The sequence below is a fragment of the Protomyctophum bolini genome (genome assembly GCF_963924005.1).
Source record: "Protomyctophum bolini genome assembly, chromosome: 16".
NCBI classification, from domain to species: domain Eukaryota; kingdom Metazoa; phylum Chordata; class Actinopteri; order Myctophiformes; family Myctophidae; genus Protomyctophum; species Protomyctophum bolini.
Window position 1 is genome coordinate 16719351 of NC_137877.1, and position 72089 is coordinate 16791439.

Genomic DNA, 72089 nt, shown 5'->3' on the forward strand with positions numbered 1-72089 from the left:
CAGTGTGGTTTGGTAGGAGAAAGAGCACGGATAAACGGCCATGTGCTCGTGTACCCCCTGTCTATTAGGGTAGAAGGATAAGCGGTTTAGGATGTAATATGTCTGCGTTTACCCCACAGCTGAAGCGGAGCGCCTCCACGCGGAGGAGGAGAGGAGGAGAGAGGAGGAGGAGGCAATGCTGCAGCAGATGGGGGAGCAGGAGAGGGAGGAGTTCGTACTCAGACGGCAGGAGCAGCAGGAGGAGAGCAGGAGGAGAGATGAGGACATGAGGCTGAGGGAGGAGGAGGCCAAACTGTGGGCTCTGCAGGAGGCAGCGCTGCAAGCACAACGCTTTGCTAGGTGTGTGTGTGTGTGTGTGCGTGCACATGCAAATGTGCGCGTGCACATGCATGTGTGCACATGCATGTGTGTGCGTGCACATGCATGTGTGTGCGTGCACAACATGTATGTGTGTACTGTGCACATGAAAAAGAATGAATGTGTGTGTGTGTGTGTGTGTGTGTGTGTGTGTGTGTGTGTTGTGTGTGTCTTTTAATTGTGTAATAGTAGGTGTTTGTCCAGAGCATTAGTTTAATGGTTTTTGGAATTAAAAGTGCTGTTGTCGGACCTTTCACATCTGATGTAAGTGCATGTAATCTCCTCTCTGCTGGTGGACATTTCACAGTAAAGGCAGTACAGCTACACATGCTCCAAATGAATCCATTCACCCAGTGAACTCACTCACCCACCTAAAGTTCCTTACACAACTTTTTTGGCTGAACTACTCATTTAAGTGTCAACGGTGTTATGTCTCTCTCCTGCAGACAGAGAGCGCTGTTGGAGCAGCAGTTGTGCTTCAGACGTAGTGTGCTGGTGGAGGCAGAGGGACTGGACACAACGCAGGACATCTCCAGACCCTGGATCTACTCCTACTATGCACTGTTACAGCTGCTAGGAATGACCCCTGACCTTGACCCCTGACCCCATGGACCATGTACTGTTACAGCGCAGCGTGGTGAAATCAGCCCTCAGCTGCTTCTGACATGCATACTATAGAGGGTATGTGTGTGACATCATCATAATACCCGGAAGTTATGCGGGAACGCCTACTGAGTGGCAAAACACTCTTTTCTGGCCTTGATAGCCCATACGTCCAAACAGAAAAGTCCTATCTGCTTGCATTAAATTACGTTAAACAACATTAAACTCACTTTGCCACTCAATTTGCCATTCACTTTATGCTTGTGCATACCCTCTCTAGTAGCCTGGGCAGCATTCTGACAGAAGTCTGACGTCAATATCGGTAGAGGGCGCTACGTCCACAGGTTCATGTACTTTTTATTTGCATTATAATCCCCATAGGGGATTTTAGATCGCCTCATATAAGAACTGTGTTTGAAAAATAAACGTATCATTTAGGCCGTTTCACACTTTCACTCATATGGATATGAAAAATAGACTCGGATAGCATTTTACACAGACTTATAGCATGTTACGTAGACAGCACTAGAATTGCATTTTATGTAGTCATAGCACTTATAGTATAGTTTCATGATAACTACTTTTATGTATGTAACTGCCTTTCTGACAGAATTTACATCTGATTAATGCATTTATGATAGAAATACAGAACTGATAAATGTATTTCTGAACCCTAACACTAACCCTAACCTCACAAACCCTCTCACTAAACCTAATCTCACAAACCCTAACCCGACTGTGTTGTGGTCTAAAACGTTGCTTTACTTAGACCAGGGGTGCCCAAACAGTGGGTCGGGACCAGTGTTGGGCAAGTTACTATTAAAAAGTAACTAGTTACTTGTTACTTTACTCTATGAAAAAGTATAATAAAACTAAAAAATTAACGTTTTTGTGTTGAGAAAAGACAAGTCCTTTATCATTGTAGCAGTGCAGTTGAGACGAAGAACCATCTACGTCCATACTAATTCCATAATGTATGAATTATGGATATGGGTTCAGAACAGGTAGGTCTTTTCGGAAGGGGTCAGAATAAATTATGGACTTATTCGTCTCAACTGCTCTCTGTGGAACAATACAAGAGATATAGTTTACATTTGATGTGTGTGTGTGTGTGTGTGTGTTGTGTGTGTGTTCCATACTAGAGTACTTACACTGTATAAATTGGCTATTGATCCCCATTAAATTGGCACTTGGCACATTTTCCTAGCCTGGCTTGGCCAGCCTCATAGCAGGGATTCACTGAAGATTCTTCCCCGCATAAGATTCTGTCCTCATATGCGGGGAGGAAACATCAGTGAACCCTCGCTATGAGTCTGGCCGGGCCAGGCTAACATTTTCCTACCTTGTACTGTGTGGTGTGGGGTTTATAGCCTAGTTAATCTATAACCTATTTCACCTACAAAAATACAATACAAATATATGCTAATATTTATTCTGTGTATGTCATCTTCTATCAATCTATTTAATTTGAACTTAGAAATATTGTCTAAATCATAAGAGATTTTAACCTGAAATGTTGACATTTTAACTAACTCTACTAGATGGACTTCCATAGGTTTCCCTAGAAATTCTGTTCAATAAACAGTCGACCGTCTCAAATGCGTGCTTTGTGCTTGACAAAGTACAATGTGAATGCAAAAATGCAACGACAAAGTACAATGTGAATGCAAAAATGCAACAATGTTGCAACTTCACCCTCGAGTCTACCAAACTACCCATGTACATCTGCCCAGAATCTCTGCCATGTTGTGCGGGTGCAACCAAATCAGTACCAAGTAACCGGGTGAAACACATGTAACGCCATATTTTTAAGTGGTGCAACCACTTCATTAAGGAGCTTTGTGTGTCTGTGGGTGGCTGGCTGGGTCTGTCCGAGCACGAAAATAGCATTTGTCACTGTTGCGCAGCCTAACACACACACACGCACACACATTAACTGTATATATTCCGGGTGTGACAGTACAGTACAGTACAGTACAGTAGAGGGACCCCCCCACGGTAACTGTCATTTCTCAACTGTTTCGGACGCGGCCCGGCCCCCTGGGCACGTTCCTGAGGGTCTGGATGTTCCGGGGACCCCCACACGGTAACTCAGTCACTTCTCAACTGTTTCGGATGCGGGGCGGCTCGCCAGAACCGGGCCGGCACCCTGGGTGCGTTCCTGTGGGTCTGGAAGTTTCATGGACCACCGGGGATGCCCACACGGAGTTGCACCACTTACTTCACACGGGTGTGATTTTCTTATTGCAAAACCAACATGTTAATTGGGTTGTTACTCAAAAATAGTATTCTGATTACATAATGGCATTACTTGTAATACGTTACTCCCCAACACTGATCACAAGATCAGACATGTATTATGGCCCTAAAGCAGTGATACTCAACCTCAGGCCCGCGGGCCACATCAGGCCCGCGGGACCATTATGACTGGCCCACCAATGAAAATCTAAAAAAAAGAAGAAAAAAAAATCTGCCCATATATACATATACTGTGTATCCCTATTCCCTGACATAATTTTATAGCTAAACGGACAGAATTCTATTTTATTTGAATGATGAAACCCAGCTGCCATTAATAGTTGGAAATGGAAATGGTAAATTGCGGAAATTGCGGAAATGGTGGAAATTGTAATTGCGGAAATGGAAATTGCGGAAATGGTAATTGCGGAAATTGCGGAAATGGTGGAAATCGAAATTGCGGAAATGGAAATTGAGGAAATTGTGGAAATGGAAATTGCGGAAATTGCGGAAATGGAAATTGCGGAAATTGTGGAAACGGTAATTGCGGAAATTGCTCTTCAGTTATAGCTATCTATTTTCAGGTAGATTGTTTTATTTTACTCAGTCAGCCATATCACTACTCATTTTTTTCATGAAAAAGGTCATAGCTGGGTAATCTATTTTCAGGCAAATTGTGTTTATTGTATTTTATTTTACTCAGCCATAACAATTTATTTTCTGTTAACCAACTTGCTGGCTGGCAGGCAGGCAGACAGCTACTCATAGACAGGCAGACAGACAGACAGCTACTCATGGAGAATTGGACAGGCAGGCAGTCAGACAGCTACTCATAGACAGGCAGACAGACAGCTACTCATGGAGAATTGGACAGGCAGGCAGACAGCTACTCATGGACAATTGGACAGGCAGGCAGGAAGGCAGACAGCTACTCATAGACAGACAGACAGCTACTCATGGACAATTGGACAGGCAGGAAGGCAGACAGCTACTCATAGACAGACAGACAGCTACTCATAGACAATTGGGCAGGCAGGCAGACAGCTACTCATAGACAGACAGACAGCTACTCATGGACAATTGGACAGGCAGGAAGGCAGACAGCTACTCATAGACAGGCAGACAGACAGCTACTCATGGACAATTAGGCAGGCAGGCAGACAGCTACTCATAGACAGGCAGACACAGCTACTCATGGACAATTAGGCAGGCAGGCAGACAGCTACTCAGACAGGCAGACAGACAGCTACTCATGGACAATTGGACAGGCAGGCAGGCAGACAGACAGCTACTCATAGACAGGCAGGCAGACAGCTACTCATAGACAGGCAGACAGTAAGACAGCTACTCATTGACAGACAGACAAATAACTACTCATGGACAGACAGACAGACAGACAGACAGACAGACAGACAGGCAGGCAGGCAGGCAAAGAGCTACTCATGTTATGTTATTATGTTATTATAACAGCTACTCATGTTATGTGCAATAATTTGTGCAGTTATGGAAACAGCTCTTTGTGTTTATGCAAGATTTTCTTGCATAAACACAAAGAGCTGTTTCCATAACTGCACAAATAACACATTTATTTATTTACATATTGTGTGCATGCACATTGTACTTTGATACATTTTGCGAAAATAAAGCAATTGAAAGAGAGAAGTTATCAAGTATCATTAATGTCGTAATTTTATCTACTGGCCCCTGGCCCCTTGCCATTTTTGTAATGTGGCCCACAGGTAAATCTATTTGAGTATCCCTGCCCTAAAGCATTCCATGTTTCATGGTGAGCAGGGACTATGCATGGAGAAGTGACAATAGCGTATGATTCAGTACTCAAATTATTTATTTGGTAATGTTTACATTAGTAGATTCTTCTGCAGATCATAATGTATTACAGTGAATGATAATACATTTGTTTGGTATGAGATAACATGTTACTTGACTTTAATGCTTTGAAAATGTAAACTTTCTGAACACTCCTTTGTTCTGACAAAAAAAACACCACAATAATCCACTCTGAATTACTTACTTCCTCATGCTTAGTTTCAGAATACCCTTCTGACCAAAGACTTTGCCATATTCTATACAAGTAAATGGTATTTTACCTTGACCATGAGTCCTCATGTGTCTTTTCAGATACCCTTCGGTAGTAAAGCCTTTGCCACACTCCGCACAACTAAAGGTTTTTTTACCTGCGTGTATCCTCATGTGTTGAATTAGATTATGCATGTGACCAAAGACTTTAATACAATATGTACACGTAAAGGGTTTTTCACCTGTATGATTCCTCATGTGACGTTTCAGAACCCACATGTGACCAAAGACTTTCCCACACTCTGTACAGCTAAAGGGTTTTTCACCAGTATGAGTCATGTGTTTTTTCAGATTACTCTTCAGACCAAATACTTTCCCACATTCTGTACAATTAAAGGGCTTTTCACCTGTATGAATACTCATGTGTTCTTTCAGACTCCACCTGTGACCAAAGACTCTCTCACATTCTGTACAGCTAAAGGGTTTTTCACCTGTATGAATCCTCATGTGTTGTTTCAGAATATCCTTCAGACCAAAGACTTTGCCACACTCTGTACAAGTAAAGGGTTTTTCACCTGTATGAATCCTCATGTGTTGTTTCAGACTAACTACCCTTCTGACCAAAGACTTTGCCACACTCTGTACAAGTAAATGGTTTTTCACCGGTATGAGTCATCATGTGCATTTTCAGTTTACTCTTCAGACCAAAGACTTTTCCACATTCTGTACAAGTAAAGGGTTTTTCACCAGTATGAGTCATCATGTGCATTTTCAGATTACTCTTCAGACCAAAGACTTTCCCACATTCTGTACAATTAAAGGGCTTTTCACCTGTATGAATACTCATGTGTTGTTTCAGAATACCCTTCAGACCAAAGACTTTGCCACACTCTGTACAAGTAAAGGGTTTTTCACCTGTATGAATCCTCATGTGTTGTTTCAGACTACCCTTCTGACCAAAGACTTTGCCACACTCTGTACAAGTAAATGGTTTTTCACCGGTATGAGTCATCATGTGCATTTTCAGTTTACTCTTCAGACCAAAGACTTTCCCACATTCTGTACAAGTAAAGGGTTTTTCACCAGTATGAGTCATCATGTGTATCTTCAGATGACCATATGTATTGAACTTGCTTTCACAAACCTTACAAGTGAAGGATTTACGTATAAATGTCCTCATGGATGGACAGGGTTCCTCTCCTGTTGTTCAGTGTAAACCTCTTTACACACAGCTGGCTGTGGGAAATCCGGTTTTGATGTTCCGTAGTCAGCTTGTGCTCTAATGTATATAGTTGAGGTGGTGGCTAGGGGCTCTGTCTCTATATTTTCATCGTCATCTTTCACAACTAGTAATGTCAACATTGACCCAACCTCCTCTGGTCTTTCAAGTAGCTTCTCCTTCTGTTCCTCTTTAATCTGTGGAGGCTCTGCTTCCACCTGGATCAAAATAGTGTTCCATTCCTCTTGTTGTTGTTTAATCTGTGAAGACTCTGGTTCCTCCTGGACCAGATTGAAGCTGGACACCCCTTCCTTACACACAGTAGGCTGCACAGAATCTAGAAAAAGGAGAGCGAAGGCAACATGAGCAGAAAGCAACACAATCTGTTTAGGGATTGGATAAGATTGATTCTCCTTATCCTACTTAAAGGTAATGCAAGTGATATTTTTGTTAAAAGGTTAAATCACCATATTCTGATAGTAATCAGTAATCATTGATATAGAGTGTGTGTTCAGTAACATATGTCTCTCCAGCTCTTTAACAAACAAACATTTTCAGGTGGGTGACAACATTTCAGCCAATCAGGAGAGAGTAGCTATTTACGAGCTTAATTTTTATAGTGTTCCAGTTCAAAATTTGTCTGCTCATTTATTTGTGTCATCACTTAGAATTCCTCTTGTTTAATCTGTATCCTGACTGCGTTCTCTATCCTGATTGGATAAAAGTGCTATTCCAGTTTCAGTGTCTGAAAATGCATTTTCAGATTTTTACGTTTGATTAGGTGTTCCATCATGCTCGTTTAAGCATGGCTAGATGGCTACTTCAACCAATCAGAATCGTATTGTCTGTATCAGCCTGTAACACGCGGGAGTATGTCCATGTAACAATGCACTAGACCCCTGGGAGATGGATGCTGAGGTGGAGCGCCACACCTACCATCAGCTCCCAGTACTTACCGCATGACTTGCCACACCCCAGCCGTGCAACTCATACGCTGAGTTGGTGGTGCCTGGGATTCAACCCATGAACTTGTGGTCCAAAGGCGAGAGCTCTACTGACTGAGTACCCGGATACATGCCACTTTATGATACCATAGAGAGAGTGAGTGAGTGAGTGAGTGAGTGAGTGAGTGAGTGAGTGTGTGTGTGTGTGTGTGTGTGTGTGTGTGTGTGTTACTCACAGTAGCATGTCCTCCATGGTGAATATGGTAGGCATGCATGCAGTAGTCCTTCAGAGGGCAGCAGAGAGTCTGGGCTGCTGAGCACTAGGAATGCATGTGGTCCTGACTGGATAAATGCACACACACCCCAACATTTTAACTCTTGTAGATGTATTTATCGATTCTGACATTTTCAATCTACGAGTTCAGATTGAAAATTATTTTGCATTTTTACATGTTCAGTGTTACTTTGAGGCAGGTGGTTTTGCTCGGCGCAACCAAGGCTATAAATCTTTGAACTCTTGTAGATTGAAAATGTCAGAATCAAATACATCTACGAGAGTTCAAATTTCGGGCTCGTGCACACACACACACACACACACACACACACACACACACACACACACACACACACACACACACACACACACACACACACACACACACACACACACACACACACACACCTTCATTGTTCTACATTTCGCATGTAACCCTGAGACTGAATAGAATACAAATTCAACCACAAGATTGATTTGCCTTGCCGTGCATTTGTCTTTAGAATTCGGTATAAGTGATCTGAGCTAATCGTTTCTAATGTGACAGAGGGGAGAAAAGTTAAGTTGTATTCACAGGCTGATGGGAATATCTCAGTATTATTAAATCAACATGAATTATCTGAACCTGCCACCGCCTCCACAGCCTGTTTTGCCTCTGCAATAGTAGTAGGCTACACCGCTACAGCATCCAGACCAGCTGACATTCTCCATAATAAACATAACATACTGTACTCTACTACCCCCATATCAGTTATAGCCTATATTATGCTGTGTTCATTCTGAATCATGATAAAATGCAATAATGATTCAGAATTAATGCTTTGTTCAATTACAAAAATGTCCAAAGCACTGAGAAGTCTTAATCTATTCTACTTACTACTGCACCCAATAATTGTAAAAAATGTTACTTGACAATTAATTATCGTCACAAATAACTGCAATTAATTGTGTGTTATGGCATTGAACATCAGAACATATAAATTAAATACAAATTTCTGTTTGGCTTTTAGGCTTTGTAAACAAAAATGGTACAAGATAGCAATATGACAAATAAGGGGTGTAGGCATAGGCAATATACAATAGTAGGCTACAGCTCTTGTGGATTTTGGACAGATATCATGTTGTGTAGTCTCGGAGACCACTACACAGGCATTTTCTAAAGATTGTTCACAAGTTGTGTTGAATACAAATGGCAAACAAAAGGTTGGAGTCTCTAAATACACCAACAATATTTAGCAACAAAAAATGTAAAAAAGGCAAAGCCCCAATGTGTCTATTATTATTATTATTATTATTATTATCCTTGAGCAATAACCATTATCATAGCTAAAAAGTTAGCTTACCTTTAGATGAAGTTCAGGCTGACACAATGGCTTCGCCTTTGTTTGACATTACCCGTAGTCCCGTACCGTTGCTGTATCCTGTATGCATTCAAAACATAACTCTGCACTGCAGACTCACTGTTTTTGCTTGAACAAGATAACCATTTATTATTCCAACGGTGATTATGATTCCACTGAAAAACCAAAACATGTGAAAAGTATTTTTACCCTTCCGGGTCAAACGCTACAGAGCCATATAAAGGCTCTGGCCAACACAAGCCATTTACGGTGCATTACCGCCACCAACTGGACTGTGTAGAGGAGATTGTTCAGCAAACCAATACAATAAAACTCCTAGATAGTAGATATGCTCTGCAGTGCACGATCATGCCCTGTGTGAGCATGCCATGAGAAACTCCATGCAAGTGGATGGGAGGAGAAATCCGGTAACGTCTCTATTATCTCTACTCTATGGACGCCACTCTCCTAGTCTACAGTCACCGCTCTGCTGAGAGAGAGAAGTCAGTGGTGACAGTCAGAGGGAGGGTGACAGCCATGCAGGCAGGAAGCACAGCAATAAAGAGTTGAATATGGCGTTGGATAGCTAGGCTACCATCCGCACACGCACAGTTACTTCTGGTGTACTGCAGACTGCCGCAGACCTATAAACCTATCTGAAGTCATGCGACGACAAGTAATATTCTTCCTATCTGTGTTGGTTTCCTTCGAGGCTGTAACGGCGAGCGAGTACTCATACCTCACTGGACGCACGCTGCGTCCTAATGATGATGGGAACTTCTCTGAACAACATCAGCACCAGGACTTTGAACAACGCGTTGATTCATCCGCAGGTTTGTAGCTTAATTAGCCTACGTGGTTTTACAGAATACATTATGTCTTTTGACACCTATGATCGACAGTCTAATGCCCTGCTGCCGTTGAGGCATTAGAGCTATGGAGTCTTGGACCTATAGCCATGGTTCATGACTCTCGTATAGTCATGTTTCAGGGCTACTATGAGCTACGATCGAGGCTACCTATAACAGCTCCCTATAGCGTCGTTTTGGAATTTAGAGGCAATTTGTAATCGGTAATTAGTTAAAAATGTATTTCATATACATATTGATACGTTTTCTGCATTTCATCTGGCTCCTTTTGTTTTGCATCAGAACAACTTTGCGAAAAACCCTGGCTGTAGCATGGTGGCGATTCACCATATTGTTGTTTTCCAGCCGACTGAAATAAATAGGCTATAGGGGGGGGGGGGAATGACAGTTAAAAGAAGTGGGACACACAATAGTGTAGAATAGATATGTGTTTATTGTAATATCTGCGCATGTCATTTGAACAGAGACATCTATACATTAGAGTGAGTGAGTCATATGACACACACACACACACACACACACACACACACACACACACACACACACACACACACACACATACATTGCTTGTTGTTTACAGCAGGCTAGGAGAGGAGCTGAATGGAGGGATTTGTGACTTCCTCTTTAAACAGTTCATGGCTAATTCATGATGCGTGGGAGACGAGTAGGCATACATTCCCATTCTTCACCCCCATGATGATGATGATGATGATGATACAGCAGACAGTGATTTCTCAAACTGATTTCTCAAGGGCCCCGAGTTTGGTATTAATTTAGGGCCTTGGACCCCAATAAGCAATAACTCTCAGTGATACAGAGCTGTTAGGGTAAACAATCAATCATATAGATGGCGACCCCTCAAGGACCCCTGGGGGTCAAATAGCATAAAAAATAAAAATATTTCATGAATTAAAAACATATTCAGTGATTTCTTTTTCAGTAATTTCATGAAGAAATAAAAGGAAAATCAAAGACATTTCATGAATTAGAAAACTAGTAGTAGCGGTGCAAAGCGTATAGATCTGCTATTTTCACTTGGGTCCCAGGGGGAGACATACAATTTCTCTTTTGGGTCACAGGCTAAAAAGTTTGGGAACCTCTGGTCAATTAAGGCATGGACAAATCGGTCATATCATTATTTACTTTTATAGGCTACTAAATGTATTTCTGAGACCCATTTACTCGAGTTTCATCTATTCGGTTTCTCATTCTGTAAGTCCATCTCTTTAACCTCTTCAACTGTTGTCTTTACGGCGGTTTTACGTCCAAACGTTTCCATGTAATTTGTTTAAAAAAAGCTATAAGTAATTAAGGCTTGTCCTGTTGTCCAGGACAAGTAATACATCTTTCTGGAAAAGTGTATTAAAATGTACTTGTCACAAATGAAACCAAGTGACTCTTGGTTTCATTTCACTTTTTCTGTGATGCTCTTATAGCAGCCAAGAAAATAATATTGTCTGCCTTTGCTAATAATCACTTGTTGTCCGCCATTCAGTTTCAGGATAAACAAACCTCATGTTATTGGCTAATTTCTTTACTTTCAAAGGCAACAAAGTCTTATGCACACCTATATGCTCTGAAACTGGTGCATAGGCAGGGCTCAACGTAATCAGAAAAATGCACACAAAGTGCACAAAGACCCGCACACCGTCTGCACTTGCAACACAAACTTGTGCACTTTGTGTGCATTTTTCTGTTTACTTTCAAAGGGAAACACTACCCTATATCACTTATTTGGCCATCATCAAGACTTTATTTGTGCTAAACGAGATCAATCTTATGGCTTGATGAATGACATGAAAATAACATGAAACATGTTCAATATTCTATTCAGCATGGCTCTATTGAGAAAGTATGCATGTCGATCGAATTGCACTTGTTAGCCCTAGAATGTCTGTGATCTTACACACTGTACATTTCATGTAATCCAAATGCAGAGCATAGATCGGTCCCATACGCGTGGTTAGCAGATTAACATGCATGGCATAAATCTGCTCTGCACTGTGTGTTTACTCACCTAATAATACATTTCTAAGACTTGGATTCAAATATTGTCCTCATTCAAACTCCTGGAGAAAACGTGTGTTTTATAATATCTCCACTTTTCCACGAGCTGCACACGGACGACATTCTTTCCGACGAGGGGTCCAGAATAAGTGCAGGACTGAACATAGCAAAACTTCCTTTGAGAAGCACAAATGTATGGGGCACACGGTGTGATTAAATTACCCCACACCAATCGCAACGCACCTGCCAATTGTGTGCCCCATACGTTTGCGCTTCCCAAACATCGACTGTTCTCAAAGGCGAGTTTTCATATATACTCCGCTCAGTCCAGCAGTCATTTCAGGTTCGGCCTCATCGCTAACAGAGAATGTTGTCTGTGTGAATCTCATGGAAAAGTGGTGATATTTTAATAAACACACATTTTCTGCCATAACTTTCAGATGGATATGAAACTAGAGGACAATATCTGGTCTATTAACTTGTAAACAGAATATTCAAACATATGTACGGTATTCACCAAAACCAACTTAGAGTTAGTTGATTTAAAATGTATTTGTGTGCTTGTGCTCTGGACAAGTGACTTTTGTGCCCGGACAAGTGAATGGGATATTTACTCAAATGACTCAAATGTCATATTTATCTCCCTCCATTATAGATTATGTTTTAGCCACATTGTACCCCTCTGCGGCCATGAGTGATTCAAGTCCCAGCACGGCCAGCTCACCTTTCTTCTCCCATAGGGTCGGAGTTATGTCGTCACCGAAAATAGCAGGTCTAAGCTCACAATGCGCCTCAATGTGACATGTTGTGAGCTTGTATATCTGTTATTGTCTCACACTGTCATCTTTCACTGTCAGGGAGGTTCACTACCCACTGACTCTGAACAAAAGCCACCTTTCTTGTACCAGATGGTCAGTTCTTGCATGCTGAGATTAACAACCTCCATTTGTTTTCCACACATAATTGAAACTATGAGAGAAACATCATGGAGTATAGTGAATTCTTTGAAAACAGGGCTGAAAACAGGGCTGTTCATATAGTCAACATGCCCCCCCCAACTCCTCTCCAATTACCAGGCCCAGACCTGTAAGAATCCTTTGTCTCAAATCTCTGCTGGAATTGTTATTTGCTGACCTGTGCAAGAGATGCTTAGGCCGATTTGGTCGACATGCCAAGGGGTGTGACGCATTTTTGTCAGAATGCATGGCTTAATTCCAACACACACACACACACACACACACACACACACACACACACACAGAGAGAGAGAGAGAGGCTGGTGGCTATCAGAGATAAGTCCCTGTGGGACCATCTGTTTGTCCTGACTGTGAGTCTCTGAGAGTTGACCACTCAACACGATTCTGTTCCTTCTTGCCTGGCAAATCAACAGTGTTATTCTCCAAAGTAAGCCGTCCTATAATATTTTTTGGTACACTGCCTTTAAATAGAAAGTTACCTTGCAAGAATTGATAACTTCAAGCATCTTTGAGCCAAGTGATTATCGATGGAACATGGAAGTAATCTGTTAGGTATAGAGGATGTTTTGCCACTTAAGCCTGATGTATGTTCTGTTCTATTCAGTTCAGTTCAATTATTGACAATTGTTGAATAATGCCTATATATTAATGACATAACTAGGGATTCTAGGTTGAAACTTGAAAGTAAGCCTGCCTGCCTTTCCTAGCCATGTGGTCATGCAAGGTACCAACCTGCACATCAGGAGCAATTATCAGAGTCTTGCTCAAGGACACTTCAACACTAAGTCTGGGGAGCCCGGGATCGTACTGGAAACCTCACAGTTGAGGTCATGTACAGTATATAAAGGCATTAAGCAGATCATTATGCATTATTTATTGTATGTTTAAGTAAGTAACACATTTAGGTATGTTTGTAATGCATTACATACATGGGCTTAATTGAACGTGCTACCCATTTTTACAAGGCTTTTATAGTCAGTCCTCAGAATTATGTCTCCGTGGCCTAAAACAACACATTTTTATTTTCCCTATTCCATAATACTCTTTGTGATGGGGCTCATTCGGCCAATGGGCAGATTACACTAATCTGCCGATTTATCAACCCCCTTCTGTCATGTTTGGCCAATAATGCCCATTGTACATAGCCTTGCGTAGGCAGACTCTGCAATCTGCAATGTAAATTGCCCAGTGATATTGTCTAGCTACGCAAACAATACATGTCATGTATAGTCCATAGTTAGTTAGTTGCTGTGAGAGTGAGGTGTAGCCAACACCAACTCGGGATTCCTGGATCGCTGTCCTCCACAATTTCCTAACCAACATCAGGTTCTTGAGCTCTTCAGTGTTGTCAGCCAAGCTGTCGCTCTGTATAGTATAGTATAGTGAAGTCTGTAGTATGACTGACAATACCATACCACTTGCCGATAGTAATTAATTTATGAGCTAACAACTTTGTGCTGGTGGAAAACAGAACTAAAAGAAGAAAAATACTTTAGGAAATTGGAGATTAGAAGCCATACTAACTGTAGTTCCATGTTCAGTTGGTAAAATATTCTACTAAAGCCTGATTTTTGTCATACAAAGGTGTATACATTAAACACTTTCATGTCATTATCTTTTTTTTTTGGATTGATCGAATACTTTAATAACAGTTTAAAAAAGTACAGAGTAGAGTAGTAGTAGACTGTAGAATAGAGGCAATGCACGTGACATCATCGTACCCAGAAGTAATGCGGGAACGCCTACTGAGTGGAAAAAACACCAATCTTTCCTAAATACAATCCCACTAGAACAAACAAAAAACTATACCTACTGTACCTTGACCTAAACATCAGCAGCACAGGGAACTACAACCAAGCTGTAAAGGACCTGAGAGACAAGGCAAGAAGGGCATTCTATGCCATCAAAAGAAACATCAAAATAGACATCCCAATTAAAACCTGGCTTAAAATACTGGACTCTGTGATAGAACCAATTTCTCTCTATGGTTGCGAGATCTGGGGACCATTAGCAAACCATGACCTTGAAAAATGGGATAAACACCAAACCGAGACCCTACACACAGAATTCTGCAAATCCATTCTCCGTACCCAGCGAAAAACACCAAATAATCCATGCAGGGCAGAATTAGAACGATACCCACTCATAATCAAAATAAAAAAGAGAGCACTTAAATTTTACAACCACCTAAAAGAAAGTGACCTAGATGCACTCCATAACAAGGCACTCACACACAGTGAAACTCTAGAGAGATGCCCACTCAACCAGCTGGCCCTGGAACTCGGGCACAAACACAAACAGAGCCACGAGATAGAAAACCCATTGGACTAAACCAAATTATAAAACAGCAAAAGGAAAACTATCTGACACATTGGAAAGAAGCAACACAAAAGCAGAGTAAACTAGAATGCTATCTGGCCCTAAACAGAGAATACACAGTGGCAGAATACCTGAGCACCGTGACCAACCCAAAACAAAGAAAAATCTTAACTAGGTACAGTACAGAGTAGACTCAGTGAGCACAGTCTCGCGATCGAGAAAGGCCGTCATAGGCAGACCTGTATCCCGAGAGAAGACAGACTATGCACCCACTGCACACAAAATGAAGTGGAAACCGAGCTACACTTCCTAACCATCTGTCCATTGTACCAAGACATCAGAGACACATACTTCCCACAGATTACAACCACACACAGAGCTTTTGAAAACATGACCAATGACAAAAAACTCCCATATCTGCTGGGCGAAGTACAACAATGTGCAAACACAGCAGCAAGATTAGTGAATTGCTGTGATAGGAGAAGGATATCAAATGGAACACAACCACCCTAAAGACTAATCATTGTGTATATTCCTGCACTATACCTGCATCGAGTGATCTTGGTACATAGAATTTGATCTATTGAAGATCCTGAAATGTACATAATTTTTGTTTTGATTGTATTGCTGTATTGTTGTATTGTTCTTTCTGCTTTGGCAATGTAAACGTATGTTTTCTCATGCAGCCCTTTGAATTGAAATTGAATTGAGTGGCAAAAAACTACTTTCTGGTCTTGACAGCCCATACATCCAAGCAGAAACTGATCTGATTGCATTAAACAACGTGAGGATGAACTGTCACAGGAGCTCAGCTGGAGAGTAGTCAATGCATGCATGACTTCAGTGCTCTGCCTGAACTGGCACGATGCTTCATTTAACACATCAAGCTGACCGAGCGAGGGTAATGGCCGTTAGGAAGAGAGATAGGCAGGCTATACTCACGTGTGCCAGTATAACACACACTGTGTGAAGTCCCACCACAATGTTGTACTGATGATTGCTGAGCAGCACGTGGACCCTCTCCCCTTCCACCGTGTCCGATTGCTTTGTTTTTTTTCCTCACACAGAGATTTGCTTCTCTGTGTCATCCATGTTTCAAGGCCTTTTATTATTCACTAACTACATTTAATATTTCATATGCAGCGCTATACCTCATACCACAGAAGAGGTCAACGGATAGACCATCTGAGAATTTGTCCTATTTGTGTAATTGGTGGTTTGGTTGGTAGGCCACCTGAACACCTGTATTTGAATGATCATGTCATTCAAATAACAATTACATTATTGGAAAGCAATGTTTAGAAGCCAGCATGCTGGCAACAGTTACTGTTTTTGAAATGTGCACTGAATTGCACTGATGATCCAAATCAAGCATGGGGTATTCCAGACCAAATCGTTAATAGTTAATCGGAACACAGTAATTCAGTTTTTGATCAGTGCCATTAATAAGTCCTTGGATCTGATAACTGGACTCACTTAGGTTAGCTAAAATTAGATCCATAGTTGTTTCGTCCCTTGTCTAAATTGTGGTAAAATCTGTGGCCCTAAATTGTGGTAAAATATATAGCCCTATACTGGAAAGAACAGAATTTGTGAATTTGTGATCTACAAGCTCATAGCGCAGCACCGAGTGCCAAGCTACAAGCTTGTGTATCTGCTATTCTTTTTTTTTTTATATATCTTGAAAATGTGGCGCAAATCTTTGAAATATATTCTTTCATAATTCATTCATTTCATTCATGCACCCCATTGCACCGTGAACATTTGTAACTCAAATATTTGCTTCTGCGGGGACCCTGGAACAATGTATTTTCAGATGGGGGGTCCGCGGCCAAATTCACATAATTCCGTGGGTCCTTGACATGAAAAAGTGTGAGCAACACTGACATAGAAACATAGGTTTTTCAGAAAGCTGTTTTAGCTGATTTAGAAGCTTTTTTTAATTAAAAAATCGACCTAAGTTCTAAACGGGTTAACATCCTCATCCTCCTTTCAGGTTCTACTTTTACGCTGAAGGTCCAGGTGAGTGACGCGTTGGACGGCCACGCCCTGGACCAAGCCGTGGTGGAGGTGTTTGTCGACTACACCAAGACTAACGTGGCAGTCGCCAGGGAGGACGGCGTTGTGTTGCTTCACGTGCCCTACCGAGCTGGCCTGCCCGTTGCCATAGTAGCCAGCAGGGACCGATACATCCCTACGATGCTGCCTTGGAAGACCAGCAGAGTGCCAAGTGAGCCCACTTTACAATTTAGGCATTTTGCAGATGCTCTTAATCGAGAGTGACTTACAGTGAGCAAGAATAACACGAGGTAATACATCAAATGCATAGAAAATAGTCATCAAGGATCATAAGTAAATTAAGAACCTAACATCCGTTTAACAGCAGAATATCTGTACAATGAAACTATAAGTATACACTATAGAATGCTATGTCTACATAATATACAATCTAAATGATATGTTTCAGCCTTTACATGAGCCTGCAAGTTAAGGTTGTCGAGTGCACCACCCATTTGTGTGCTGCGTGTGTGGGAGGTAGAGTAGAGTGTGTGTATATACTGTATGTGATGCTAGAGCATGCTAATATATTATGGTTTCTAAAGAACGGTTCCCCCTATCAGCTATCATGCTGTTGTAATTGTACTGTGTGTGTGTGTGTGTGTGTGTGTGTGTGTGTGTGTGTGTGTGTGTGTGTGTGTGTGTGTGTGTGTATGAGATATTCTCTTCAGTTCTTTCTCTGAACCTTTTTGGGGTTTTTAGTTTACCTTTCAAGACGGGAACCCATTTTTGGGTTGCGTTGCAATGCACAGTATATAGCAACATAATTATTATTACGTTTTTCAGAAATTTATTTTTTAGAAGCCGTTAGAAGCCGTTTTTAGAATCAGCCTCATGCCCAAATGGGTTAAATATACTGATAAGACATAATAGCCATGGCAATGGTTGTGAATAGAGACCCTTGTCTCTGTAGGCAATCCTTTTTTACCAAGGAAATATCATGCCACACTGCTATGTAGTTGAATTTTGATTTTTGAATGTGCATGCATTTCTCTCCCATTTCTCTTGATTGCAGTATTTTCATCTGTGTCCCTGTCACTACATGGCTCGAATCAAGGCAACATATGGCTATTTGAAGACTCTGTCCTTATAACTGGCAAAACATCTGGTATGTGCTTGTTTGTGTACGCTGCATGGACACTTGATTAACTAGAACAAAGTAGAATGGATAGCTCCACCAACATGGCAACTGTCAATCAATTTCCACCTTAGATCTGAGTGAACAATTTCTGCCTTACCCTTGAATGTGACCTTGTTCTTTGACCCTTTCAACCCAAAGGTTATCCTTCCCACAAAATGTCATGAAATAACACACGATTGATTGATTGATTGATTGATTGATTGATTGATTGAAATATTTATTAACAGTTTGCAGAATTACAGTACATTTCAAGCACAACTCAATACAAAGACTGTTAACCTTGAGTGGACGACCCAATAAAGCATTACACTTGTTTACAAGAGGGTCCACCTTGTTCAATCTTGCGTTATTTTGTTCACATACAGACAAACGGAGGCAAAAACATAATCTTGTTTGCAGCATTTTTATCAGTACCAGTAATATCTTACTAAATGCAGGTGCAGAGAGAATGGTCAGAAGAACCCAGTGAATTACCTATCTTTGTGGTACAGTATCTTAAAACCCATTTTGGTCGGGAACCCCTTTTGGCGTTAGCATTACGTTATGCTTTAGCTATTGAAAAATAGCAGATCTACAAGCCCGGTGGCGCGCTACGAGCTTGTAGGTTGCTATTTTTGAAAAACAAAAAGAACGACTGACATAGAAACATAGCTTTTTCAGAAAACTGTCAGGATGTAGAAGACATTTTTAGAATCTGATCTCAGGTCAGAATGGGTTAAGACAATGTAACACAAGTGCAGTGGCTGTAGGTGCTCTTCTATTGAAACGTTCAGATCCTGTGGTCAGGTAGGACACCTAGTGGCTGACAGGCGATATTGCATGCAAGTTAAAGCCTTCCCAGTTTCAGACATGCTCTCTGTTAGAGCTCAACAGTAAAATTATGGCACTATGGGGTGGGGTTGGGTGGGACCGTGCAAAAACAACAAAAAAATGAAAATCAACACTTGAGCTCAATATAAATATAATTTAATAATGAAATATATAGGAATCTGTCGACAGCCGATATGAAACCCGCAGATAATTGGAGATCGGTCATAATTTCAATATTGTGCGTCTCTAGGCCTATATAAAATACATTGTTGCATGATTTTTAGTGACATCCCTAGTGCCTACCCCTCAATGTTTCCCTGTGTCAGTAATAAGACAATTAATTCTATTGCTTTGCTTTGCCTCCACAGACCTCCCCAGTGCTCGGTTTCCTAAGAAGCTGTTGCATTTGACAGAGAACAGCGACGTGGCCTCTCTCCAGGCGTACGTCACCGCCCCCAAACTGTCAACAGCGGAGAATGCCTTCCTCCACACAGTGGGCGTGTTGAGCAGACAATCAGGTGAGTGAGCGAGAGATCAGACCTAGAGCACCGCTTCCCAAACACTGGGTCGAGACCCATTTGTGGGTCACGTCACGGACACATTTGTATCTTTTTTTGTTTCCGCCTTTTTGTTTTAGTTATTTCAAAATAAATTCAAAGCTGCATTCTACTGGGGAGGAAGAGGGTAGTGGGTGGAGGGGAGGCGGGCTCACACGTTCGGGTTGGTGAACCAATAGGAAGTTGGCGTCGGTTTCCAGCGCTAGTTTGTCCCGCCCCTCTATGGCAGTCTATGCCCAGACAAAGCATAGGGCTCTTTCAGGCTAAAGTTAATTTAATGACATGAATACAGCCATTTCACTTTCCCAAAATTAGGCTTTAGAGAAAAAGAAAAAAATAATAATAAAAACAATATACTTAGTTGACAGGAGTCCCCAGGGGTAAAACATAGGCAATATTTGATTAGCAAATAGGCAATCTGCACACAACGTTTCACTTTGAGACACGTTGTGAGCTTGTAGGTTATTTTCGTATAACATTCCTTTGTTCCCTTGTTTTCATTTGCTTTTTAAGATTACACCAGCATTGAATTACGCCCCGTGGCAGCTGCCAGCATCCACCTCTTCTCCAGTGAGACGGAGGTCCATATCAATGGATCCATACAGCTCGTCCTCCCAGTGCGTGACAACTATAGACCCCGGGCCTCCAATGCTGTCCCAGCCTGGTTCTTCAACAGGACAACTGGTGGGTTCCAAGACCTGGTCAGAAACCCTGAAGTCCAAAATGTGTGATCACAACAGTGTGCTGTCTGCGTTGATCGTTAGATGCCTGAGGTTTCTACTTAACATAATATATTATGAAATTAAGAAAGTTTAGACAATCAAAGGAAGTATTTTGAAGCCGACAAAATACGCTGCGAACGCATCCAGTCCTATGTCATCCACGTTAAATTTCAAACGACCATTGTCACACAGAAATTTTTTATCGAGTCAGCAGTCAGTCCTTCTCTTCTCTTGGCTTCTGAACAAGGCGGTCGCATCTATCTTCTCTCTCTCTCCCTCCCTGCCTGTATTCCCTGCCTACCACGGGTCTCTACACTGCCTCTCGTCTAAATCACTGGCTAAAAATGTCTGTCTGTGGCTATAGCTGAGCTTAATCGGAAGCAGGACCAATTGGAAAGACTTTCTGAAAGACTCAGTGCCCTCGAACGGAGAATGGAAATCAGCTTGGAACGTCAGACCCACACACACACACACACACACACACACACACACAATCAACTGAGGGTGCTTTCCGGGCTGAGAACCAAGGCTGCACCGTCTGCCCAGCCTGTGTTATTCCTCTCACTATCTGGACTTTGAGACAACGAGACAACTTCCTCGGGAGACAAATAATAAAGAACCTTGAACATACAAGACACATGACATGAACAATGAGACAAGAGGAGAAAATGACAAAAGACGCTGCATACAGTGATAAGTCCATCAAGGAATTGGCATAATAATGTGATTGACCTAGATACGCAGCCTGTGTTTGTTCAATGTTGATGTTTTCATGTGGAAACCTTGGTGTACTGTTGTTACGATTCATAGCCCCGAGCCAAATACATGAGCATCAGGCCTAGTGTCATTTGCATGGCCTTGGTCATAAAAATCTCTGTCATGTTGCTGAGATATAAAGGCGTGTGTAAATTGCCCCATGGTCTGCAGCTTTGGGGGAAAAATTGGGCATTTATGTTTTCGCTACTATACATTAACCTTTCGATTTATTTATTTATTTATAGACTACATGGTTGCCCATCATGTCTCACATCAACAATATTTTGGTGTGAGACACTGCCGCATAACTAAGTATAAATCAGGTGTAACCTTAAAATACAATACATTATCTCTGTATGTTGCACGACAGAGAGAAGAAGAAAGGATATATTGTCAAACGCTCATCCAGTAATTTGTTTTGAAGACATTTAGATTACTTTGCCGTGCTTGCAGCGATCAGTAATTTCAAAGCAATCAAGGTGGTAGGGAGGGGGGAGATATGACACGTATGGACATGATTTCAATCGATCCTAATGACATCATAATGCCATCATGTCATAATATTGTAAACATTTACACTCCACGCCATATAGATGATAGTCATAGATGATAGTCACTCATTACTCATTGATTAGCTGTCACATCCAATTAACGATTAGACGTGAGACTTGTTTCACTCAAACCCCTTTCCGTTTGACAAGCTTGTGTCACATCTGTTTGTCAAGCAATATTGCAAGGGCCATATTGTCACCTTCTTAAACTAATGGGCTAAAGTTTTTCAGGAATTAATTTAATCTGATCCAAAATAAAAACTATAGGATATTTCTTAATCATTTCACCACAAAAGTTCATACTCCTATTTTAGAGCCGAATCAAAGTCGGTTCGGCGCTGTAGAGCCTACAATGTGACGTCATTTGAGGTTCGGGGGGGCGGGTACCGTCCTAAAGTCGGCTCTTCGGTGCTACTGAAAATTTCTGACGAGCCGAAATCATTTCGGCACTACAGCGCCGAAACAGCGCTAAAATAGGAGTATGAATCGGCCCTTAAGAAGGTGACAATATGACAAGGTATATATTAGCCTAAATGTCACCCGGAATGCAGGAATTTTTTCTTTTAGACAGATGCTGTTTTAACTGAAAATACTATTTTCTATGTACATACGTAGGTGGGTGGATGAGGAAGGGCCTTGGGACGGTAAAGCAGATGGAGGGTAAACTGATGTGGAGCTTCACCGCTCCTCACCTCGGCTACTGGATCGCAGCACCACTGTCACCCACCAGCGGTAAGCATTCACATCTAGTGGTTAATTAGACCAGTGGTTTTCAACCTTTTTCATGTCAAGGCTCAATATATATTTGGAATTTGAGCCATTTTATGAGATTTATTATCCTCTCAGACCCAAAACTTAGAAAATGTTGTTATCGTTGGATAACATTTTGTCCACAATTCCATGCTATATTGATGTGGTACCATTAGGAGAGATATCATACAGTAACAGGCAAATGTTGATCAAAATAACAATTCTTCTATATTCTAGTACAGATGTTTAACAAAAATGACCAGACCACTGGTTGAAAACCTCTGGGTTAGACCATAATGCCACTGACCACATACATTAAGATTCAAGATTCAAGACTTTTATTGCCATGTCAACAGATTGATTGGAATTTGTTTCAGTGCATTAAAACGGACATACAAAAAGACACATTCACATCACATAATCAGACAGTAGAACAAGATACAGTACAAAAGTACAAACATCATATGAGGGGGACCAATAAATAATAAATAAATAGCAATTCATCGCAGTTCATCGTTTTACAAAGCAGCTTCACGCTGTAAAGTGCGAGTGAAAAGATAGTTGTTTCCGTTGGTGTAAGAAGGTGTGCCTATTGCTGAACATCACACTTGTCTGAAGTGAGGGGCGCTCTTATCGACCTACATCATCATACATCACATTCCGTGCTCAGCCAATCAAATCATTACTATGTGGTACACACAAAACACAAAACTGGGCATAGTAAGTGTAATAAAAAAGGAAAAAAAAGGAAACTTGAATGACTTTATTTCCTCCCTGCTGTATTCTAGGTTTTGTGGGGACCGGAGACTTGATGTCACAGCATTGGTCTTTTCTCATGGCTGTCCTGGGAGGAACGCTTGTCATTATCATTTGTCTGTTGCTGGCTGTGTTGTGTCATCACAGGTAACCAAGAATGTTTGGCATACAAACCAGCACTGTCTGCATCATCTGAAAGTTAATCCTAACTACTCTTTCGTAGTGATTTTGAGTAAACTAGCTAGCTGAAATCAGTTTGAGTAACTGGATACAGTGGAACTATCATTGTTATCCTTATTATTACATTTATTACAGCTACCTGTACAGTATGTGTGTCCCTGGGTCCCTGGCTGTGTCCCTGGGTCCGAGCAGGGATGAGAGCTAGTACAGTACAGTACAGTACAGTACAGTACAGTACAGTACAGTACAGTACAGTACAGTACAGTACAGTACAGTACAGTACAGTACAGTACAGTACAGTAACACTCACTTAAGACGGGTCTGATTTTTGTTATTATTCCCTACTCTGGCAGAGGTTCTCTCAGTGAGATTAAGTCAAAGAAGATCCATGCTGATCTGATGCCAGCGTTGAAGAAAGACCAGACCACCTCGACCTACGACAATGAGCTATTTGAAGTATCTTCAGGAGTCTCTTGTCACCACGTGATGGATGAGGTGAACCAGACATTCACAGAGAAAGACCATCTCCACAATGACTCAATTCTTTCCAAGTGCAATAGAATAGTTGGCCCCAAAGCAGCGGGACATGGAATACCAGATCCTATTGACGACTTTGATAATCTGACGACCACGGATGTTGTTTCCCAGCAGATGAAAGTTCCCTTGTCTGTGGCGGATAATCTGTTTTTCTACAACCAACCGATGGCCATCCTTCATGCCCCGTCCTTCTTCCACTTGGAGGAGCAAACAGATCTGTGGAGCAAGTCGGCCTCCCTGCCGAACACCGCTGCTACCGTTGAGCCGCTGAGCACGGACAACTTCACCCAGACTCTGGGAAAAGGTCCCTCCTTGTCCCAGAATGAGACGCATGACATGGAGGGACAGACTGTAGGCCCAGAGGGGTCCCAGCAGGCCCCGTCTATCACTAACCTCTCCAGAAGCCACTTCAGCCTCCCGGCTGTGGCTGTGTCTGTGTCGGAACCAGGCACAATGAAGACAATCGGGGACAACAGGCACTCCTGCTCAGGTGCCTTAATCCCCGGAGAGCTCCAGGGGAACGTCCCTTCTCCGCTCCCTCCACGGGCGTGGTTTGTGTCGCTGGAGGGCAAACCTGCAGCAGAGATTCACCGTAGCATCTCAGAGCAGCAGAGAAGACAGAGGCCAGCAGAAAGCCGTGATACTAGCCTAGACTCGGGGGTGGATATGAGTGAACTGAACCAGGCGGCTGGCAAAAGGACAGTAACTCTGGAACGCAAGGACACATTTATCAAGAGCAAGAGCAGTAGGCCTCCCTCCGACCAATGAAAATGGTTTCAAGCTGGCATTAAGCTACCATGAATTCTGCAGTTGCACTGACAGACTACGGTATGTTCATCAGGTGAATGTTTAGGATACATATGGAATGTTACGGATTATTTTGAATGATTGTTAAAACTATAAACCCAATGATACATTAAGAATTATTATATCCCTGTTTGTGCAAACAGTATTGCATGTTTTTGTGTGACATTTTAACATTGAATTCCTTTCTCTTTTATAGTTAACATATCGAGCACTGATTGTGATGTCAATATTTTGTTAAGTAACTGAAGATATTTAATATAACCCTCATATACTGATACTAGCTGTCACAGAAATACAATAAAAGTCCCCATTTATAGCTTCAACTTCAGATAAAACTTGATCAATTGTGACCTCTAGTGGTTGTTTTCCATTAATTCTTTCCACCCCTAATTGAATCATTTTGATTTGCTATCCCAATTGCTTAAGACAGTGCAATCGATATTTATGAACATTGGCAATAACTCATTCCCAAAGACTGAAAACACTGAGTCATGTGAGTTTCTGGGAATGAGAGTCAAAACAATGAATTTAATAATGAAGCTAATATAGGCACAACAAACATTTTGGTAGACTATTTCTACTATTTCCAGCTAAAGAAAACAATGTAGTAAATGTAAAGTCCATATTCAAAGGAGGCTGGTTTTATATCTTTGTTTTTATTTTGAGTATAGATCATCGTGCACAGATAGACACTAGTTGGTGCTAGAGCACCTGCCCTATGCCCTCTGGACAGCAATGTGCCCTTTTTGTACAGTGTACACTGTACACTACAGTATGTGGACCATGGTGACATCTATTCTTGATAAAAAAAAATATGCCCCAAAATCTATAAATCTCACACTATTAAGGCAACCGGCCGGTTCCACACGCTGCACAAGGTGCCCTTTTTTTTTCACTTGAACACCTGCCCCTCTAAATGTCTGTGCACGCCACTGATCCTGGACGTGGCAGTATGGATTGGACACAAAAATAATCTTTATCATGATTCAGTTGTCGATCAAAAGGTTCATTACAATATCGGAATGTCACACCATATATAATAATACATTTTTTTCATTACCGTACAAAATGTTTTCCCATATACAAATACAACCTGAGCAGTGCATCAGATGAATACCAGAAATGCTCGCCTCAAAACAGTCGCATCGGACGTTAATCCGGCGGAACGGGCTCTACCTGTTATTCCTAAACGTAACCTCAGTAAACTATGCCTAAATGGTTAAACCTAACCTTATTCCCAATCCTAAACTTAATTTCAGTAAAACTATGTCTGAACCTATTAAAACATCAGTAAAACAAATAGACGGGTGTGTTTTAAGGCGAGCTTTCCGGTTACCCATTAGATAATGCAATAAATAAAAATGTAAAATGTCCTTCACATGACAAAAATAAAAACATTAAATATCTCAACAACTCAATACTAGAGGTAATGCCTAGTGGTGCATATAATGAGGCCTGCATCACAATGGTTTACAGTATGGTCCCATATAGAATATGTTATTGTACATTATTCCATGGGTAGGGTACTACTACTTACAATCTTACTGTACATGTCAATCAATATATAGCTTAAAAGCGTCTGCCTCCATAGAGACATACAGTACAGCGGAGGCAAAACTGCGGTCTGCTGAGAAATTCTCCAACTTATCCAGTCAGACCTGTATTCTCACTGAGAAGGACTGACTGGATCAGTTGGAGTGTGTGTGTGTGTGTGTGTGTGTGTGTGTGTGTGTGTGTGTGTGTGTGTGTGTGTGTGTGTGTGTGTGAGCGTGCATGCGATCGTTGTCATATCATATCAGCTATAGAAGCTGTATGTCATACAGCTTTTATAGCTGTATGACATACATATGTCATACAGTGACTGTATTTCATACAGTGTATGATATATCCCTGAATTAATCGGGAGGTTTTATCCCAGTAATTCCTTCATGACATCATGTTGATGTTCGAGTAGGGCGTTGAACAGGACTTCTGCTAATGCCTTGCTGCTCACACTGACGAGGATCTTTCTCATGCGTGCCGGGTCTGTGTTCTCAGCACTGATTTTGGCGGCCAATTCAGCATGGAACCCTCCACTTATCAGATCATCAACGATGGACTCCACATTCTTGACGTTTTGGACCAAAGACCCCCGGTTCTTGATGAAGAAATCCATTTTGTCTTTACACAAAACAAAGGATAACATACTGCAATAAATAAGATGTCACAAGAGGGTAAGTTTAAAGAGAAATGGTTATATATGGATCTTGTGAAGAGAATCATCTGTACCTAGAACAGAAAGGCTGTTTGTGATCTTTGGCTCAGGTGGTCCTGTGGATGTGATCTTTGGCTCAGGTGGTCCTGTGGATGAGAGAAGTGAAAGCCTTCATTGCAGTGTGATGGATACATTAAATTATCTAATTTACATTAACTATTTCCAGACATCAAAGTAGTAGCTGTTGATCCTTGGTGGTGGGGAGTGGGGGATACAAAATACAATTAAGTCATACAAAGAAGTCATTACCACCACCCGGCACAAATAATCAGCCCTTTTTTATATACCTGGCAGCGCAAAAGAAGGATTCCATTCCTTGAGTTGTGGATAAGTGTCGAGAATCTCTCTTTTTTGTAGAAGTTCGAGGAATTGAGATGCTTGTCGCTCCCCTCTATTAATCATTGTATCAATAAGTTGAATACAAGCATCTTCTGGCTGTGCTGTGTTCTTCAGTTGTTTATAAACTCTTCCATCAATAACTCCTTCAGCTTGTGCATGCTGTAGAATGTGGAGATCTGAGCTGAGCCACTCGACAAGCTTCACCTTGTTGGCGACCAATATGTCCACAGACGAGCCCTATAGAAATGAGAAGCAGGTATTTATTCTTTTTTCAATATGCATCCATTGCAACAATGGAACGTTATTTTGAGTTGCTATTTGCCAGAGTATCTACCTGAGTGGATGCCATAGTTTTCTCTGTATGAAGCACAGCTGACAAGCAAAGAAGAAATGTAATCTTTCCTCAGTTGTGATTATGAATGATGTTACAAATGTGTGCATGTACATAATAAATGCGTTTCATGTATGCATACTGATGAGCTTGTGCGCATACATATGTACGGCATAAATACATGAATACATTACATGATAATGTCTGGTAAGAGGTGTAGAAAAGATGATAGTTACCTGCAGGGTAAACCATCTGGGCTTGTTGCAGGGTATTCACCACCACTGACAAGTCAATGTCCCCAGCAACATCGACATCTGTCAATGAATCTGCACTTGCAATACTGCTGTTGAATGCACTGCATTGTGCTAGAGGTTGTCCAGCAGTCCCGCCTGTCAGAAACGGAGTGAAAATAGGACAATAAAACTATTATCTGTGGGGAAACTCAGCTTTGTTGTACATTCATTACGTACCATTCTAACCTGGAATCCAGACTCATTTGCGCCATTCGGCGGATTGCTTTTTTATCACAAACGCTTAACAAGAACTTCAGTCTGGAATCCAGGCTATAGTACCATCCTGCTGTATATAGATATAGATTGATGTCTCATAACAATATATACTCATACTCACCATGCTGAGCAGGCGTTCCTGGGATGGTATTTACTTTTACTGACATATTCAAGTTCTTTGCTTTGATACCGGTAAATTGACGGGCGGAAGCAATACTCCCATCATCAGCCAGGGCTGTTTGTCTTGGTGATCCTAAAAAGGGCAAAAGAGCAGCAAATTATTATATTAGGCCTACTATAACTGATGAATGTCAAATTAGCCCATGGCCCCACTAAGGTCACTTTAGTTAAATCTGGCTTTAACTAGCAACCCAATAAGAGTCCCACAAAGCAGCAATGAGTGAGACTGACTTTGTACCTTTCTTATTGAAAAAGTGTTGTAGTTCTGGATAGTGACCCTGCTGCTTCAACAGAATGTCATAGAATTTCTGACATTTGCTGTCTCCATCATCGATGATCATCTTCAAAAGAAGTGTAATTTTCTCCAAAGGAACATCTTGCTTCTGCAGCATCTTATCCTGCCTTGCAGATAAGATGTCCTCGCATGGTTCAATGATGTGATCAGGATCGCTTGAAAGCCACTTGCAAAGTTGGTCCTGCATTGACTTCAGATTCTCCATATTCTGGGGGGAAAAAATTAAAATACTGTATTGTATGGTATTATGAGACTTCTAAGACACAATAAATAAATAAAAAGCAAACAATGAAACGCATTTAAAACATATCTGTTCAGAGATATGTTTTAAACTAAGTATGTGTCATGTCACATGTTTTACATGGTTACCACAACTCAAAGCGAAGTTGTTTCACATTTCATTGTTTAGGAAGTACCTCCAAAAGGGGAAATGTGAAACAGGCATTCTTGTGTAATCTGTGCACGGTCAAATCATATGTAATTGTAGAATTTTAGTCAAGGCGGTCTTTAGGAATTGTTGCTCATGTCAGAGCTGTGCACCCAAGATCATAAAGTTCTTTGAGATTCTGATAAAACAGGAACTTTTGGACTACATGCGTGTGCATGCACGCACACACACACACACACACACACTCAATTAATTTTGTCAAGAAGGTGAAAACCTTTTTCTTACATATTAAGCTTGCATTGCAACCTGTCGTAGCTTCTAGATTGGCTATTTTAATTTTTGAAAAATTGAAAGGCTTTCACTTTCTCTTTTGACGTCAACTAGTCTCAACACAAACCTTTTCTATACTTTTACAACCATGTAACAATAGGATATGGATGTGTCTACACGATTCTGTCAATGGAGAATGATATATGATAAAATAATGAAAATAATTATAGTGTGTGTGTGTGTATATAGGCAATAGGCCTGCAATACAACCACACACACTCAAGTCGAGTGTTTAAACGTCACATTTAAAAGAGTCAGAACAGAAAATGGCTTACCTTAGACTTTAAGATTTCACAGACACAATATTCAAAGTGACATAATACTGTAAGTGTAAGCTTAACCAAAATGTTGAAATAAAGTTTCCAGTGGGAGGATCATGCAGCCTTTTAGCTGCAGATGTGTGGGTGTCACTTGTGGCTCCTTCGGCTGTGCGTATTGTAGTAATACCACTGTCTGCTCCTCCTCTTGTATTCTTCACCCTCCCTTTTACTCTTATCTTTTCTTATATTTTGCCCTTTGACCAGCCCTGCCTGCCCATCCATGCATTGGCCTTCAGGACCTTTACAATTTCACATGCAGATTGACATTTAGCCAAAATCATTGTGGGGTTGCATGCTCAGACATAAATGAGATGCATTTTTGACTTGAGAGCATTTTTTCTTTATTTCATAAGTAAAGTGTATGATGTGAACATCATGCAGTTCCCTTTTACGTTGTATGGATTGGTCTCTAGTGCTCTCTGGTGGACTTGGTGGTGCATTGCTGAGCTGACAGATTGAAGCAGTGGTTTTCAACCAGTGGTTTCCAGGTGGTCACCAGCTAAATGATGGAGAGTTGGTAACCAAACGGACCCTTGGCCTTGTTATAGAATATAGACCTTTAAAATGTATAATGAAAAAAAAAAGGGGAAAAGGGGGGTAAAAGAAAAAGAAAGACAGAGTGTAGGGCGCCTGCACACAACACCATGCGTTGATGCCATGTGTGCACACATGTGCAGGCACCCATCACCACGTCCATACAAAAACATAGTACAATACAGATAAAATTTCAGCTTTTACAGAGGCCAGTTCCGAATGGAGTGGAATAAAGTGGAGACGTTTAGCAATGTTGCTCATTCCACGGACGCGTGCACTGGTCATGACAAGCTGTACCTCGTTGTAAAGGTGACTAATCAATGATTAAAATGATGTAAAACACAATATTATTAAAGTGGAGAAATAATGGACCAAAGTTAAGTTTCCGGTCCCTCACGGAGCACGGTCCCCTCACGGAGCACGGCCCGCTCACGGAGCACGGCCCGCTCACGGAGCACGTCTCGTCTGCGAGACTGCAGCTGGGTGCTATTGGATGTTTTTGACCGCACTGTAGCTTTAAAATAGCAACCCTCGCGAGAATCTCGCGGGTGCCTGACCTTTGATGATGACGTCACTTGCTTAATATCTGGCTGGCTGCTTCGAGAGGAAATCAAAAGGTACTTTTATGCTTTTCTAAGGAATTTAAGAGATTGAAAATAGCGCCTTTTTGAAACGTGGATATTAAGTTAATAACGCGCCCGGCGCTCTTAATTGTTTAAGCTTTTAATATGGACGGTCTCGTCTGTATTTATTTTACTCTAAAACAAAAACAAACAAACCAAACAACAGTCGCCCAACCTTTGAAATAAGAGCACAATGTTACGTGCGCTTGTTGTTTTGTTGTTGCAGTATCTCGTTATTTAATTTAACATTACACTTTACCGTTTCACGCCATTCAATCACACTGGGATCTGTGATGAATAGAATAATAAGCTAATGTTAGCATTGTGTTAAACATTAATGTGTGCGTGTGGGTGTGTGTGTGTGCGCGCGCGTGTGGTGGTATGGGTACAGTACTACAGTTCAAACGAAAGTACAGGTCAATACAAAAACTGCTACGAGGATAAAACCAGAAAAAGCACCAAGACTTGTTTACATCAGGGTCCTCCATAATCAATTCATCAGAACATTAAAAACATACAAATATACGCTTCTATGCAAAAAAAAAGAAATAATCATAGACAGTTAAAGAAATAAAAAGGGACTTCAAAATGTACTGTAGAGTACTTCATTATGTAGACTAGAGTTTGTAGACTGTCTCATTTCATAGAAAAAAGAAGAAAAAAATAGTAGATCTACAAGCTCAATGCATATCGTTTTGATCTAAATTAACTTGTATATCAGCTATTGTCAAATGCCCAAAATGGAGCTCTGGTCCATAGCCCTAATGCCGTTGCTGCCGTCGCATTAGAGCTATGGGACTTTTAATGAACAGCCTCTCGACTTTTGCTAAAATAAAAATAACGTTTTCACTACTCACCAATACAAAGACTGTAGGACCACTGTTTTCATTGTGGGCCTATTTAGGCCTATATATATATATATATATATATATATATATATATATATATATATACACAGCTATTGTCGATGTGGTCCTGCAATGTTGCCAGTGTTTGATTCTTGTCTTCTTGTCTTTGCATTACCTACCTTGAGCAGGGCCTGGCTGTAAACAAGTTCTTGATCTTAGACCAGTTACCCTGGGTAAACATAGTACCTTTCCTTACCATCATACCATGTAGCATTTGTTTGAATTGTAAAGCTGGATTAGTTTTTATTTTTAAATTGACCTCTCTCTTTCGATGAATTGAGTATGGAGGACCCCAATGGAAACAAGCCATAGGCTTTCTTGGGTTTAAATCCTCTTGAACTGTACTTTCCTGTGCTTTTAGGGATAGGATAACAAAACAAAAGTGGCATTTTAGCTTTTAATCGTGCCATGTTATTTTCATATCTTCCTATCCCTAATCGATGTGTGTGCTGTCTTGTGTCTTGCCGCCGCACAGGAAGCAGTGAGTCATGTCACGCGTGGCGAGTCACGGCGTGCTGCTGCTGCAGCGTCTCCACCAGCTGCGTGAGGAGAACATCATGTGTGATGTCACCGTGGCCGTGAGGGACGCAGAGTTCCGCGCGCACCGCAACGTCTTGGCCGCCTTCAGCGTAAGTCTGCATGTAAGAAAAGCAATATATATAAGCGATATATTATTCGATAATGTTGTTGAATACCTCGATAACGATATGTAATTTTTTTTTGCAGTATATAGTTTTAATTAATTCAATATATCATGAGGGGATACTGGGATATAAACAGAACATGTTCAGTTGAGAGGGGCGGGGACGAGCAGCTGTGCTCAACTTGATTTATACTTCGATTGGGATTGCTCAATCGGCAAATAGACATAATTATATGGCATTATTTTACCTCTGTAATGCCGTCTCTCACAATATGTATATATCTCGCATGATGATGGCTCGATCAAGGAACATTTTCAATATATCTTGCAGCCTTACTTCAGCGTCTACTTCAGCACCCAGACCGGCGACAAGGGTCAGGAGGTCATGAGCCTGGACCATGACAAGGTCAAGGGTCAAGGGGTCATGAGCCTGGATCCGGTCAAGGGTCAAGGGGTCATGAGCCTGGACCCCGACAAAGTCAAGGGTCAAGGGGTCATGAGCCTGGACCCTGACAAGGTCAGCCGCTACGCCCTGGAGAAGCTGCTGGAGTTCATCTACACCGGGGAGATGAACAGCCTCGTCAGGTAACAGGGTCATCAAACGTCATTTGGGTCATCAAACCTTGTATTCACATCACAATCTAGTGTTCCACCTTAAATTCAGTTAGTTTATATGCATATTGTCACCAACACTGAATTGTTTTTGGAGATTCATCTGATTTTATCGCAATAGATCTGTGTCCAATCTGCATGATGCGTGTTATAATTTAGATACGAATTTTATTGTATGCAACCATTCATTTATTAACCACTTCCAACGTGGCATCGCTATTATGGGAATGTTATTATAGGCAAATATTTTCAAAAATCTTCTCTCCCACCCCCTTGGCTTGGCGACTGGTTGAGAGCTTGTAGATCCACTATTTTAGAAATGGGGCTGTATAATATCTTATTTTTACCACCCCCTATTTTTCTCTGAAATGACGCCTCTGTCAGGTTTAGAATGAGCATGCGAGAGAGAGTATGTGCATGTCGTGTACATGCACTGGTCCTCAGACTTATTCATGTCAAGGAACCCCAAAGGAATTGACACATACATTATTAGCCTGCAGACCTCCATTTGAAAAAGCCAATAATTTATTTTTATTTTTTTCCAATCCAATTGGATCCCCAATTTGATATGCACTAAGCCACACACCCCCATTTGATGCCATTCTGATCTCCGAGGCCCCAATCTAAGCTGTATGGTATCACAAGTGTTAATGTAACCCCCTCAAGGACCCCTGGGGGTCCCCACCCAGACCCCACTTTGAGAACGACTGGTGTACTGTACAGGATTATATTATGTGAATTGTGAACCACACTGAGTTAATTATATCCAGTTTATTGGTGAGTGTTTTGATTGAGTAGGAAGAAATTAAAATGTATTTTGTTGTCAATCTTCCGACATGGGGTTGTTGTAGCCTGATCATCGTTAGTGGGCGGGGTCTATGGCCTGGATCCAGGCTAGGGTTGTTCTTTGCATTTGTATAATCTGCCTCAGGTCTCAATAGTTTAATTTAGTAGTTGATGCTCAAGTGTCCTTGAGCAAGTCTCTAATTGCTCCCAATGTGCAGGTTGGTGCCTTGCATGGTTTCCTGACTTTCGTGTGTGTGTGTGTGTGTGTGTGTGTGTGTGTGTGTGTGTGTGTGTGTGTGTGTGTGTGTGTGTGTGTGTGTGTGTGTGTGTGTGTGTGTGTGTGTGTGTGTGTGTGTGTGTGTGTGTGTGTGTGTGTGTGTGTGTGTGTGTGTGTGTGTGTGTGTGTGTGTGTGTGTGTGTGTGTGTGTGTGTGTGTGTGTGTGTGTGTGTGTGTGTGTGTGTGTGTGTGTGTGTGTGTGTGTGTGTGTAAATGCACCATTTACCATGTTGTTTCAGTGACAACTTGGCTACGGTGCGTAGTGCAGCCGTGTTTCTCGGGATGGTAGAGGCTACGCAATATCTGTCGGAAAGCCCCAAACACACGAAGCCGAGCAACGGGTCCAAGTCTGAGCTGGGTACGGATACAATTATTACTAATCGCCATTATTTGAGATGAACACGATTATTTTGCATACATGTCGTAATCTTTTACACGTTTTACAAATCGTTGTATATTTTCAAACTTTTTCCAGAAATAGCTGATCTACAAGCTTACAACACGTCACTTCATAATCGTGACACTGCCCTAGATGCAGAAGAGGGAGTGGTGGAAGAAGAGGAGGTCGCAGACGTGGAGGAAGACAAAGAGTGGGAGGAGGCGGAGGCAGCAGAGCAAGGTGAGAATAGTTTGGGATTTTTCATTCTAGTTTAGTTTTAGTTCGTTTTGACACATTTTCTTCTAATTCAGTTGCTTTTAACCAGTTACATGCCGCCATCTGGTGTCTAAACTCGGCAGTGGTGCCAGATTTCACCTCTAAACTACAAAACTTGGACAGCTGTGAACTCTTTTGTTGAACCGGAAGAAGTTGTGTGATGAGTCATAGCTTCTAACCAGACAGTGGCCTTGTGGTTAGAGTGTCCGCCCTGAAACTGGGAGGTCGGGGTTCAATCCCCAGCCGGGTCATACCAAAGACTGTAAAATGGCCCCAATGCCTCCCTGTTTGGCACTTAGCATCAATGGGTTGGATTGGGGGGTCAAATCAACTAATCAAATGATTCTAGAGGGTGGCACGGCTGCGGCTCACCGCTCCAAGAGATGGGTCAAATGTGTAGTACAAATTTCATGTGACAAATTGTACGACTTTGACTTTACTCGGTGAAGTCTTCTCTCAGTGTAAACAATGGTTTTCTACTGGCGAGGTTGGATTAAAGTATTATTAAGCTCTAAACAGCATACATTAGCACAATCTGAGTCCTATAAATGCTTCGGTTATATTTTTTATTTTTAGTTCAGTTAACGAAAATGTTTTCTTTCTTTTTTTTCCTTCGTTATTTTGTAAATTTTGGTTAACTATAATAACCTTGCAGCGGATGGCGAAGAGGGTTGGAGCGCCATGGATCTGAGCGTGAACTCCGACTTGACGCAGAGGGGCGAGCATGACCGTGAGGATCTGGACGAGACGGGCAAAGGGAAGAAGGTATTAAAATATTGTATGATTCATTATTCTGCAATTGGTTTTTAAACTCCTCTCAAAAACGTTGTGGCTGTGTATGGATCTTCTACATGCTTACACTGAGTGTAAATAAAATGAATAAAGTATAAAAATGGCCAATATGTGTTTTCTTTTTTCCTCCACTAAGCAACTCAGAACGAGAGTGAATGCCAACCGAACAATATGGCAGGGGATTTGGGCAATTATTAGTTATTTTTGTTATTTTGGGGGGGGGGGGGGGGGGGGGGTGGATACCCACGGCACGCTTGTACCACGAATGCCTGTTCCTTACAAGCTGTACCTTGTAAAGGTGGCTAATCAATGATAAAAAGGACATAAATTACCATATACTAACTGCTATTATTAAAGGGGAGAAATGTTAAGTTGGCAAACTTTTTGTGAGGAGTTTAACTTATTTTAAGTAAGAAGGGTACTAGGCAGGCACTATAAGCTAAATCTTCAGCCTACATCTTCAGTTTTTAGCTGTCTTTATTGAACGAAAAGGCTGAACACTCATTTATTAAACTAATAGGTTTCGTCTTGGAAAGGTCTTTTAAGAAAGGACACTTTGAAACATTGGTATTCATTTCATATATTCTCCTGTATCATGGCTATGAGTGTGTGTGTGTGTGTGTGTGTGTGTGTGTGTGTGTGTGTCCTTTTCTTGTCTTTTAGACTTATTTACCAAGGTTAGCAGCACCTCATCAATACTGGTGTGTGCCCTCCTCCTGTTTGTTTGCCTGCCTATTTGTACATGGCTCATGACCAAAATAAACTGTAATTATAATTATTACTAACTAAGGTGCTGCCGTGCGAGGTGTGATAAATAATCTATAACTAACTAAAGGTGCTGACGTGTGAGGTGTGCGGCCTGTCGTTCACTGAGACCTGCAACCTGCGGAGACACATGAAGACCCACAGTGAGATAAAGCCCTTCCAGTGCGTCTTCTGCTCCAAGAGCTTCCGTCAGAGCAATCAGCTCAAGGCCCACATGCGCATACACACAGGTAAGACCCACATGTGCATACACACAGGTAAGACCCACCTGCACATACACACGGGTGTCTACGTCCCAGACTCTTCTCCCTTCTGGCTCCAAAACTGGAATGAACATGCAGACCCACTCCCAATCTTCTGCTGTAGTCTGTAAACCCACGTCTTCAGACTCTATCTTAGCCTGTAGCACTTACCGTAGCACTTGCACTAGCCTCGATGACCTTACAGATGTATGCAAAGGCTCAATTTATGTAATTTAGATAGCATTTTATGAATACATACTGTAGCACTCTATAGTGCAGGGTTCCCCAATTAATTTTCCTCAAGGGCCATATTTTGACTAGGGTACCAGGCTGGGGGCTGAGTCTGCACGCGCAAGGTCGAGGTCTTGCCCTGAAAATTAATTTTCTGGGCAAGACCCCATTTGAAAAGGATGCCCAGTTTGACGTTGCATAGGCTACTGACCCCCATTTAATGCCATTTATATCTGGGACCCCAGAATTCTGGAAATTCTTCCAGGGGCCACAAGGGGTGCTCTGCGGGCCGCCTATTGGGGAACCCTGCTATAGTGTATACGCATAGTTTAATTGTACAGATGTTCTATTGTTAGACGGATGTTGGTCTGCGGTGCAACCGCAGGAAAAACTAAAAGAAAGTAAAAACTATGAAATCCATCCTGTTATTCTTCCCTGATGCAGGAGAGAAACCCTACGTGTGTGACGTGTGCGGCCAGGCGTTTGCCCAGTCCAGCACGCTCACCTATCACAAGAGACGACACACCGGAGAGAAGCCCTACCAGTGTGACACCTGTGGCATGTCCTTCTCCGTGTCCTCCACGCTCTTCGCACACGCACGCAGAGTCCATGGATTAAAGTCCTCAGTCGGTGAGAGTCCATGGATTACATTTCTCAGTCGCCACCGCTGATTTCACTCATTTGGATTCCATAGAAGTCTGCATGTCTTCTATGGATGAAAAAATGGGTTGGTGTTCAGTATCGAGAAATAAATCGCGACAGGATGATTAGGCACTGACATCATCCTAATCATGCCTAATCATCCTGAACAGATTTATTTCTCGATAATGAACCAAACTGTTTGTTATCCCACTAATTACACGATTACACAGCTACTTTTAATGCTGTGATTAAACAATCGTTTTCCAGATCTCCCTGCCATGTTTTCACTAACCTTTGAAGAGCCACTGCGCTGACCGCCAAGTTGCTTGTCATGACAATCCACTTTGTAATCGCTTGTCGTAGTGTTAATAGATATTCCAAAGTGGTGATCACAACAACAGAACGGAGAAGAAATGCGCGCGATGCACAGCCACAGCCGCCATTGTAATGCATTGGCCTCAATTTCCCATAATAAATTCCTTGCGCACGGTAATGAAAGTATTCCATAAGTGTTGCACCGTGCAAACACGGTCGCCTCGGAAAACATGGAAGTGTTGTGACTTCCTTGTTAGTTATGACGGGTTAAACAACAATAAATACACCATGTTGGTCAATAAGGCTGCGCTCACAGTCACACATTCCAAACACAATGTTTTGTTCTGGGGGGGCAAAACAGCTCGCAATTCATTTTCAATGGGAGTCATGTGGTTTTGACCAGATTGTCTTGCTCGATGGGGGGGAGAGGGGCAAAACAGAGCCATCGAGCAAGACGGTCTTGTCAAAACCTTGGCTCCTTGTTTATGGTTTGCGTTAAGAACATACTGCCGTGTCATACTGTACGATTGTTTCTACAAGCTCACAGCGCTTTGTGAGCTTGTAGATCTGAAGTGGTTAAACTGATTTATATATATTTGTATAATATTAACTCATTTTGCTCCCTCAGTTTGGTTTAGCTGCACTCCCCAACCTAACCCCTCGATTTTGAAATTTTAAATCGAATAGTCATAAAAAAAAGCGGCCGCTTTTCGTCCGCGAGACGGCCCATTTTGGTCTGTGAGCCATGCTCGCGCCTCGCAGCACCTCACAACGCCGCCTCCCCTCTCCCCCTCACTCGTGGTAACAACAAGGAAGTCAACAGAACAGCTGCAGCTTGCAGTCATGGTCATGCCGCCACAAAAGAAATCTAAAGTGTGGTTGCATTTTAGAATATGCCAAGACAACAAAGAACAAGTAGTGTGTCAAATATGTGACAAGAAATTGGCGTATCACAAGTCCACGACGAGTTTGAAAAATCCTTGGAACAAGTATTATAATAAACGAAACGTGCTTCGGAGGCGAAACATAATACCCCATGGCTAATGTAAGGTTAGATTGTTATCATTATGTTTTAGGTGCATGCGATAAATCTGGATGGTTCATCTGTAGCCTACTGTAATTCTGCAAACTGTTAATACATATTTCAATCAATCAAACTCACAGCAGCAATTGCGAGGCGCACGCATGCGGCTCGCGGAGAAAAGGAGGAATTGAGTTATTAAACACAATAGTATCAGTGCAACACTATACAGAAAATATGAACAGAGGCATTACTTCTCTTAACATAACAAAAACAAAACTCACAGCCGCATTTGCGAGGCGGAGCAAAGGAGGAATTTTGTTATTATACACAATAGTATCAGTGCAACACTATACAGAAAAATGAACAGAGGCATTACTTCTCTTAACATGAGTAAACGGAAACAAAGTGCAGCATTACTTCTTTTTTTATATATATAAATAAAACAAAGTGCAGGCCTGTGTGCTCACTGTGCTGTGCCTTCATTTGAGGCTAAATACCATATAACGAAATAAAACAAATGGCATTCTTGAATGAACACAAATAAAAAGACAAAGTATAATTAAAAACTAAAGAAAACAATAAGTAGGCTTAGGCTACTGAGCTTGCCTTTAGTTATAGGCATTGATTGACACAATGACGACTGTCACTCTACTCACTGCTGTTGGTTTGTTTCCGTTATGTTATAAGAGAAGTAATGCCTCTGTTCATATTTTCTGTATAGTGTTGCACTGATACTATTGTGTTTAATTCCTCCTTTGCTCCGCGAGCCGCATGTGTGCGCCTCGCAGTTGCTGCTGTGAGTTTGATTGATTTAAATATGTATTAACAGTTTGCAGAATTACAGTAGGCTACATTTCAAGCACAAACTAAATACAAAGACTGTTAACTGTGAGTGGACGACCCAATTAAGCATTAGGCCTACACTGGTTTACAAGAGGGTCCCCTGCATGTTCAATTAATCAAAAGTAATAAGGCCTCGATTAAATTATGCTTTATTTATGGCAAGAGGAGAAGAAAAAATAAAGAGTTCATTCATGTTACGGTCGGGTGGTGCTTTTTTTTGGTGTTTTCACATCTGAGTTTCAATCGGAAGAGAAGCTAAATCCCTACATTTTCTGGATTATATATATTTTTTATTTGAGAGGTAATGCCTGTGTCAGGCAGTTGACTTGTTACGGTCGGATGTTTTATTAAGCCTAATTATTTGTGCGTCACTGCTTTCATGAAGGCTGCAACAGTCGTTGCTTATTGTTTAAAATAAATGAGACCAATCCAAGCATGCCTTTCTCTCCGCTATATCGTTGTTTAAGCCAAATAGTCACTGCTCGCATCGCGCGTCTTCGCATCAGTTACTATCACAATACAAGTATAGTTTCACCGCTCACTTCACACATTTTTTACACTACAGCCAGGCATCACTGTTACAGAGTTGGATGGAGTTACAGAGGTTTTACCTTTTCTAGTGATATGTTGTTTTTTTTGTGAATTGTTACTAGATGACAGAGATTTCGGAGATGATTGTACCTCCTATAAATTGGCAGAATAGGTTAGGCTAGTACACTGTTTCCAAAGCAGTGGGTCGGGAACAGATGTTTGTGGGTTTATTTATATATTTTTCATTATTTGTCATACATTGTAAAGAAATTCAACCATTTTATCAAATTCAATTAAATTAAAACAAATTCCACAAATGTAACGTTTCAGCTGAAGTGAAATGTAGAAATGCAGATCCACAAGCTCATAAAGTCGTTGCTCCAACAAATTATTCTCCCGCCCACCCGAATCTCTGAAATTCAGAGGTTTGGGTGGGCGATGTCATATGGTAATCTGGACCCAGCCGGACTGAATGGACATCGGTTGTTTGGCTGTAGTACTGTATGCATTTGGCTTAAATGTCATCCAATGAGAAATGCACTGCGATTTGTTTTGCTGATGGTACCCTCTTCTTTCCTCCTCCTGTCTCCATGTGAAGAGGTTTCCCCTGAACAAGAGAGGTGGAGTGCCAGCCTGGTCCAGGAGGAAGCACAAACTCCACAGATTAAAGAGGAACAGGAAGAAGTGGTGGTTGTTGTCCAGGAGGAGTTGGATCTTCCACAGATTAAACAGGAACCGGAGGAGCTACCTCTAAGACCAGAGGAGACTGGTCCATCAACATTATTACTACAAGTGAAAAGTGAAGACAATCACGGAGAGACAGAGCCTCGAGCCAGCACCTCAACAGAACACATGCAAACACAAGCGTATATACAGTACTGGCAACCATCACAACCAACTACTCATGACCATCTCCTCTCTTCACACTCTACTGAATCCGAAAATCCATATACTTGTACAATTTGTGGCAAAAGCTTTAGTGAAAACAGTAATCTAAGAAGACACATGAGGACTCATACAGGGGAGAAGCCCTACACGTGTGCATTTTGTGGAAAAGGCTGTAGTCAAATGTCTGAACTACAAACACACATGAGAATTCATACAGGGGAAAAGCCCTTTATCTGTCCAGTTTGTGGTAAAGGCTGTAGTGAAAGGGGTTCTCTAAAAAAGCACATGAGGGCTCATACAGGGGAAAGGCCCTTTATTTGTAATGTTTGTGGCAAAGGATTTGGTCAAACGGGTAATCTGAAAACGCACATGAGGATTCATACGGGGGAAAAGCCCTTTATTTGTAACGTTTGTGGCAAAGAATTTGTTCAAAAGGGGAGTCTAAAATCACACATGAGGACTCATAAAGGGGTGGAAAACCTTTAGTTGTAGTTTGTGGCAAATGCTTTGCTCAAACTTATAGGAAACAATTATTTCAGATAAGAAGATGGTAGTTGCTGCGCTGATACACGGAGACACAGAACATGTCCCAAACACTGCAGTAAACTTGTTTGATTAAGCATAACGTGCCACCGAAATAAGCTCATAGCTTATCAATACTGTACCTAAACATTGTGGGCACCTCAGTGTTTGTTTGGCCATTAAAAACAAACATGGGTGATTGTAATGGACATATTGTAAAAGTTTGTACTTTATTCCCAATAGGTGAATTTTTTTTAATTTGTTTTTTAAAATAAAAACATATTTGAGAATGTTTTAAAAAATACTATAGCACGCCGTTTTTCATAATTTGAGGATTTGAAAAAACAAGACAAATCACTCTGAGACCATGGGCTCTAGTAGCCAGCTGGCTAATAAGCCAGACTCAAATCACACTGTCGTGTGGCAGGCACTTTTTTTTGCCAACGGCTGATTCGGTCTGGCTTATGGCCATGGTCTCAGACGACATACTATGCCGTTTAAAAAAAAAAAGACAAAAATAACTCAAACTACAAAACATTTCAAAGTAAAAAGATCCAGCATGTGTCTCCACAGTAAGCTGAATTATAAAAAGTATGAATGGAGTTTCTAGGTGAAAGTCATTTTTTTGGCGTGCAATATCTGCCATTGAACCCTGTTATAAATTTCTCAAATTTGAAAGCACTATATTTCTAAAACTATGAAACATTTCAAAGATTCCTTTTCAGGCAAACATGTCAACCGTAAGATGAACCTAAATAGTTTTGAATGGTCCAGGTATTAACTTATAGGCCTAATTAGTTTTTATCTTCAAAATAAAATTGAGAAAACAAAATATCTAGTTTTATTTTTAAACCTAAAATGAAACGACAGAACACAGGCCTGTTTTTCGTTATTCTGAATGTCTTTAAACATTGGAAATCAGTGCCTGTTTGGTCAGGGGACCTTAGTATAATTGGCTTATTTCAATCTGAATCCAACATGTAAAAAGACATTTGATATTCTTTCCTTTTTTTGTTCAAAATTGACAAATTGTGAAAACTAATCGAAAAATCACAAAAAGTGGTCAAGGTACCGTAGTATAATTATGTATGTTCAATTTAATCCAGCAAACAGAAATTCTCTATGTTTTCCTTTTTTGTTTAGAATACTATAGCACGCCGTTTTTCATTTTTGAGGATTTGAAAAAAATGAAAAAAACGATCGTTTTCCGCAATTACCTTTTCCGCAATTCCGCAATTTGACAAAAACGATGGGTTATAGCCCATGTTTTTTGAAATTTTGAAAAAAATAGTTATCCTCGTTTCTCATCATTTTGGACCATGGGCTATAGCCCATATCGTACGGCATACTATAGCGCGCCGTTTTTCATCATTTTTGAGGATTTGAAAAAAATGACGAAATGACAAAAACAATGGGTTATAGCCCATGTTTTTTGAAATTTTGAAAAAAAAAGTTAGCCTCGTTTCTCATCATTTTGGACCGTGGGCTATAGCCCATATCGTACGGCATACTATAGCGCGCAGTTTTTCATCATTTTTGAAGATTTGAAAAAAATGACGAAATGACAAAAACGATGGGTTATAGCCCATGTTTTTTGAAAATTTGAAAAAAAAAGTTAGCCTCGTTTCTCATCATTTTGGACCATGGGCTATAGCCCATATCGTACGGCATACTATAGCGCGCCGTTTTTCATCATTTTTGAGGATTTGAAAAAAATGACGAAATGACAAAAACGATGGGTTATAGCCCATGTTTTTTGAAATTTTGAAAAAAAAGAGTTAGCCTCGTTTCTCATCATTTTGGAACGTGGGCTATAGCCCATATCGTACGGCATACTATAGCGCGCCGTTTTTCATCATTTTTGAGGATTTGAAAAAAATGACGAAATGACAAAAACGATGGGTTATAGCCCATGTTTTTTGAAATTTTGAAAAAAAAGAGTTAGCCTCTTTTCTCATCATTTTGGACCGTGGGCTATAGCCCATATCGTACGGCATACTATAGCGCGCCGTTTTTCATCATTTTTGAGGATTTGAAAAAAATGACGAAATGACAAAAACGATGGGTTATAGCCCATGTTTTTTGAAAATTTGAAAAAAAAAGTTAGCCTCGTTTCTCATCATTTTGGACCATGGGCTATAGCCCATATCGTACGGCATACTATAGCGCGCCGTTTTTCATCATTTTTGAGGATTTGAAAAAAATGACGAAATGACAAAAACGATGGGTTATAGCCCATGTTTTTTGAAATTTTGAAAAAAAAGAGTTAGCCTCGTTTCTCATCATTTTGGAACGTGGGCTATAGCCCATATCGTACGGCATACTATAGCGCGCAGTTTTTCATCATTTTTGAAGATTTGAAAAAAATGACGAAATGACAAAAACGATGGGTTATAGCCCATGTTTTTTGAAAATTTGAAAAAAAAAGTTAGCCTCGTTTCTCATCATTTTGGACCATGGGCTATAGCCCATATCGTACGGCATACTATAGCGCGCCGTTTTTCATCATTTTTGAGGATTTGAAAAAAATGACGAAATGACAAAAACGATGGGTTATAGCCCATGTTTTTTGAAATTTTGAAAAAAAAGAGTTAGCCTCGTTTCTCATCATTTTGGAACGTGGGCTATAGCCCATATCGTACGGCATACTATAGCGCGCCGTTTTTCATCATTTTTGAGGATTTGAAAAAAATGACGAAATGACAAAAACGATGGGTTATAGCCCATGTTTTTTGAAATTTTGAAAAAAAAAGAGTTAGCCTCTTTTCTCATCATTTTGGACCGTGGGCTATAGCCCATATCGTACGGCATACTATAGCGCGCCGTTTTTCATCATTTTTGAGGATTTGAAAAAAATGACGAAATGACAAAAACGATGGGTTATAGCCCATGTTTTTTGAAAATTTGAAAAAAAAAGTTAGCCTCGTTTCTCATCATTTTGGACCATGGGCTATAGCCCATATCGTACGGCATACTATAGCGCGCCGTTTTTCATCATTTTTGAGGATTTGAAAAAAATGACGAAATGACAAAAACGATGGGTTATAGCCCATGTTTTTTGAAATTTTGAAAAAAAAGAGTTAGCCTCGTTTCTCATCATTTTGGAACGTGGGCTATAGCCCATATCGTACGGCATACTATAGCGCGCCGTTTTTCATCATTTTTGAGGATTTGAAAAAAATGACGAAATGACAAAAACGATGGGTTATAGCCCATGTTTTTTGAAATTTTGAAAAAAAAGAGTTAGCCTCTTTTCTCATCATTTTGGACCGTGGGCTATAGCCCATATCGTACGGCATACTATAGCGCGCCGTTTTTCATCATTTTTGAGGATTTGAAAAAAATGACGAAATGACAAAAACGATGGGTTATAGCCCATGTTTTTTGAACTTTTGAAAAAAAAAGTTAGCCTCGTTTCTCATCATTTTGGACCGTGGGCTATAGCCCATATCGTACGGCATACTATAGCGCGCCGTTTTTCATCATTTTTGAGGATTTGAAAAAAATGACGAAATGACAAAAACGATGGGTTATAGCCCATGTTTTTTGAAAATTTGAAAAAAAAAAGTTAGCCTCGTTTCTCATCATTTTGGACCGTGGGCTATAGCCCATATCGTACGGCATACTATAGCGCGCCGTTTTTCATCATTTTTGAGGATTTGAAAAAAATGACGAAATTACAAAAGCGATGGGTTATAACTTATAGCCCATGTTTTTTGAAATTTTGAAAAAAAAAGTTATCCTCGTTTCTCATCATTTTGGACCATGGGCTATAGCCCATATCGTACGGCATACTATAGCGGGCCGTTTTTCATCATTTTTGAGGATTTGAAAAAAATGACGAAATGACAAAAACGATGGGTTATAGCCCATGTTTTTTGAAATTTTGAAAAAAAAGAGTTAGCCTCGTTTCTCATCATTTTGGAACGTGGGCTATAGCCCATATCGTACGGCATACTATAGCGCGCAGTTTTTCATCATTTTTGAGGATTTGAAAAAAATGACGAAATGACAAAAACGATGGGTTATAGCCCATGTTTTTTGAAATTTTGAAAAAAAAAGTTAGCCTCGTTTCTCATCATTTTGGACCGTGGGCTATAGCCCATATCGTACGGCATACTATAGCGCGCAGTTTTTCATCATTTTTGAAGATTTGAAAAAAATGACGAAATGACAAAAACGATGGGTTATAGCCCATGTTTTTTGAAATTTTGAAAAAAAAAGTTATCCTCGTTTCTCATCATTTTGGACCATGGGCTATAGCCCATATCGTACGGCATACTATAGCGCGCCGTTTTTCATCATTTTTGAGGATTTTAAAAAAATGACGAAATGACAAAAACGATGGGTTATAGCCCATGTTTTTTGAAATTTTGAAAAAAAAGAGTTAGCCTCTTTTCTCATCATTTTGGACCGTGGGCTATAGCCCATATCGTACGGCATACTATAGCGCGCCGTTTTTCATCATTTTTGAGGATTTGAAAAAAATGACGAAATGACAAAAACGATGGGTTATAGCCCATGTTTTTTGAAATTTTGAAAAAAAAAGTTAGCCTCGTTTCTCATCATTTTGGACCGTGGGCTATAGCCCATATCGTACGGCATACTATAGCGCGCCGTTTTTCATCATTTTTGAGGATTTGAAAAAAATGACGAAATGACAAAAACGATGGGTTATAGCCCATGTTTTTTGAAAATTTGAAAAAAAAAGTTAGCCTCGTTTCTCATCATTTTGGACCGTGGGCTATAGCCCATATCGTACGGCATACTATAGCGCGCCGTTTTTCATCATTTTTGAGGATTTGAAAAAAATGACGAAATTACAAAAACGATGGGTTATAACTTATAGCCCATGTTTTTTGAAATTTTGAAAAAAAAAGTTATCCTCGTTTGTCATCATTTTGGACCATGGGCTATAGCCCATATCGTACGGCATACTATAGCGGGCCGTTTTTCATCATTTTTGAGGATTTGAAAAAAATGACGAAATGACAAAAACGATGGGTTATAGCCCATGTTTTTTGAAATTTTGAAAAAAAAGAGTTAGCCTCGTTTCTCATCATTTTGGAACGTGGGCTATAGCCCATATCGTACGGCATACTATAGCGCGCAGTTTTTCATCATTTTTGAGGATTTGAAAAAAATGACGAAATGACAAAAACGATGGGTTATAGCCCATGTTTTTTGAAATTTTGAAAAAAAAAGTTAGCCTCGTTTCTCATCATTTTGGACCGTGGGCTATAGCCCATATCGTATGGCATACTATAGCGCGCAGTTTTTCATCATTTTTGAAGATTTGAAAAAAATGACGAAATGACAAAAACGATGGGTTATAGCCCATGTTTTTTGAAATTTTGAAAAAAAAAGTTATCCTCGTTTCTCATCATTTTGGACCATGGGCTATAGCCCATATCGTACGGCATACTATAGCGCGCCGTTTTTCATCATTTTTGAGGATTTTAAAAAAATGACGAAATGACAAAAACGATGGGTTATAGCCCATGTTTTTTGAAATGTTGAAAAAAAAAGTTAGCCTCGTTTCTCATCATTTTGGACCGTGGGCTATAGCCCATATCGTACGGCATACTATAGCGCGCAGTTTTTCATCATTTTTGAAGATTTGAAAAAAATGACGAAATGACAAAAACGATCGGTTATAGCCCATGTTTTTTGAAATTTTGAAAAAAAAAGTTATCCTCGTTTCTCATCATTTTGGACCGTGGGCTATAGCCTATATCGTACGGCATACTATAGCGCGCCGTTTTTCATCATTTTTGATGATTTGACAAAAATGAAAAAATGACAAAAACGATGGGTTATAGCCCATGTTTTTTGAAATTTTGAAAAAAAAAGTTAGCCTCGTTTCTCATCATTTTGGACCGTGGGCTATAGCCCATATCGTACGGCATACTATAGCGCGCAGTTTTTCATCATTTTTGAGGATTTTAAAAAAATGACGAAATGACAAAAACGATGGGTTATAGCCCATGTTTTTTGAAATTTTGAAAAAAAAGAGTTAGCCTCTTTTCTCATCATTTTGGACCGTGGGCTATAGCCCATATCGTACGGCATACTATAGCGCGCCGTTTTTCATCATTTTTGAGGATTTGAAAAAAATGACGAAATGACAAAAACGATGGGTTATAGCCCATGTTTTTTGAAATTTTGAAAAAAAAAGTTAGCCTCGTTTCTCATCATTTTGGACCGTGGGCTATAGCCCATATCGTACGGCATACTATAGCGCGCCGTTTTTCATCATTTTTGAGGATTTGAAAAAAATGACGAAATGACAAAAACGATGGGTTATAGCCCATGTTTTTTGAAAATTTGAAAAAAAAAGTTAGCCTCGTTTCTCATCATTTTGGACCGTGGGCTATAGCCCATATCGTACGGCATACTATAGCGCGCCGTTTTTCATCATTTTTGAGGATTTGAAAAAAATGACGAAATTACAAAAACGATGGGTTATAACTTATAGCCCATGTTTTTTGAAATTTTGAAAAAAAAAGTTATCCTCGTTTGTCATCATTTTGGACCATGGGCTATAGCCCATATCGTACGGCATACTATAGCGGGCCGTTTTTCATCATTTTTGAGGATTTGAAAAAAATGACGAAATGACAAAAACGATGGGTTATAGCCCATGTTTTTTGAAATTTTGAAAAAAAAGAGTTAGCCTCGTTTCTCATCATTTTGGAACGTGGGCTATAGCCCATATCGTACGGCATACTATAGCGCGCAGTTTTTCATCATTTTTGAGGATTTGAAAAAAATGACGAAATGACAAAAACGATGGGTTATAGCCCATGTTTTTTGAAATTTTGAAAAAAAAAGTTAGCCTCGTTTCTCATCATTTTGGACCGTGGGCTATAGCCCATATCGTACGGCATACTATAGCGCGCAGTTTTTCATCATTTTTGAAGATTTGAAAAAAATGACGAAATGACAAAAACGATGGGTTATAGCCCATGTTTTTTGAAATTTTGAAAAAAAAAGTTATCCTCGTTTCTCATCATTTTGGACCATGGGCTATAGCCCATATCGTACGGCATACTATAGCGCGCCGTTTTTCATCATTTTTGAGGATTTTAAAAAAATGACGAAATGACAAAAACGATGGGTTATAGCCCATGTTTTTTGAAATGTTGAAAAAAAAAGTTAGCCTCGTTTCTCATCATTTTGGACCGTGGGCTATAGCCCATATCGTACGGCATACTATAGCGCGCAGTTTTTCATCATTTTTGAAGATTTGAAAAAAATGACGAAATGACAAAAACGATGGGTTATAGCCCATGTTTTTTGAAATTTTGAAAAAAAAAGTTATCCTCGTTTCTCATCATTTTGGACCGTGGGCTATAGCCTATATCGTACGGCATACTATAGCGCGCCGTTTTTCATCATTTTTGATGATTTGACAAAAATGAAAAAATGACAAAAACGATGGGTTATAGCCCATGTTTTTTGAAATTTTGAAAAAAAAAGTTAGCCTCGTTTCTCATCATTTTGGACCGTGGGCTATAGCCCATATCGTACGGCATACTATAGCGCGCAGTTTTTCATCATTTTTGAGGATTTTAAAAAAATGACGAAATGACAAAAACGATGGGTTATAGCCCATGTTTTTTGAAATGTTGAAAAAAAAAGTTAGCCTCGTTTCTCATCATTTTGGACCGTGGGCTATAGCCCATATCGTACGGCATACTATAGCGCGCAGTTTTTCATCATTTTTGAAGATTTAAAAAAAATGACGAAATGACAAAAACGATGGGTTATAGCCCATGTTTTTTGAAATTTTGAAAAAAAAAGTTAGCCTCGTTTCTCATCATTTTGGACCGTGGGCTATAGCCCATATCGTACGGCATACCATAGCGCGCAGTTTTTCATCATTTTTGAAGATTTGAAAAAAATGACGAAATGACAAAAACGATGGGTTATAGCCCATGTTTTTTGAAATGTTGAAAAAAAAAGTTAGCCTCGTTTCTCATCATTTTGGACCGTGGGCTATAGCCCATATCGTACGGCATACTATAGCGCGCAGTTTTTCATCATTTTTGAAGATTTAAAAAAAATGACGAAATGACAAAAACGATGGGTTATAGCCCATGTTTTTTGAAATTTTGAAAAAAAAAGTTAGCCTCGTTTCTCATCATTTTGGACCGTGGGCTATAGCCCATATCGTACGGCATACTATAGCGCGCAGTTTTTCATCATTTTTGAAGATTTGAAAAAAAAGACGAAATGACAAAAACGATGGGTTATAGCCCATGTTTTTTGAAATTTTGGGAAGAAAAAGTTATCCTCGTTTCTCATCATTTTGGACCATGGGCTATAGCCCATATCGTACGGCATACTATAGCGCGCCGTTTTTCATCATTTTTGAGGATTTGAAAAAAATGATGAAATGACAAAAACGATGGGTTATAGCCCATGTTTTTTGAAATTTTGAAAAAAAAAGTTAGCCTCGTTTTTCATCATTTTGGACTGTGGGCTATAGCCCATATCGTACGGCATACTATAGCGCGCAGTTTTTCATCATTTTTGAAGATTTGAAAAAAATGACGAAATGACAAAAACGATGGGTTATAGCCCATGTTTTTTGAAATTTTGAAAAAAAAAGTTAGCCTCGTTTCTCATCATTTTGGACCATGGGCTATAGCCCATATCGTACGGCATACTATAGCGCGCCGTTTTTCATCATTTTTGAGGATTTGAAAAAAATGACGAAATGACAAAAACGATGGGTTATAGCCCATGTTTTTTGAAATTTTGAAAAAAGAAGTTAGCCTCGTTTCTCATCATTTTGGACCATGGGCTATAGCCCATATCGTACGGCATACTATAGCACGCCGTTTTTCATCATTTTTGAGGATTTGAAAAAAATGAAAAAATGAAAAAAACGATGGGTTATAGCCCATGTTTTTTGAAATTTTGAAAAAAAAAGTTAGCCTCGTTTCTCATCATTTTGGACCGTGGGCTATAGCCCATATCGTACGGCATACTATAGCGCGCAGTTTTTCATCATTTTTGAAGATTTGAAAAAAATGACGAAATGACAAAAACGATGGGTTATAGCCCATGTTTTTTGAAATTTTGGGAAAAAAAAGTTATCCTCGTTTCTCATCATTTTGGACCATGGGCTATAGCCCATATCGTACGGCATACTATAGCGCGCCGTTTTTCATCATTTTTGAGGATTTGAAAAAAATGATGAAATGACAAAAACGATGGGTTATAGCCCATGTTTTTTGAAATTTTGAAAAAAAAAGTTAGCCTCGTTTTTCATCATTTTGGACTGTGGGCTATAGCCCATATCGTACGGCATACTATAGCGCGCAGTTTTTCATCATTTTTGAAGATTTGAAAAAAATGACGAAATGACAAAAACGATGGGTTATAGCCCATGTTTTTTGAAATTTTGAAAAAAAAAGTTAGCCTCGTTTCTCATCATTTTGGACCATGGGCTATAGCCCATATCGTACGGCATACTATAGCGCGCCGTTTTTCATCATTTTTGAGGATTTGAAAAAAATGACGAAATGACAAAAACGATGGGTTATAGCCCATGTTTTTTGAAATTTTGAAAAAAAAAGTTAGCCTCGTTTCTCATCATTTTGGACCATGGGCTATAGCCCATATCGTACGGCATACTATAGCACGCCGTTTTTCATCATTTTTGAGGATTTGAAAAAAATGAAAAAATGAAAAAAACGATGGGTTATAGCCCATGTTTTTTGAAATTTTTTAAAAAAAAGTTATCCTCGTTTCTCATCATTTTGGACCATGGGCTATAGCCCATATCGTACGGCATACTATAGCACGCCGTTTTTCATCATTTTTGAGGATTTGAAAAAAATGAAAAAAACGATGGGTTATAGCCCATGTTTTTTGAAAATTTGAAAAAAAAAGTTAGCCTCGTTTCTCATCATTTTGGACCATGGGCTATAGCCCATATCGTACGGCATACTATAGCGCGCAGTTTTTCATCATTTTTGAGGATTTGAAAAAAATGACGAAATGACAAAAACGATGGGTTATAGCCCATGTTTTTTGAAATTTTGAAAAAAAAAGTTATCCTCGTTTCTCATCATTTTGGACCATGGGCTATAGCCTATATCGTACGGCATACTATAGCGCGCCGTTTTTCATCATTTTTGATGATTTGACAAAAATGACGAAATGACAAAAACGATGGTTTATAGCCCATGTTTTTTGAAATGTTGAAAAAAAAAGTTAGCATCGTTTCTCATCATTTTGGACCGTGGGCTATAGCCCATATCGTACAGCATACTATAGCGCGCAGTTTTTCATCATTTTTGAAGATTTTAAAAAAATGACGTAATGACAAAAACGATGGGTTATAGCCCATGTTTTTTGAAATTTTGAAAAAAAAAGTTATCCTCGTTTCTCATCATTTTGGACCATGGGCTATAGCCTATATCGTACGGCATACTATAGCGCGCCGTTTTTCATCATTTTTGAGGATTTGAAAAAAATGACGAAATGACAAAAACGATGGGTTATAGCCCATGTTTTTTGAAATTTTGAAAAAAAAAGTTAGCCTCGTTTCTCATCATTTTGGACCGTGGGCTATAGCCCATATCGTACGGCATACTATAGCACGCCGTTTTTCATCATTTTTGAGGATTTGAAAAAAATGAAAAAATGAAAAAAACGATGGGTTTTAGCCCATGTTTTTTGAAATTTTGAAAAAAAAAGTTAGCCTCGTTTCTCATCATTTTGGACCGTGGGCTATAGCCCATATCGTACGGCATACTATAGCGCGCAGTTTTTCATCATTTTTGAAGATTTGAAAAAAATGACGAAATGACAAAAACGATGGGTTATAGCCCATGTTTTTTGAAATTTTGGGAAAAAAAAGTTATCCTCGTTTCTCATCATTTTGGACCATGGGCTATAGCCCATATCGTACGGCATACTATAGCGCGCCGTTTTTCATCATTTTTGAGGATTTGAAAAAAATGATGAAATGACAAAAACGATGGGTTATAGCCCATGTTTTTTGAAATTTTGAAAAAAAAAGTTAGCCTCGTTTTTCATCATTTTGGACTGTGGGCTATAGCCCATATCGTACGGCATACTATAGCGCGCAGTTTTTCATCATTTTTGAAGATTTGAAAAAAATGACGAAATGACAAAAACGATGGGTTATAGCCCATGTTTTTTGAAATTTTGAAAAAAAAAGTTAGCCTCGTTTCTCATCATTTTGGACCATGGGCTATAGCACATATCGTACGGCATACTATAGCGCGCAGTTTTTCATCATTTTTGAAGATTTAAAAAAAATGACGAAATGACAAAAACGATGGGTTATAGCCCATGTTTTTTGAAATTTTGAAAAAAAAAGTTAGCCTCGTTTCTCATCATTTTGGACCGTGGGCTATAGCCCATATCGTACGGCATACTATAGCGCGCAGTTTTTCATCATTTTTGAAGATTTGAAAAAAATGACGAAATGACAAAAACGATGGGTTATAGCCCATGTTTTTTGAAATTTTGGGAAGAAAAAGTTATCCTCGTTTCTCATCATTTTGGACCATGGGCTATAGCCCATATCGTACGGCATACTATAGCGCGCCGTTTTTCATCATTTTTGAGGATTTGAAAAAAATGATGAAATGACAAAAACGATGGGTTATAGCCCATGTTTTTTGAAATTTTGAAAAAAAAAGTTAGCCTCGTTTTTCATCATTTTGGACTGTGGGCTATAGCCCATATCGTACGGCATACTATAGCGCGCAGTTTTTCATCATTTTTGAAGATTTGAAAAAAATGACGAAATGACAAAAACGATGGGTTATAGCCCATGTTTTTTGAAATTTTGAAAAAAAAAGTTAGCCTCGTTTCTCATCATTTTGGACCATGGGCTATAGCCCATATCGTACGGCATACTATAGCGCGCCGTTTTTCATCATTTTTGAGGATTTGAAAAAAATGACGAAATGACAAAAACGATGGGTTATAGCCCATGTTTTTTGAAATTTTGAAAAAAAAAGTTAGCCTCGTTTCTCATCATTTTGGACCATGGGCTATAGCCCATATCGTACGGCATACTATAGCACGCCGTTTTTCATCATTTTTGAGGATTTGAAAAAAATGAAAAAATGAAAAAAACGATGGGTTATAGCCCATGTTTTTTGAAATTTTGAAAAAAAAAGTTAGCCTCGTTTCTCATCATTTTGGACCGTGGGCTATAGCCCATATCGTACGGCATACTATAGCGCGCAGTTTTTCATCATTTTTGAAGATTTGAAAAAAATGACGAAATGACAAAAACGATGGGTTATAGCCCATGTTTTTTGAAATTTTGGGAAAAAAAAGTTATCCTCGTTTCTCATCATTTTGGACCATGGGCTATAGCCCATATCGTACGGCATACTATAGCGCGCCGTTTTTCATCATTTTTGAGGATTTGAAAAAAATGATGAAATGACAAAAACGATGGGTTATAGCCCATGTTTTTTGAAATTTTGAAAAAAAAAGTTAGCCTCGTTTTTCATCATTTTGGACTGTGGGCTATAGCCCATATCGTACGGCATACTATAGCGCGCAGTTTTTCATCATTTTTGAAGATTTGAAAAAAATGACGAAATGACAAAAACGATGGGTTATAGCCCATGTTTTTTGAAATTTTGAAAAAAAAAGTTAGCCTCGTTTCTCATCATTTTGGACCATGGGCTATAGCCCATATCGTACGGCATACTATAGCGCGCCGTTTTTCATCATTTTTGAGGATTTGAAAAAAATGACGAAATGACAAAAACGATGGGTTATAGCCCATGTTTTTTGAAATTTTGAAAAAAAAAGTTAGCCTCGTTTCTCATCATTTTGGACCATGGGCTATAGCCCATATCGTACGGCATACTATAGCACGCCGTTTTTCATCATTTTTGAGGATTTGAAAAAAATGAAAAAATGAAAAAAACGATGGGTTATAGCCCATGTTTTTTGAAATTTTGAAAAAAAAAGTTATCCTCGTTTCTCATCATTTTGGACCATGGGCTATATAGCCCATATCGTACGGCATACTATAGCACGCCGTTTTTCATCATTTTTGAGGATTTGAAAAAAATGAAAAAAACGATGGGTTATAGCCCATGTTTTTTGAAAATTTGAAAAAAAAAGTTAGCCTCGTTTCTCATCATTTTGGACCATGGGCTATAGCCCATATCGTACGGCATACTATAGCGCGCAGTTTTTCATCATTTTTGAGGATTTGAAAAAAATGACGAAATGACAAAAACGATGGGTTATAGCCCATGTTTTTTGAAATTTTGAAAAAAAAAGTTATCCTCGTTTCTCATCATTTTGGACCATGGGCTATAGCCTATATCGTACGGCATACTATAGCGCGCCGTTTTTCATCATTTTTGATGATTTGACAAAAATGACGAAATGACAAAAACGATGGGTTATAGCCCATGTTTTTTGAAATGTTGAAAAAAAAAGTTAGCCTCGTTTCTCATCATTTTGGACCGTGGGCTATAGCCCATATCGTACAGCATACTATAGCGCGCAGTTTTTCATCATTTTTGAAGATTTGAAAAAAATGACGTAATGACAAAAACGATGGGTTATAGCCCATGTTTTTTGAAATTTTGAAAAAAAAAGTTATCCTCGTTTCTCATCATTTTGGACCATGGGCTATAGCCTATATCGTACGGCATACTATAGCGCGCCGTTTTTCATCATTTTTGAGGATTTGAAAAAAATGACGAAATGACAAAAACGATGGGTTATAGCCCATGTTTTTTGAAATTTTGAAAAAAAAAGTTAGCCTCGTTTCTCATCATTTTGGACCATGGGCTATAGCCCATATCGTACGGCATACTATAGCACGCCGTTTTTCATCATTTTTGAGGATTTGAAAAAAATGAAAAAATGAAAAAAACGATGGGTTATAGCCCATGTTTTTTGAAATTTTGAAAAAAAAAGTTAGCCTCGTTTCTCATCATTTTGGACCGTGGGCTATAGCCCATATCGTACGGCATACTATAGCGCGCAGTTTTTCATCATTTTTGAAGATTTGAAAAAAATGACGAAATGACAAAAACGATGGGTTATAGCCCATGTTTTTTGAAATTTTGAAAAAAAAAGTTAGCCTCGTTTCTCATCATTTTGGACCATGGGCTATAGCCCATATCGTACGGCATACTATAGCACGCCGTTTTTCATCATTTTTGAGGATTTGAAAAAAATGAAAAAATGAAAAAAACGATGGGTTATAGCCCATGTTTTTTGAAATTTTGAAAAAAAAAGTTAGCCTCGTTTCTCATCATTTTGGACCGTGGGCTATAGCCCATATCGTACGGCATACTATAGCGCGCAGTTTTTCATCATTTTTGAAGATTTGAAAAAAATGACGAAATGACAAAAACGATGGGTTATAGCCCATGTTTTTTGAAATTTTGGGAAAAAAAAGTTATCCTCGTTTCTCATCATTTTGGACCATGGGCTATAGCCCATATCGTACGGCATACTATAGCGCGCCGTTTTTCATCATTTTTGAGGATTTGAAAAAAATGATGAAATGACAAAAACGATGGGTTATAGCCCATGTTTTTTGAAATTTTGAAAAAAAAAGTTAGCCTCGTTTTTCATCATTTTGGACTGTGGGCTATAGCCCATATCGTACGGCATACTATAGCGCGCAGTTTTTCATCATTTTTGAAGATTTGAAAAAAATGACGAAATGACAAAAACGATGGGTTATAGCCCATGTTTTTTGAAATTTTGAAAAAAAAAGTTAGCCTCGTTTCTCATCATTTTGGACCATGGGCTATAGCACATATCGTACGGCATACTATAGCGCGCAGTTTTTCATCATTTTTGAAGATTTAAAAAAAATGACGAAATGACAAAAACGATGGGTTATAGCCCATGTTTTTTGAAATTTTGAAAAAAAAAGTTAGCCTTGTTTCTCATCATTTTGGACCGTGGGCTATAGCCCATATCGTACGGCATACTATAGCGCGCAGTTTTTCATCATTTTTGAAGATTTGAAAAAAATGACGAAATGACAAAAACGATGGGTTATAGCCCATGTTTTTTGAAATGTTGAAAAAAAAAGTTAGCCTCGTTTCTCATCATTTTGGACCGTGGGCTATAGCCCATATCGTACGGCATACTATAGCGCGCAGTTTTTCATCATTTTTGAAGATTTAAAAAAAATGACGAAATGACAAAAACGATGGGTTATAGCCCATGTTTTTTGAAATTTTGAAAAAAAAAGTTAGCCTCGTTTCTCATCATTTTGGACCGTGGGCTATAGCCCATATCGTACGGCATACTATAGCGCGCAGTTTTTCATCATTTTTGAAGATTTGAAAAAAATGACGAAATGACAAAAACGATGGGTTATAGCCCATGTTTTTTGAAATTTTGGGAAGAAAAAGTTATCCTCGTTTCTCATCATTTTGGACCATGGGCTATAGCCCATATCGTACGGCATACTATAGCGCGCAGTTTTTCATCATTTTTGAAGATTTGAAAAAAATGACGAAATGACAAAAACGATGGGTTATAGCCCATGTTTTTTGAAATTTTGAAAAAAAAAGTTAGCCTCGTTTCTCATCATTTTGGACCATGGGCTATAGCACATATCGTACGGCATACTATAGCGCGCAGTTTTTCATCATTTTTGAAGATTTAAAAAAAATGACGAAATGACAAAAACGATGGGTTATAGCCCATGTTTTTTGAAATTTTGAAAAAAAAAGTTAGCCTTGTTTCTCATCATTTTGGACCGTGGGCTATAGCCCATATCGTACGGCATACTATAGCGCGCAGTTTTTCATCATTTTTGAAGATTTGAAAAAAATGACGAAATGACAAAAACGATGGGTTATAGCCCATGTTTTTTGAAATGTTGAAAAAAAAAGTTAGCCTCGTTTCTCATCATTTTGGACCGTGGGCTATAGCCCATATCGTACGGCATACTATAGCGCGCAGTTTTTCATCATTTTTGAAGATTTAAAAAAAATGACGAAATGACAAAAACGATGGGTTATAGCCCATGTTTTTTGAAATTTTGAAAAAAAAAGTTAGCCTCGTTTCTCATCATTTTGGACCGTGGGCTATAGCCCATATCGTACGGCATACTATAGCGCGCAGTTTTTCATCATTTTTGAAGATTTGAAAAAAATGACGAAATGACAAAAACGATGGGTTATAGCCCATGTTTTTTGAAATTTTGGGAAGAAAAAGTTATCCTCGTTTCTCATCATTTTGGACCATGGGCTATAGCCCATATCGTACGGCATACTATAGCACGCCGTTTTTCATCATTTTTGAGGATTTGAAAAAAATGAAAAAATGAAAAAAACGATGGGTTATAGCCCATGTTTTTTGAAATTTTGAAAAAAAAAGTTATCCTCGTTTCTCATCATTTTGGACCATGGGCTATATAGCCCATATCGTACGGCATACTATAGCACGCCGTTTTTCATCATTTTTGAGGATTTGAAAAAAATGAAAAAAACGATGGGTTATAGCCCATGTTTTTTGAAAATTTGAAAAAAAAAGTTAGCCTCGTTTCTCATCATTTTGGACCATGGGCTATAGCCCATATCGTACGGCATACTATAGCGCGCAGTTTTTCATCATTTTTGAGGATTTGAAAAAAATGACGAAATGACAAAAACGATGGGTTATAGCCCATGTTTTTTGAAATTTTGAAAAAAAAAGTTATCCTCGTTTCTCATCATTTTGGACCATGGGCTATAGCCTATATCGTACGGCATACTATAGCGCGCCGTTTTTCATCATTTTTGATGATTTGACAAAAATGACGAAATGACAAAAACGATGGGTTATAGCCCATGTTTTTTGAAATGTTGAAAAAAAAAGTTAGCCTCGTTTCTCATCATTTTGGACCGTGGGCTATAGCCCATATCGTACAGCATACTATAGCGCGCAGTTTTTCATCATTTTTGAAGATTTGAAAAAAATGACGTAATGACAAAAACGATGGGTTATAGCCCATGTTTTTTGAAATTTTGAAAAAAAAAGTTATCCTCGTTTCTCATCATTTTGGACCATGGGCTATAGCCTATATCGTACGGCATACTATAGCGCGCCGTTTTTCATCATTTTTGAGGATTTGAAAAAAATGACGAAATGACAAAAACGATGGGTTATAGCCCATGTTTTTTGAAATTTTGAAAAAAAAAGTTAGCCTCGTTTCTCATCATTTTGGACCATGGGCTATAGCCCATATCGTACGGCATACTATAGCACGCCGTTTTTCATCATTTTTGAGGATTTGAAAAAAATGAAAAAATGAAAAAAACGATGGGTTATAGCCCATGTTTTTTGAAATTTTGAAAAAAAAAGTTAGCCTCGTTTCTCATCATTTTGGACCGTGGGCTATAGCCCATATCGTACGGCATACTATAGCGCGCAGTTTTTCATCATTTTTGAAGATTTGAAAAAAATGACGAAATGACAAAAACGATGGGTTATAGCCCATGTTTTTTGAAATTTTGAAAAAAAAAGTTAGCCTCGTTTCTCATCATTTTGGACCATGGGCTATAGCCCATATCGTACGGCATACTATAGCACGCCGTTTTTCATCATTTTTGAGGATTTGAAAAAAATGAAAAAATGAAAAAAACGATGGGTTATAGCCCATGTTTTTTGAAATTTTGAAAAAAAAAGTTAGCCTCGTTTCTCATCATTTTGGACCGTGGGCTATAGCCCATATCGTACGGCATACTATAGCGCGCAGTTTTTCATCATTTTTGAAGATTTGAAAAAAATGACGAAATGACAAAAACGATGGGTTATAGCCCATGTTTTTTGAAATTTTGGGAAAAAAAAGTTATCCTCGTTTCTCATCATTTTGGACCATGGGCTATAGCCCATATCGTACGGCATACTATAGCGCGCCGTTTTTCATCATTTTTGAGGATTTGAAAAAAATGATGAAATGACAAAAACGATGGGTTATAGCCCATGTTTTTTGAAATTTTGAAAAAAAAAGTTAGCCTCGTTTTTCATCATTTTGGACTGTGGGCTATAGCCCATATCGTACGGCATACTATAGCGCGCAGTTTTTCATCATTTTTGAAGATTTGAAAAAAATGACGAAATGACAAAAACGATGGGTTATAGCCCATGTTTTTTGAAATTTTGAAAAAAAAAGTTAGCCTCGTTTCTCATCATTTTGGACCATGGGCTATAGCCCATATCGTACGGCATACTATAGCGCGCAGTTTTTCATCATTTTTGAAGATTTGAAAAAAATGACGAAATGACAAAAACGATGGGTTATAGCCCATGTTTTTTGAAATTTTGAAAAAAAAAGTTAGCCTCGTTTCTCATCATTTTGGACCATGGGCTATAGCCCATATCGTACGGCATACTATAGCACGCCGTTTTTCATCATTTTTGAGGATTTGAAAAAAATGAAAAAATGAAAAAAACGATGGGTTATAGCCCATGTTTTTTGAAATTTTGAAAAAAAAAGTTAGCCTCGTTTCTCATCATTTTGGACCGTGGGCTATAGCCCATATCGTACGGCATACTATAGCGCGCAGTTTTTCATCATTTTTGAAGATTTGAAAAAAATGACGAAATGACAAAAACGATGGGTTATAGCCCATGTTTTTTGAAATTTTGAAAAAAAAAGTTAGCCTCGTTTCTCATCATTTTGGACCATGGGCTATAGCCCATATCGTACGGCATACTATAGCACGCCGTTTTTCATCATTTTTGAGGATTTGAAAAAAATGAAAAAATGAAAAAAACGATGGGTTATAGCCCATGTTTTTTGAAATTTTGAAAAAAAAAGTTAGCCTCGTTTCTCATCATTTTGGACCGTGGGCTATAGCCCATATCGTACGGCATACTATAGCGCGCAGTTTTTCATCATTTTTGAAGATTTGAAAAAAATGACGAAATGACAAAAACGATGGGTTATAGCCCATGTTTTTTGAAATTTTGGGAAAAAAAAGTTATCCTCGTTTCTCATCATTTTGGACCATGGGCTATAGCCCATATCGTACGGCATACTATAGCGCGCCGTTTTTCATCATTTTTGAGGATTTGAAAAAAATTATGAAATGACAAAAACGATGGGTTATAGCCCATGTTTTTTGAAATTTTGAAAAAAAAAAGTTAGCCTCGTTTTTCATCATTTTGGACTGTGGGCTATAGCCCATATCGTACGGCATACTATAGCGCGCAGTTTTTCATCATTTTTGAAGATTTGAAAAAAATGACGAAATGACAAAAACGATGGGTTATAGCCCATGTTTTTTGAAATTTTGAAAAAAAAAGTTAGCCTCGTTTCTCATCATTTTGGACCATGGGCTATAGCACATATCGTACGGCATACTATAGCGCGCAGTTTTTCATCATTTTTGAAGATTTAAAAAAAATGACGAAATGACAAAAACGATGGGTTATAGCCCATGTTTTTTGAAATTTTGAAAAAAAAAGTTAGCCTTGTTTCTCATCATTTTGGACCGTGGGCTATAGCCCATATCGTACGGCATACTATAGCGCGCAGTTTTTCATCATTTTTGAAGATTTGAAAAAAATGACGAAATGACAAAAACGATGGGTTATAGCCCATGTTTTTTGAAATGTTGAAAAAAAAAGTTAGCCTCGTTTCTCATCATTTTGGACCGTGGGCTATAGCCCATATCGTACGGCATACTATAGCGCGCAGTTTTTCATCATTTTTGAAGATTTAAAAAAAATGACGAAATGACAAAAACGATGGGTTATAGCCCATGTTTTTTGAAATTTTGAAAAAAAAGAGTTAGCCTCGTTTCTCATCATTTTGGACCGTGGGCTATAGCCCATATCGTACGGCATACTATAGCGCGCAGTTTTTCATCATTTTTGAAGATTTGAAAAAAATGACGAAATGACAAAAACGATGGGTTATAGCCCATGTTTTTTGAAATTTTGGGAAGAAAAAGTTATCCTCGTTTCTCATCATTTTGGACCATGGGCTATAGCCCATATCGTACGGCATACTATAGCGCGCAGTTTTTCATCATTTTTGAAGATTTGAAAAAAATGACGAAATGACAAAAACGATGGGTTATAGCCCATGTTTTTTGAAATTTTGAAAAAAAAAGTTAGCCTCGTTTCTCATCATTTTGGACCATGGGCTATAGCACATATCGTACGGCATACTATAGCGCGCAGTTTTTCATCATTTTTGAAGATTTAAAAAAAATGACGAAATGACAAAAACGATGGGTTATAGCCCATGTTTTTTGAAATTTTGAAAAAAAAAGTTAGCCTTGTTTCTCATCATTTTGGACCGTGGGCTATAGCCCATATCGTACGGCATACTATAGCGCGCAGTTTTTCATCATTTTTGAAGATTTGAAAAAAATGACGAAATGACAAAAACGATGGGTTATAGCCCATGTTTTTTGAAATTTTGAAAAAAAAAGTTAGCCTTGTTTCTCATCATTTTGGACCGTGGGCTATAGCCCATATCGTACGGCATACTATAGCGCGCAGTTTTTCATCATTTTTGAAGATTTGAAAAAAATGACGAAATGACAAAAACGATGGGTTATAGCCCATGTTTTTTGAAATGTTGAAAAAAAAAGTTAGCCTCGTTTCTCATCATTTTGGACCGTGGGCTATAGCCCATATCGTACGGCATACTATAGCGCGCAGTTTTTCATCATTTTTGAAGATTTAAAAAAAATGACGAAATGACAAAAACGATGGGTTATAGCCCATGTTTTTTGAAATTTTGAAAAAAAAGAGTTAGCCTCGTTTCTCATCATTTTGGACCGTGGGCTATAGCCCATATCGTACGGCATACTATAGCGCGCAGTTTTTCATCATTTTTGAAGATTTGAAAAAAATGACGAAATGACAAAAACGATGGGTTATAGCCCATGTTTTTTGAAATTTTGGGAAGAAAAAGTTATCCTCGTTTCTCATCATTTTGGACCATGGGCTATAGCCCATATCGTACGGCATACTATAGCGCGCAGTTTTTCATCATTTTTGAAGATTTGAAAAAAATGACGAAATGACAAAAACGATGGGTTATAGCCCATGTTTTTTGAAATTTTGAAAAAAAAAGTTAGCCTCGTTTCTCATCATTTTGGACCATGGGCTATAGCACATATCGTACGGCATACTATAGCGCGCAGTTTTTCATCATTTTTGAAGATTTAAAAAAAATGACGAAATGACAAAAACGATGGGTTATAGCCCATGTTTTTTGAAATTTTGAAAAAAAAAGTTAGCCTTGTTTCTCATCATTTTGGACCGTGGGCTATAGCCCATATCGTACGGCATACTATAGCGCGCAGTTTTTCATCATTTTTGAAGATTTGAAAAAAATGACGAAATGACAAAAACGATGGGTTATAGCCCATATTTTTTGAAATGTTGAAAAAAAAAGTTAGCCTCGTTTCTCATCATTTTGGACCGTGGGCTATAGCCCATATCGTACGGCATACTATAGCGCGCAGTTTTTCATCATTTTTGAAGATTTAAAAAAAATGACGAAATGACAAAAACGATGGGTTATAGCCCATGTTTTTTGAAATTTTGAAAAAAAAAGTTAGCCTCGTTTCTCATCATTTTGGACCGTGGGCTATAGCCCATATCGTACGGCATACTATAGCGCGCAGTTTTTCATCATTTTTGAAGATTTGAAAAAAATGACGAAATGACAAAAACGATGGGTTATAGCCCATGTTTTTTGAAATTTTGGGAAGAAAAAGTTATCCTCGTTTCTCATCATTTTGGACCATGGGCTATAGCCCATATCGTACGGCATACTATAGCGCGCCGTTTTTCATCATTTTTGAGGATTTGAAAAAAATGATGAAATGACAAAAACGATGGGTTATAGCCCATGTTTTTTGAAATTTTGAAAAAAAAAGTTAGCCTCGTTTTTCATCATTTTGGACTGTGGGCTATAGCCCATATCGTACGGCATACTATAGCGCGCAGTTTTTCATCATTTTTGAAGATTTGAAAAAAATGACGAAATGACAAAAACGATGGGTTATAGCCCATGTTTTTTGAAATTTTGAAAAAAAAAGTTAGCCTCGTTTCTCATCATTTTGGACCATGGGCTATAGCCCATATCGTACGGCATACTATAGCACGCCGTTTTTCATCATTTTTGAGGATTTGAAAAAAATGAAAAAATGAAAAAAACGATGGGTTATAGCCCATGTTTTTTGAAATTTTGAAAAAAAAAGTTATCCTCGTTTCTCATCATTTTGGACCATGGGCTATAGCCCATATCGTACGGCATACTATAGCACGCCGTTTTTCATCATTTTTGAGGATTTGAAAAAAATGAAAAAAACGATGGGTTATAGCCCATGTTTTTTGAAAATTTGAAAAAAAAAGTTAGCCTCGTTTCTCATCATTTTGGACCATGGGCTATAGCCCATATCGTACGGCATACTATAGCGCGCAGTTTTTCATCATTTTTGAGGATTTGAAAAAAATGACGAAATGACAAAAACGATGGGTTATAGCCCATGTTTTTTGAAATTTTGAAAAAAAAAGTTATCCTCGTTTCTCATCATTTTGGACCATGGGCTATAGCCTATATCGTACGGCATACTATAGCGCGCCGTTTTTCATCATTTTTGATGATTTGACAAAAATGACGAAATGACAAAAACGATGGGTTATAGCCCATGTTTTTTGAAATGTTGAAAAAAAAAGTTAGCCTCGTTTCTCATCATTTTGGACCGTGGGCTATAGCCCATATCGTACAGCATACTATAGCGCGCATTTTTTCATCATTTTTGAAGATTTGAAAAAAATGACGTAATGACAAAAACGATGGGTTATAGCCCATGTTTTTTGAAATTTTGAAAAAAAAAGTTATCCTCGTTTCTCATCATTTTGGACCATGGGCTATAGCCTATATCGTACGGCATACTATAGCGCGCCGTTTTTCATCATTTTTGAGGATTTGAAAAAAATGACGAAATGACAAAAACGATGGGTTATAGCCCATGTTTTTTGAAATTTTGAAAAAAAAAGTTAGCCTCGTTTCTCATCATTTTGGACCATGGGCTATAGCCCATATCGTACGGCATACTATAGCACGCCGTTTTTCATCATTTTTGAGGATTTGAAAAAAATGAAAAAATGAAAAAAACGATGGGTTATAGCCCATGTTTTTTGAAATTTTGAAAAAAAAAGTTAGCCTCGTTTCTCATCATTTTGGACCGTGGGCTATAGCCCATATCGTACGGCATACTATAGCGCGCAGTTTTTCATCATTTTTGAAGATTTGAAAAAAATGACGAAATGACAAAAACGATGGGTTATAGCCCATGTTTTTTGAAATTTTGGGAAAAAAAAGTTATCCTCGTTTCTCATCATTTTGGACCATGGGCTATAGCCCATATCGTACGGCATACTATAGCGCGCCGTTTTTCATCATTTTTGAGGATTTGAAAAAAATGATGAAATGACAAAAACGATGGGTTATAGCCCATGTTTTTTGAAATTTTGAAAAAAAAAGTTAGCCTCGTTTTTCATCATTTTGGACTGTGGGCTATAGCCCATATCGTACGGCATACTATAGCGCGCAGTTTTTCATCATTTTTGAAGATTTGAAAAAAATGACGAAATGACAAAAACGATGGGTTATAGCCCATGTTTTTTGAAATTTTGAAAAAAAAAGTTAGCCTCGTTTCTCATCATTTTGGACCATGGGCTATAGCACATATCGTACGGCATACTATAGCGCGCCGTTTTTCATCATTTTTGAGGATTTGAAAAAAATGACGAAATGACAAAAACGATGGGTTATAGCCCATGTTTTTTGAAATTTTGAAAAAAAAAGTTAGCCTCGTTTCTCATCATTTTGGACCATGGGCTATAGCCCATATCGTACGGCATACTATAGCACGCCGTTTTTCATCATTTTTGAGGATTTGAAAAAAATGAAAAAAACGATGGGTTATAGCCCATGTTTTTTGAAAATTTGAAAAAAAAAGTTAGCCTCGTTTCTCATCATTTTGGACCATGGGCTATAGCCCATATCGTACGGCATACTATAGCGCGCAGTTTTTCATCATTTTTGAGGATTTGAAAAAAATGACGAAATGACAAAAACGATGGGTTATAGCCCATGTTTTTTGAAATTTTGAAAAAAAAAGTTATCCTCGTTTCTCATCATTTTGGACCATGGGCTATAGCCTATATCGTACGGCATACTATAGCGCGCCGTTTTTCATCATTTTTGATGATTTGACAAAAATGACGAAATGACAAAAACGATGGGTTATAGCCCATGTTTTTTGAAATGTTGAAAAAAAAAGTTAGCCTCGTTTCTCATCATTTTGGACCGTGGGCTATAGCCCATATCGTACAGCATACTATAGCGCGCAGTTTTTCATCATTTTTGATGATTTGACAAAAATGAAAAAATGACAAAAACGATGGGTTATAGCCCATGTTTTTTGAAATTTTGAAAAAAAAAGTTAGCCTCGTTTCTCATCATTTTGGACCGTGGGCTATAGCCCATATCGTACGGCATACTATAGCGCGCAGTTTTTCATCATTTTTGAAGATTTGAAAAAAATGACGAAATGACAAAAACGATGGGTTATAGCCCATGTTTTTTGAAATTTTGAAAAAAAAAGTTATCCTCGTTTCTCATCATTTTGGACCGTGGGCTATAGCCTATATCGTACGGCATACTATAGCGCGCCGTTTTTCATCATTTTTGATGATTTGACAAAAATGAAAAAATGACAAAAACGATGGGTTATAGCCCATGTTTTTTGAAATTTTGAAAAAAAAAGTTATCCTCGTTTCTCATCATTTTGGACCATGGGCTATAGCCTATATCGTACGGCATACTATAGCGCGCCGTTTTTCATCATTTTTGATGATTTGACAAAAATGAAAAAATGACAAAAACGATGGGTTATAGCCCATGTTTTTTGAAATTTTGAAAAAAAAAGTTAGCCTCGTTTCTCATCATTTTGGACCGTGGGCTATAGCCCATATCGTACGGCATACTATAGCGCGCAGTTTTTCATAATTTTTGAAGATTTGAAAAAAATGACGAAATGACAAAAACGATGGGTTATAGCCCATGTTTTTTGAAATTTTGAAAAAAAAAGTTATCCTCGTTTCTCATCATTTTGGACCATGGGCTATAGCCTATATCGTACGGCATACTATAGCGCGCCGTTTTTCATCATTTTTGATGATTTGACAAAAATTACGAAATGACAAAAACGATGGGTTATAGCCCATGTTTTTTGAAATGTTGAAAAAAAAAGTTAGCCTCGTTTCTCATCATTTTGGACCGTGGGCTATAGCCCATATCGTACGGCATACTATAGCGCGCAGTTTTTCATCATTTTTGAGGATTTTAAAAAAATGACGAAATGACAAAAACGATGGGTTATAGCCCATGTTTTTTGAAATGTTGAAAAAAAAAGTTAGCCTCGTTTATCATCATTTTGGACCGTGGGCTATAGCCCATATCGTACGGCATACTATAGCGCGCAGTTTTTCATCATTTTTGAAGATTTGACAAAAATGACGAAATGACAAAAACGATGGGTTATAGCCCATGTTTTTTGAAATGTTGAAAAAAAAAGTTAGCCTCGTTTCTCATCATTTTGGACCGTGGGCTATAGCCCATATCGTACAGCATACTATAGCGCGCAGTTTTTCATCATTTTTGAAGATTTGAAAAAAATGACGTAATGACAAAAACGATGGGTTATAGCCCATGTTTTTTGAAATTTTGAAAAAAAAAGTTATCCTCGTTTCTCATCATTTTGGACCATGGGCTATAGCCTATATCGTACGGCATGCTATAGCGCGCCGTTTTTCATCATTTTTGATGATTTGACAAAAATGAAAAAATGACAAAAACGATGGGTTATAGCCCATGTTTTTTGAAATTTTGAAAAAAAAAGTTAGCCTCGTTTCTCATCATTTTGGACCGTGGGCTATAGCCCATATCGTACGGCATACTATAGCGCGCAGTTTTTCATCATTTTTGAAGATTTGAAAAAAATGACGAAATGACAAAAACGATGGGTTATAGCCCATGTTTTTTGAAATTTTGAAAAAAAAAGTTATCCTCGTTTCTCATCATTTTGGACCGTGGGCTATAGCCTATATCGTACGGCATACTATAGCGCGCCGTTTTTCATCATTTTTGATGATTTGACAAAAATGAAAAAATGACAAAAACGATGGGTTATAGCCCATGTTTTTTGAAATTTTGAAAAAAAAAGTTATCCTCGTTTCTCATCATTTTGGACCATGGGCTATAGCCTATATCGTACGGCATACTATAGCGCGCCGTTTTTCATCATTTTTGATGATTTGACAAAAATGAAAAAATGACAAAAACGATGGGTTATAGCCCATGTTTTTTGAAATTTTGAAAAAAAAAGTTAGCCTCGTTTCTCATCATTTTGGACCGTGGGCTATAGCCCATATCGTACGGCATACTATAGCGCGCAGTTTTTCATCATTTTTGAAGATTTGAAAAAAATGACGAAATGACAAAAACGATGGGTTATAGCCCATGTTTTTTGAAATTTTGAAAAAAAAAGTTATCCTCGTTTCTCATCATTTTGGACCATGGGCTATAGCCTATATCGTACGGCATACTATAGCGCGCCGTTTTTCATCATTTTTGATGATTTGACAAAAATGACGAAATGACAAAAACGATGGGTTATAGCCCATGTTTTTTGAAATGTTGAAAAAAAAAGTTAGCCTCGTTTCTCATCATTTTGGACCGTGGGCTATAGCCCATATCGTACGGCATACTATAGCGCGCAGTTTTTCATCATTTTTGAGGATTTTAAAAAAATGACGAAATGACAAAAACGATGGGTTATAGCCCATGTTTTTTGAAATGTTGAAAAAAAAAGTTAGCCTCGTTTCTCATCATTTTGGACCGTGGGCTATAGCCCATATCGTACGGCATACTATAGCGCGCAGTTTTTCATCATTTTTGAAGATTTGAAAAAAATGACGAAATGACAAAAACGATGGGTTATAGCCCATGTTTTTTGAAATTTTGAAAAAAAAAGTTATCCTCGTTTCTCATCATTTTGGACCGTGGGCTATAGCCTATATCGTACGGCATACTATAGTGCGCCGTTTTTCATCATTTTTGATGATTTGACAAAAATGAAAAAATGACAAAAACGATGGGTTATAGCCCATGTTTTTTGAAATTGTGAAAAAAAAAGTTAGCCTCGTTTCTCATCATTTTGGACCGTGGGCTATAGCCCATATCGTACGGCATACTATAGCGCGCCGTTTTTCATCATTTTTGAGGATTTTAAAAAAATGACGAAATGACAAAAACGATGGGTTATAGCCCATGTTTTTTGAAATGTTGAAAAAAAAAGTTAGCCTCGTTTCTCATCATTTTGGACCGTGGGCTATAGCCCATATCGTACGGCATACTATAGCGCGCAGTTTTTCATCATTTTTGAAGATTTAAAAAAAATGACGAAATGACAAAAACGATGGGTTATAGCCCATGTTTTTTGAAATTTTGAAAAAAAAAGTTAGCCTCGTTTCTCATCATTTTGGACCGTGGGCTATAGCCCATATCGTACGGCATACTATAGCGCGCAGTTTTTCATCTTTTTTGAAGCTTTGAAAAAAATGACGAAATGACAAAAACGATGGGTTATAGCCCATGTTTTTTGAAATGTTGAAAAAAAAAGTTAGCCTCGTTTCTCATCATTTTGGACCGTGGGCTATAGCCCATATCGTACGGCATACTATAGCGCGCAGTTTTTCATCATTTTTGAAGATTTAAAAAAAATGACGAAATGACAAAAACGATGGGTTATAGCCCATGTTTTTTGAAATTTTGAAAAAAAAAGTTAGCCTCGTTTCTCATCATTTTGGACCGTGGGCTATAGCCCATATCGTACGGCATACTATAGCGCGCAGTTTTTCATCATTTTTGAAGATTTGAAAAAAATGACGAAATGACAAAAACGATGGGTTATAGCCCATGTTTTTTGAAATTTTGGGAAAAAAAAGTTATCCTCGTTTCTCATCATTTTGGACCATGGGCTATAGCCCATATCGTACGGCATACTATAGCGCGCCGTTTTTCATCATTTTTGAGGAATTGAAAAAAATGATGAAATGACAAAAACGATGGGTTATAGCCCATGTTTTTTGAAATTTTGAAAAAAAAAGTTAGCCTCGTTTTTCATCATTTTGGACTGTGGGCTATAGCCCATATCGTACGGCATACTATAGCGCGCAGTTTTTCATCATTTTTGAAGATTTGAAAAAAATGACGAAATGACAAAAACGATGGGTTATAGCCCATGTTTTTTGAAATTTTGGAAAAAAAAGTTAGCCTCGTTTCTCATCATTTTGGACCATGGGCTATAGCCTATATCGTACGGCATACTATAGCGCGCCGTTTTTCATCATTTTTGAGGATTTGAAAAAAATGACGAAATGACAAAAACGATGGGTTATAGCCCATGTTTTTTGAAATTTTGAAAAAAAAAGTTAGCCTCGTTTCTCATCATTTTGGACCATGGGCTATAGCCCATATCGTACGGCATACTATAGCACGCCGTTTTTCATCATTTTTGAGGATTTTAAAAAAATGAAAAAATGAAAAAAACGATGGGTTATAGCCCATGTTTTTTGAAATTTTGAAAAAAAAAGTTAGCCTCGTTTCTCATCATTTTGGACCGTGGGCTATAGCCCATATCGTACGGCATACTATAGCGCGCAGTTTTTCATCATTTTTGAAGATTTGAAAAAAATGACGAAATGACAAAAACGATGGGTTATAGCCCATGTTTTTTGAAATTTTGGGAAAAAAAAGTTATCCTCGTTTCTCATCATTTTGGACCATGGGCTATAGCCCATATCGTACGGCATACTATAGCGCGCCGTTTTTCATCATTTTTGAGGATTTGAAAAAAATGATGAAATGACAAAAACGATGGGTTATAGCCCATGTTTTTTGAAATTTTGAAAAAAAAAGTTAGCCTCGTTTTTCATCATTTTGGACTGTGGGCTATAGCCCATATCGTACGGCATACTATAGCGCGCAGTTTTTCATCATTTTTGAAGATTTGAAAAAAATGACGAAATGACAAAAACGATGGGTTATAGCCCATGTTTTTTGAAATTTTGAAAAAAAAAGTTAGCCTCGTTTCTCATCATTTTGGACCATGGGCTATAGCCCATATCGTACGGCATACTATAGCGCGCCGTTTTTCATCATTTTTGAGGATTTGAAAAAAATGACGAAATGACAAAAACGATGGGTTATAGCCCATGTTTTTTGAAATTTTGAAAAAAAAAGTTAGCCTCGTTTCTCATCATTTTGGACCATGGGCTATAGCCCATATCGTACGGCATACTATAGCACGCCGTTTTTCATCATTTTTGAGGATTTGAAAAAAATGAAAAAATGAAAAAAACGATGGGTTATAGCCCATGTTTTTTGAAATTTTGAAAAAAAAAGTTATCCTCGTTTCTCATCATTTTGGACCATGGGCTATAGCCCATATCGTACGGCATACTATAGCACGCCGTTTTTCATCATTTTTGAGGATTTGAAAAAAATGAAAAAAACGATGGGTTATAGCCCGTTTTTTGAAATTTTGAAAAAAAAAGTTATCCTCGTTTCTCATCATTTTGGACCATGGGCTATAGCCCATATCGTACGGCATACTATAGCACGCCGTTTTTCATTATTTTTGAGGATTTGAAAAAAATGTAAAAATGAAAAAAACGATGGGTTATAGCCCATGTTTTTTGAAATTTTGAAAAAAAAAAACGTATCCTCGTTTCTCATCATTTTGGACCATGGGCTATAGCCCATATCGTACGGCATACTATAGCATGCCGTTTTTCATCATTTTTGAGGATTTGAAAAAAATGAAAAAATGAAAAAAACAATGGGTTATAGCCCATGTTTTTTGAAACTTTGAAAAAAAAGGTTATCCTCGTTTCTCATCATTTTGGACCATGGGCTATAGCCCATATCGTACGGCATACTATAGCATGCCGTTTTTCATCATTTTTGAGGATTTGAAAAAAATGAAAAAATGAAAAAAACAATGGGTTATAGCCCATGTTTTTTGAAACTTTGAAAAAAAAGGTTATCCTCGTTTCTCATCATTTTGGACCATGGGCTATAGCCCATATCGTACGGCATACTATAGCATGCCGTTTTTCATCATTTTTGAGGATTTGAAAAAAATGAAAAAATGAAAAAAACAATGGGTTATAGCCCATGTTTTTTGAAACTTTGAAAAAAAAGGTTATCCTCGTTTCTCATCATTTTGGACCATGGGCTATAGCCCATATCGTACGGCATACTATAGCACGCCGTTTTTCATCATTTTTGAGGATTTGAAAAAAATGAAAAAATGAAAAAAACGATGGGTTATAGCCCATGTTTTTTGAAATTTTGAAAAAAAAAGTTATCCTCGTTTCTCATCATTTTGGACCATGGGCTATAGC

General features: G+C 38.9%; 3 protein-coding genes across 5 annotated transcripts; 2 read left to right on the forward strand and 1 right to left on the reverse strand.

The window, feature by feature from the left end:
* Positions 1–9540: 9540 nt before the first annotated feature.
* On the forward strand, positions 9541–25473 carry LOC308330752 (protein FAM171B-like). 2 transcript variants are annotated; one of them, XM_080785748.1, is made up of 9 exons: positions 9541–9845; positions 17181–17414; positions 18258–18350; positions 19562–19711; positions 20264–20434; positions 22395–22511; positions 23318–23432; positions 23819–23960; positions 24117–25473. In XM_080785748.1, exons 1-9 carry the CDS (start codon positions 9677–9679, stop codon positions 24768–24770), a joined length of 1845 nt encoding a protein of 614 aa, XP_080641874.1. In that variant the 5' UTR covers positions 9541–9676; the 3' UTR covers positions 24771–25473. The 2 variants fall into 2 exon arrangements, with proteins under 2 accessions (XP_080641874.1, XP_080641873.1); XM_080785747.1 differs by having other exon boundaries at positions 23819–25469.
* A 237-nt stretch (positions 25474–25710) lies between these two features.
* LOC308330753 (uncharacterized protein) lies at positions 25711–29193 on the reverse strand. The gene is made up of 8 exons (XM_080785749.1): positions 29134–29193; positions 28661–28925; positions 28364–28495; positions 27970–28122; positions 27737–27774; positions 27351–27639; positions 27078–27149; positions 25711–26969 (listed from the first exon to the last, which is right to left on the reverse strand). Exons 2-8 carry the CDS (start codon positions 28920–28922, stop codon positions 26719–26721), a joined length of 1197 nt encoding a protein of 398 aa, XP_080641875.1. The 5' UTR covers positions 28923–28925; positions 29134–29193; the 3' UTR covers positions 25711–26718.
* Positions 29194–30855: 1662 nt separating this feature from the next.
* Positions 30856–41739, forward strand: LOC308330245 (uncharacterized protein). 2 transcript variants are annotated; one of them, XM_080785047.1, is made up of 10 exons: positions 30856–30906; positions 32296–32449; positions 32795–33048; positions 34378–34496; positions 34614–34757; positions 35449–35558; positions 36376–36390; positions 36436–36580; positions 37268–37453; positions 40777–41739. In XM_080785047.1, exons 2-10 carry the CDS (start codon positions 32309–32311, stop codon positions 41550–41552), a joined length of 1890 nt encoding a protein of 629 aa, XP_080641173.1. In that variant the 5' UTR covers positions 30856–30906; positions 32296–32308; the 3' UTR covers positions 41553–41739. The 2 variants fall into 2 exon arrangements, with proteins under 2 accessions (XP_080641173.1, XP_080641172.1); XM_080785046.1 differs by lacking the exon at positions 36376–36390 and having other exon boundaries at positions 36421–36580.
* Positions 41740–72089: the final 30350 nt, after the last annotated feature.

Excerpts from the sequence above, each read along its gene's own strand:
- LOC308330752 (XM_080785747.1), top strand. The coding sequence starts at position 9,677 with ATGCGACGACAAGTAATATTCTTCCTATCTGTGTTGGTTTCCTTCGAG. Across the intron at positions 9,846-17,180 it reads ACGCGTTGATTCATCCGCAG|GTTCTACTTTTACGCTGAAG; the intron begins GTTTGTAGCTTA and ends TCCTCCTTTCAG. Across the intron at positions 19,712-20,263 it reads CGTGTTGAGCAGACAATCAG|ATTACACCAGCATTGAATTA; the intron begins GTGAGTGAGCGA and ends TTGCTTTTTAAG.
- LOC308330753 (XM_080785749.1), bottom strand. The coding sequence starts at position 28,922 with ATGGAGAATCTGAAGTCAATGCAGGACCAACTTTGCAAGTGGCTTTCA. Across the intron at positions 27,150-27,350 it reads TCCTTCTTTTGCGCTGCCAG|GACCACCTGAGCCAAAGATC; the intron begins GTATATAAAAAA and ends TCTCATCCACAG. Across the intron at positions 26,970-27,077 it reads AAACAGCCTTTCTGTTCTAG|ACAAAATGGATTTCTTCATC; the intron begins GTACAGATGATT and ends TTTTGTGTAAAG.
- LOC308330245 (XM_080785047.1), top strand. The coding sequence starts at position 32,309 with ATGTCACGCGTGGCGAGTCACGGCGTGCTGCTGCTGCAGCGTCTCCAC. Across the intron at positions 34,758-35,448 it reads GGCGGAGGCAGCAGAGCAAG|CGGATGGCGAAGAGGGTTGG; the intron begins GTGAGAATAGTT and ends ATAACCTTGCAG. Across the intron at positions 37,454-40,776 it reads TGGATTAAAGTCCTCAGTCG|AGGTTTCCCCTGAACAAGAG; the intron begins GTGAGAGTCCAT and ends CTCCATGTGAAG.